The sequence below is a fragment of the Manis pentadactyla genome, chromosome 5, assembly GCF_030020395.1.
Source record: "Manis pentadactyla isolate mManPen7 chromosome 5, mManPen7.hap1, whole genome shotgun sequence".
NCBI classification, from domain to species: domain Eukaryota; kingdom Metazoa; phylum Chordata; class Mammalia; order Pholidota; family Manidae; genus Manis; species Manis pentadactyla.
The window spans coordinates 115857976-115930064 of NC_080023.1; positions in this window are offsets into that span (position 1 = coordinate 115857976).

Sequence of the window (72089 nt, forward strand, 5' to 3'; positions counted from 1 at the left end):
TACCAACCAACTTTTCAGGCCACAAAGGTATAAAACTAGAAATAAATTGTACCAAGAAAGCAAAAAGGCTCACAAACACATGGAGGCTTAAATACATGCTTCTAAATAGTCAATGGATCAACGACCAAATTAAAATGGAGATCCAGAAGTATATGGAAATAAATGACAACAACAACACAAAGCCCCAACTTCTGTGGGACAAAGCAAAAGCAGTCTTAAGAGGAAAGTATACAGCAATCCAGGCATATTTAAAGAAGGAAGAACTAACCAAAATGAATAGTCTAACGTCACAGTTATCAAAATTGGAAAAAGAAGAACAAATGAGGTCTAAAGTCAGCACAAGGAGGGACATAATAAAGATCAGAGAAGAAATAAATAAAATTGAGAAGAATAAAACAATAGAAAAAATCAATGAAACCATGAGCTGGTTCTTCAAGAAAATAAACAAAATAGATAAGCCTCTAGCCAGACTTATTAAGAGAAAAAAAGAATCAACATACATCAACAGAATAAGAAATGAGGAAGGAAACATCATGATGGATCCAACAGAAATACAAAGAATTATTAGAGACTACTATGAAAACCTATATGCTAAGAAGCTGGAAAACCTAGAAGAAATGGACAACTTCCTAGAAAAATACAACCTTCCAAGACTGACCAAGGAAGAAACACAAAATATAGAGAAACCAATTACCAGCAAAGTAATTGAAGGGGTAATCAAAAATCCACCCAAGAAAAAAAAACCCTGGGCCAGATGGATTTACCTTGGAATTTTATCAGACATACAGAGAAGGTATAATACCCATTCTCCTTAAAGTTTTCCAAAAAATAGAAGAGGAGGGAATACTCCCAAACTCATTCTATGAAGCCAACATAACCCTAATACCAAAACCAGGCAAAGACCCCGACAGAAAATAAAATTACGGACCAATATCCCTGATGAACATTTATGCAAAAATACTCAATAAAATATTAGCAAACCGAATTCAAAAATATATCAAAAGGATCATACACCACAACCAAGTAGGATTCATCCCAGGGATGCAAGGATGGTACAACATTCAAATAACCATCAACATCATCCACCACATCAACAAAAAGAAAGACAAAAACCACATGATCATCTCCATAGATGCTGAAAAAGCATTCGACAAAATTCAACATCCATTCATGATAAAAACTCTCAGAAAAATGGGTATAGAGGGCAAGTACCTCAACATAATAAAGGCCATATACAATAAACCCACAGCCAACATCATACTGAACAGCGAGAAGCTGAAAGCTTTTCCTCTGAGATCGGGAACAAGACAGGGATGCCCACTCTCCCCACTGCTATTTAACATAGTACTGGAGGTCTTAGCCATGGCAATTAGACAAAACAAAGAAATACAAGTAATCCAGATTGGTAAAGAAGAAGTTAAACTGTCACTCTTTGCAGATGACATGATATTGTACATAAAAAACCCTAAAGACTCCACTCCAAAAATACGAGAGCTGATATCGGAATACAGCAAATTTACAGGATACAAAATTAACACACAGAAATCTGTGGCTTTCCCATACACTAACAATGAGCCAATAGGAAGAGAATTTAGGAAAACAATTCCATTCAGAATTGCATCAAAAAGAATAAAATACCTAGGAATAAACCTAACCAAAGAAGTGAGAGACCTATACCCTGAAAACTTTAAGATACTCTTAAGAGTAGTTAAAGAGGACACTAACAAATGGAAACTCATCCCATGCTCTTAGCTAGGAAGAATTAATATCGTCAAAATGGCCATCCTGCCCAAAGCAATATGCAGATTTGATGCAATCCCTATCAAATTATCAACAACATTCTTCAATGAACTGGAACAAATAGTTCAAAAATTCATATGGAAACACCAAAGACCCCGAATAGCCAAAGCAATCATGGGAAAGAAGAATAAAGTGGCGGGGATCTCACTCCCTAACTTCAAGCTCTGCTACAAAGCCCTAGTAATGAAGACAATTTGGTACTGGCATAAGAACAGAGCCACAGACCAGTGGAACAGATTAATGACTCCAGACATTAACCGAAACATATATGGTCAATTAATATTTGATAAAGGAGCCATGGACATACAATGGGGAAATGACAGTCTCTTCAACAGATGGTGCTGGCAGAGCTGGACAGCTACATGTAGGAGAATGAAACTGGATCACTGTCTAACCCCACACACAAAAGTAAAATCAAAATGGATCAAAGACCTGAATGTAAGTCATGAAACCAGAAAACTCTTAGAAAAAAACATAGGTAAAAATCTCTTGGGTGTGAACATTAGCAACTTCTTCATGAATATGTCTCCCTGGACAAGGAAAACAAATGCAAAAATGAACAAGTGGGACTATAGCAAGCTGAAAAGCTTCTGTACAGCAAAGTACACCATCAATAGAACAAAAAGGTACCCTACAGTATGGGAGAATATTTTCGTAAATGACAGATCTGATAAAGGCTTGACACCCAAAATATATAAAGAGCTCATGCTCCTCAACAAACAAAAAGCAAATAATCCAATTAAAAAATGGGCAGAGGAGCTGAGAAGACAGTTCTCCAAAGAAGAATTTCAGATGGCCAACAGACACATGGAAAGATGCTCCACGTCGCTAGTTATCAGAGAGATGCGAACTAAAACCACAATGAGATATCACCTCACACCAGTATGGATGGCCACCATCCAAAAGACAAACAACAAATGTTGGCAAGGTTGTGGAGAAAGGGGAACCCTCCTACACTGCTGGTAGGAATGTAAATTAGTTCAACCATTGTGGAAAGCAGTATGGAGCTTCCTCAAAATGCTCAAATAGAGTTACCATTTGATCCAGGAATTCCACTTCTAGGAATTTACCCTAAGGATGCAACACTCCAGTGTGATTAAGACAGATGCACCCCTATGTTTGTCGCAGGACTATTTACAATAGCCAAGAAATGGAAGCAACCTAAGTGTCCATCAGTAGATGAATGGATAAAGAAGATGTGGTCCATATGCACAATGGAATATTATTCAGCCATAAGAAGAAAACAAATCCTATCATTTGCAACAACATGGATGGAGCTAGAGGGTATTATGCTCATTGAAATAAGCCAAGTGAAGTAAAACAAATACCAAATTATTTCACTCATCTGTGGAGTATATGAGCAAAAGAAAAACTGAAGGAACAAAACAGCAGCAGAATCACAGAACCCAAGAATGGACTAACAGTTACCAAAGGGAAAAAGACTGGGGAGAATAGGGTAGGGAGGGATAAGGGCGGGGTAGAAGAAAGGGGGTATTATGATTAGCATGTATAATTTGTGGGATGGGGGAATGGGGAGGGCTTTGCAACACAGAGAAGACAAGTAGTGATTCTACAACATCTTACTATGCTGATGGACAGTGACTGCAATGGTGTTTGTAGGGGGGACTTGGAGAAGGGGAGAGCCTAGTAAACATAATATTCTTCAAAAAATAAAAAATAAAAAAAATAAAAATTACAGTGAAGTTAATTTCCCCTCCCTTAACAGAACCATCCCTAGTCCACAATTCCCCCAGTAGCTATGCACTATTTGTTTGCTCTTCATTGTAGCGACATTCTTCAGAAATATGTATCAATTGCTCTTTTCTATTCCTTCCTGTTATTTTATTTTAATTGAGCTATAATTTACATAAAAAACTGTACCATTTAAAATGTGCAAATAAATGAGTTTCAAGACAATTAAGATAGTGTGCTGTTTGATGAACCAAAAAGTTTGTTCAGGTCACTTGGTAATCCCTCCATCCTCACCCTTCCTATCTCTGCCCTTTCTAGTGCCCCATACCCTGGCAATCATGCCTCTAATTTTTACTAGATATTAGTTTGGATTTTCTGGAATTTTATATAATGGATTCATGATATATATAATATTTTATCTTCTTTCACTCAATATAACTTTTGCAATTCATTCATATTATAGTACACACAAATATTGTGTTCATTCTTAGTGTTGAGTAGAACTCTACTGTATTAAAAGTATCACAATTTTTCCAGTTATTCTTAAGTTATTTCAATTTTCTCATTTATTACAAATAAAACTGCTATTAACATTTCTGTATAATTTTTAAAATTATCATGGCAACCACAGTGATCTTGTTAGCTCTATGTTTTCTTTGTTCTTTTCAGAACAGAAGTCAAAACTCTTAGAATGGTCTCCAAGGATTTTTAATATTTGGGTGGCAAACCTTATATAAATACTTTATATACTATATAAATACTATATAAATACTTTATATACATACCTTATATAAATATTTTATATAAGGTATGTATTATAATATATAATATAGGATATTATAGGGTAATATAAGGTATGCTATAGAATACAGGGTATATAATAATAAGGTTTAATATATACCCTATAATATAAACCCTGATGATCAGTTTAAGTTCATCCTCTACTTCCTTTCCCCTTGCTCAGTGTTCTCCACACACACTGGTCTGCTTACCTTCTCTCAGACAGATGAGTCTTGGCTTCTCCTTAAGACATTGATATTGGTTGTTCCTCCTGCTTGTAAACTCTTCCCTGAATACATGCCCTTCCAACTCCTTCATCTCTGCCAAGTCTGTAAAAAAAAAAAAGAGAAAGAAAGGAACTCATTAGATTGCATTACAGACTAGGAACTCTGAAATTAGAAAACCTAAATCCTTTATAATTAGTAACAAGTCTGTCCCAAACTTTCCCTGGATGGAGATGTTATCTATATTATATTAGACAATAACAAAGTGGACATTTACTTAGAAGAGGGACAGCATCTCCACCTTCCAAGGCTGTTCATTATTTAAGCATCCTTGAAAAGATAGTCTGAAACAAAATCAGTCAGTACCTCTGTTCTCAAGACATGAAGAAATGTTAGACATGTGGAAAGTATCTGACAACCATTAATATAAAAATTTCCTCTATGTTTGTATAAAAAAGAAGTGAAGATTTTAAAAGATTTGAAAGAAAGATATCACTATGCATGTATAATGTCCATTTGCAATTCATAACAGCATTAGTCAAAGGAAAAATAAATATTAACATCAGAAATATTCCACAACCATCAAAATGACAAAACTAATATCTGATAATACCTTGGTTTAGTAAGGAGTCATGCAACAGAAATATTTATACACTGTGGTGGTTTGTAGAAGTCTAAATCAGAACACTCATTTTTTAAAACAACTTAAAATATTTAGTAAATTTTAAGTTAAGCATAATTTTTTCATTTCTATGTTAGTACCCATGAAATCTTCTATATCCAAACATTATGATGCATATAACTGTATGTTCATGATAGTTGAGAAAAAAATTTAAACAATCTTCATATATATAAGGAAGAAAAGATGATATTTTAATGTATTATTTATATTCATTTGTTTGGACTACCATAACAAAACACCACAGACTAGGTGGCTTAAACAAGCAAAATTTATCTCATGATTCTGGAGACTAGCAGTCCAAAATCAAGGTTCTGGCAAATTTGGTTTCTGTGAGAGCTCTCTTCCTGACTAGAAGATTGGTGGCTACTTTCTCATGATGTCCTTATATGGCCTTTCCTTGATGTGTGCATGTGGAGAGGAAAGAGGTCTTTCTATTTCTTCTTTTATAAGGTCACCAGTCCTATAGGATTAGGGCCTCACCCTATGACATCATTTAACCTTAATTGTCTCTTAAAGATGCTATCTTCAAATAAGGTCAAATTGGGGTTTAGGACTTCAACATAGGGATTTTTGGGGGACACAATTCACTCCATAGCATTGTTATATGGCATAGCAATAACACTGAATGATATAATACTATGTATGTAAGGTATGAAAATAATTTTTTCATTTCTATGTTAGTACCCATGAAATCTCCTATATCCAAACATTATGATGCATATAACTGTATGTATGAAAAAATATACATCACATACATAGTTTTGAGAGAAATAAGCAAGTTTCAGAAAAATCCATACAAGACATTACCATTAAAGTTCAGTTGAAGGCCCACAAAGCTACATGTATGTTTAAACATATATACATATGCACAATAAGCAACAGTTTCAGGATGGTGCTCACCTGTGCTGTGGATAGGGAGTATTGTATTTGGGAAGGTACTGGGACTTCAACTCTAAGTTGAAGAATAAATTTGGTTAGTATGCAAATGTTAGTTACACTCTTTTGTCTATCTTAAATTATTTTAATATAAAGATAAGTCTAGACAGCACCAAAGTAAATGTGAAAACAACTATTGAGGAGGAATTTAAAGAGCAATGCATTTTTTTTCCTTCATGCCCTCCAAACTAGTCATGTCTTATTCTTTTATTCCCCTGCCTCAAGGCCATACCTTTTTCTTTTTTTAGCAAGTAAATAACTAAAGCTTCTCCTTTTTGTGATTGCCTAAGAATTGTGAAAAGATGAAAAGAGTCATGCAAGGGTGAAGCGGATAAACATATTCACCTGATCTCAGAGGCAGTCATCAACTGGTTCCATGGAAGCAACTGTGGTGGTGTCAAATGGAGAGAAGCTTGACTGCAAGCTTAAAAAGTAGTGATTGGCTAACCAAGTTTTATTCTGCACAAGATACCTAAGCCAATGCAAAATTTCTATTAGATTTCACACAATTGGCCAAAGTGCACTTCAACAAATTCGATCAGCTTTGATCAGTTATTTTGGGTAGGGAATAATACCTGAGTTTTTACTAAAATCAAACTTCCACTCAGCTTATTTGAGAAGGCTGCATAATTTAATTTTATTTAAAAACTAATACGTTTTTTTAGTTCCATGTTATGGACTAAAATTCAAAATATAACAACGTTTTCATTTACCCAAAAGAACGAAAAACATAACCTGTGATTTCTGACATATCCACAGCTATCTTCCATGATCTCTAATACATACCTCCTGGACAAGTCACTTATTAAGTTTGCCTATTATGTTAGGTGTCTGTATATCCACCAAGGATTTTGATGAACATTTGTTTTTTTATTAGGCACTGAAGTCTAATTTGGAAGGTAAAGGCCCTTTTGAAACATTTGTTACATGTCTACACCAAAGGTAATGCTGGCATCTCTATAGGCATCTTATGCTTTTACAAAACCTCAATTTACCATGTCATTGTGGACTGAGTATCTCCTGCCTTCCTCCTCATCTTTCTTTCTGCTTTATATTTCAGTGACATCGTCATGTCTTACAAAATTATGTCATTGAGTTATTCTAAATAATCTCTTCTCTTTAAAATAACTTGTTCATAAATACAAAATTAAAATGTGCCCTTTTAAAAATATACCTGATTATATTAAACAGATAAAATTAGTTCATCTTCTAGACTACAAAAGTATGACTAAAGCATTAAGAAAGTTTTTATTAACTTCCATTAATTTAGTAGTTCTTGATAATAAGTAATAATGCAATCCTGTGAAAGTTTGTGTTAAAGGAGGTGTGTGAGAGAGTATATATTTGCATGTGCACAAATAAGAGTTCTGATACTTGTATGCTTCCTTTGAGAGACTACCGAGAAAACAAATCAAGCCTGTTTTGTACGTATCAACTGCTGAGTGTCCTAGGCATTTATCAAAACACACATTAATTTTAGAGTTAAACTGAAGCATCTTTTCAAATTACCATGAACTTTAAAAATCTCTAAAAGTAAATCTTCTCTATTTAATCAAACTAAAGGCTCCAAGATTCCTTGGAACATAGTATGAGAAACCATGATTCAATTAATAACTATGGAAAAGTGTGTGATATCTTAAAATAAGTACTTTATTAAAATCCTTATGAATAATGACATGTAATCATCATTCACACACACACAAATCTGATACAGACTACGAGGCTTGGAATTCCTCCCATTTATGATACTGTTAAGTGCCTTTCTACAATTCATAGCTAAAACTAAATAGTTGTAAGTCTCAAAATTAAATCCATTAAAGATTTATAAAGTTTATAAGATATTATAAGCTTTTAAGACTATCTGTATACTAAGACCTAATTGTAATTATGTAGTCCCTGATGTCTTGGAATGACATTCTTCCTAAAATTGGTGAAGAAAGCAGGTATATCTGGTTTATACAACTTTTCTAGTCAGTGTATTTCTACATGCTAATGGTTTGTTTCTTTATTTTGTTACATGATTTAGTCGTGAATGTACTATTTACCTTGATGCTTAACAGAGAGTGGAGCCTTTTAATTCATTAACTAAACTCCATCATTTTGCAAGTGAAAGGAGCTGCAAATGTTAATTTGTCAAGTTTATATTATTTTTTAAAAATAGAAATAGCTGTAGCCTGAAACACTTAAAGGTAACTTTTTAAATAGAGTATTCTCATTAATGACTAAAAATAAGATTAATAGAATAATTATTCATGATACATGTTACATATATTTATGGTGAAAATATAATTTCATATCCGGTTAGGGACTATTTTGAGAGTGCAACAGAATATTAATGATTACACCAAGATAACTATTATATAGCACTTCAGTATGGACAATCCAGTAACAATGGTCAACCTATAAATTGCAGTATTAATCCAGATCTGCTTAAAACCATCTATCACTACTACTGGTATTTTTCTGAATAATTTTTTTTTCAAAATTGACCTATTTTTCTATTTTTATAAAATGAGCAGAATTTCTCCTATGTATATTTAATATATTTGAAGTTTTTTCTTTACTTAACTATTTTCTATAGATGTAACATTTTTAAATGAGAAATACGGTCTCTATAAGTGCTGAAGAACCTGGTGAGCTCAGATACAATTCTGTTTAATAAGGGATATTCCCATTCTATTTTACCCTATTAATATAAAAAAATATTAAAGTCCAAATATTTTCATATGTAGTTTTGGTGTCTGTTCTCACTACTTTACTTCTACAGATATTATACAAGACAAAACTCACCAAATGCTTTATTTTTTGTGTGTCTTTCTGAGTGCTTTCCCAAACTTAGGTACACAAATAAAGGCTTCCCCATTTTCATTTCTTTCAGAAAAAAATCCCATTTAAATAAGATTGTGTCCAAAAATTTTGAGCTCAATTTGCTGTATTCCAAATCACAATTCTAAAATTTCAAAGTTAAATCCAATATACAAGTTGTTGCCAAATAAAATTTTTTAGTTACTAACTTGAATAAACTATAGCTTCTACCTTGATCTTGTTGGGATAAATGTTGTTTTCCTTTGGTTTGCAAGCTTTATTTTAAATAACTTTGATTTGACAAGCTAAAGTTTTTGGAGATCGATATATTAAATAATTTGATAAAGTATATTTAAGCCTTGAATTTAATAATACAAAATGAATGTAGAAAACTCATGAACAACAAGAAAAACCCAGTGTAATAACACTGTAGAAAACTTAGGTTGATTTACCAAGTAATTCTTCAGTTGCTCATATATTTCTAAAATCAATCTAAAATCTAAAAAGATAGAAATTGTATACTGATACACAGAGTATTTAAAAAATAAATAAATATTAGTGTTTTAAAACTGGTACTTCAACTATGGAGACAAAAATGATTTTGAATTTGTCAAGAAAATTTATATTCAATTAGCATAATATTGCTACTTTATTTAAAAATGCAATAGTGAATCCTGCAACCAATTCTATGTGTATTCATTCATTACAAATTTCTTAATGCAGTAGGAGCATTGCTTTTATTATAATAATGTGCTCCACTAAAATTGACTTGCTATTTAAAGCATCTGATAATATTGAAATAATTTAACTCTGAAGTTTTCCTCCACTAGTAGAGCCAGCATATTATCAGATATCAGTGTGTCTTTGGTAAATTTTCAAAAATATTGAGAAATGATAATGAGCAAAATTAAACTAAAAGAGCAATCTTTTGCTGTAAATTATAGAGTCACCTCCAAATGATAGAATCAGAACTCAAGAGTCTATATAATTAATGCATTTATCTCAAAATCAGCAATCTGAGCCCCCAAATTGCTCTTTCCATTTGGCATATATCAGCAACTATTACTCCTCAATATTTTTCAATACTTAACTCCTGTACATTATATCAAGTATTTCCCTTACATTGTCATATTATTACTTCTTTTGAATCCAGTAACAACTGAAAATGTCTGATGCAAAAACTGATTAAATAGAGACCTCCTTAGAGTCTTCCAGCGCAGGTAGAGGAACATTATCTGTCAACTTCTCTTGGAGGCAACAGATTTCGATTTTCATGGTCTGAGATAAATATAAACATGTAATTATCTAAATCCAGAAAGTTATCTACATTTTATTCCAATGAGTTAGAAGATTTAGCTGTCCTATATCTAGGGACACTAAAGTAGTTTAAACCAGAAATTTAGGTAGGGATTTGAGAGCTGGACAGTAAACTATGTCCAGGTTGTTGTGGGCCCACCTTATCTGTAAGAACGAATAACGAGCTAATTGTCACATGACAAAACTATCTGTGTAATTATGTGGAGTCCCCGGTTCAGAGAGTAAAAATATTGTGGGCCAGTGTTTTGAGGCTCTTCTCTTTTGGTTGATTTCTCATTCTAAAGAAACTATTAAGATCACCAATTTTTTAGCACAATTCCATGAGGAGTCAGGCCTCTATTAGAATCCTGCACCCACTCATTACAACTTTTTATAACTTTGCATTCCTTGTCATTTCAATAATAGACCAAGTTTATCTTAATCAACGTGGAGTGGTCACTTAAGTAATCCTTAATATAGACCAGTCTTGTTTATGCCTGTCTCCTTTGACTATGACTTGAAAGAACACCAAAGACATATGGACTCATTAGTTTGGTTGACTTGTTTCAGTGGCAGAATTGTCCATTTCTGCTACTGGAGAGTGGCTAACATTATGTATTGCAGAGTCATCCCTGTTTTGAATCCCTGCATATTAACTGTGTATCCTTAGATAATACTGCCCTGATCTTCTTCCTCATTAAGGGAAGCTACAGCTATTATCTTCAAATCTTTTTTAAAATAATTTTTAAATAATGTACAAATACATATATTAAATTCATAAATCATAAGTGTACACATGGATGAATTGCAAAAAGTGTCATAAGCATCCAGGTTACAAATAGAAAATGAGTAGCATTGCAGAAGTCCCCACCTTCCTCTCCCAGGTATGTTGACCCCAAATGCCATCAATCACTCTTCTGACTTTAACATGAAAATATTTTGCCTCATTATGAACATAATGTAATTATACTAACAAGGAAAAGGAAATGGAAAGACATGTAGGCTAATATGTTAGATAATATACAAATGAAACTTACAACATTTACTTTATTGTCATGGTTTCCTTTTAAATAAGCCATCCATAATTAGGGTAATAACTTGTACTAACATTTTCCAAATGTGTTTGTTACAGAACTTAGAAAGGAACTATACAACTGTACACAACATAACAGTTTTTCAAAAGACTTTTAGAAGAACTCTAGGTATTAAAGAATATTTCCAGAAAGTGTTATTTTGGAAATTATAAAGTAAAAATCATAGTATGGATATTGTAAATGACTTTTAAAGGACAGAAAACTTAGTATCCCTCTTAGATAGAGTCTGTAGTTCACATTACAGAACATCAAGAAAATGACCAGGTTAACCTTGGTTTTCAAGGTCTCTTGGTTTGTTTGTTTTTATTTTTCCTTCTATTTTTATATTATACTTGTAGTTCAGGCAATAAGTTTCAGACCAACACAACAGTGTACATATCCTCAATTTAATAAATTTAGAAGTCATTACTAATAGTTTTTTCCCTGTTCTGAAAATGTTGAAATAACCCTGAAGCCTATAGGGTCATAAAGATCATTTACTTTTCTATGTCTCAGTTTATCTGATTATAAGGTGAGAACAATGTGTCCCATCTACTTTGGTCTTTGGAATTTTAAGACTTAATGAGTGCCAAAGAGTTTCTGATGATCTTACAAGAAAGCAGGCATATAAATAGTACTAATGGCATGTCTGCTAGATAACAATGGGAAATGTGTGAAACATTATTTCCAAATATCAAAAAAGTCAAAACATACACTTTTATCAGCTCTTAGCACTAACTTCTAAGGAGATCAAAAACCTTTCTCTTTTGTGTAACAATCTCTGGAAGCTACTTAGCTTGAATTTTTTAAAAGGAGATGCCCAAATGGTGAAAGAAGATTGATAGTGATAACAAATGTACAAGTTTTATATAGATGTATAGAAATAATATTAGATAACATGGTTAATAATGTTTTAAAAGAAAATGTACCAAACCCTTTTTGAAACAAAATCTACCAAATGTTTTTTGAAACAAAATGAAAATGGAATAGAGACATCTGTCTACAAAAAAATGGTGTCATTTTAGAAGTGGGGTAAGTAGCTGCTGAAGAACCTAAATGGAGTTTTGTTCTGTCTTCTTTATGAAGGGGTGTGATATTCAAAATGGAAAGGAAACAAAAAAACAAAGAGCACATCACAGGTAATAAAATCATGCTGCCTTGTGTGGATTCCCATCTATAGGCCCAAGGAGGTTAGAGTAGCCAATGGAAGATACCCCCAAACCAGTGTTGAGAGTCTTTAAGCAATAATGAGAAAGGAATGCTTTACAGAAAACTGTAAACGGACAAATGCCTCCAAACAGTGAAGAATACTCTGGTTTTGTTCTACATAGAATAGCAAGAGCGTGATTTTTAATTGCTTGAAAAAGAATTAAACTCAAGAAGTTATAGGTTTTTCAGAATTGAAATATATAATAGAGTCCACCTGTCTCAGTTGTACAGGTTATAAAATCAAAGTACAGAAATTTTAGTGAATTTTCTACAGCCTTTGCCAAATGATACATTATTGTAATGAAAACTGAACAAACCATGAAACCTTCCTGTACTTAAGTTTCTCTGTATATAAAATGGGATTAAACAAAGATTATTCTTAAAATAACCAGCCCCAATTCCAAAATTAATGCATTCTAGTACATAATTTTAGATAATCTTTATACCTGAAAAAACTAAGCCTGTGTCTATATGATTCAAATGTCATATGTTTATTACATCATTTTCACCTTTATGTGCATGTTGAGAAAACTATGGTGAGTGTAGATTTCATTTGGTAGCCCCGGGCTACTTTATGCCTTTCCACCTGGAAATATGAATCTTTCCATGCTTCTTGTGCCAGAAGTAATGATAACCCCAAGGCCCACTTGTTAAGGTTCCTCTTCTGAAATCTGTCCAGAGTACCTTCCCAATAATCTTTGCATTAACTTTTTAGTCTGCTAAAGAAGTTTCAAGTAGCTGCCATTAATACTTATTTAAATAGAGTGTCTGACAGCAACGCTACCTGATTTTCTCACTGTGTTCCAGAAAATGCCTGAGATATATTACCAAACAATCTTGCAGTTCATATAAAGTAAAAGACATGGCAGTGATTTGTGGGAGGGGAGATGGACAGTAGTGATTTTTTAACCACAGAATCACCAGGTGATCTTTTATAAAATAACTGTGGGATTGATTCAAGATGGCGGAATGAGAGGTGAGACAGAGAACTTCTCCCAATACCACATATAATATGAAAATATTGTTAATACAACTAATCCTGAAAGAGCAATAAGAAAGAAGGCTGCACCAGATTGAATATACCTGGAGAACAGAGCAAACCTCACAAAACAGGGTAACATAACAAAGCCTTGATCCAGTGGGATCCAAGCCCTTCCCCCACTCCAGTTCACCAGTGGGAGGAACAGAAATGGAGCAGGAGCGGGTGGAAACCTAGGGTGTTCAGATCTGCTTTGGAAGCACAAACCGACATTACATGGTGCTCTGAAGATTAGTGGATTTGGAAAGCTAAAACAGGTGGGATACTTGGAGAGACTGATATTCCAGCCATTTGTGGAGAACAAGGTTCCACATCTGGCTGCCCTGGGACAAAAGATGAAAGGTAGACTGTCTAAGAAGCATCCTAGCAGTGAGAGGGCTGCTGAAGGGGCAGGGTTTGCACAGAGTTTGCTGTGCAGAAGAAGGGATAAGTGGACAATGTTGTCTGGGTGCACTCTGCCCAGCAGTTTGGGAACTTTCAGGAGCTTCAGGGGCTCTATCCCCATGGCTGGCTACTCAGCCCTGAACCCACCCTCTGTGATACGTAGCCTGCTGCACCTTCATTCTGGCTTTCCAGCACTGGCTCACAAACTGACAGTCCCTGCCATGGCATTAGCCAGCCAGAGGAAGGACCCACCTGTGACAGCAACAGGTGCAAAGCACAGAGGCTTACACCTGTGTACTTGACCAACTGGCTCTAACAATGGAGACAGGCAGTGCAACTGGAAAGCAGGAAACAGCTCTTTCCACCCACTAGGCACCAGTGCCACTCCCCTAGGACCCCTGACCTCACTCCAGGGGATGAGCACCTCCAGAGACTAGAGCTTCAGGGCACTAGAGGATGCCACATAAAAATGTGAAATATCAAAAGCACCTGGTTCAGACCAAAATCTCACAAACCCCAGAAAAGGGGTCAAATGAAACTGAACTCACCAATCCTCCTGGGAGAGAGTTCAAAATAAAAATCATAAACATGCTCATGGAGTTAAAGAAAAATATTCAAGAACTCAGGGATGAATTTAGGACAGAGATTAAATCATTAAGAAATTCCATATCTGAAATGCAACACACAATGGAGGGATTTAAAAGTAGATTAGACATAGTAGAAGAGATGGTAAATGGAATAGAAATTAGAGAAGAGGAATACAAAAAAGCTGAGGCAGAGAGAGAAAAAAGGATCTCTAAGAATGAAAGAATATTGAAAGAACTGTGTGACCAAACCAAATGGAATGATATTCATATTATACAGGTACCAGAAGAAGAAGAGAAAGAAGGGATAGAAAGTGTCTTTGAGGAGGTAATTGTTGAAAACTTCCCCAGTCAGGGGAAGAAGATTGTCTCTCAGGCCATGGAGGTGCACAGATCTCCCAACTCAAGGGACCTAAGGAAGACAACACAAAGACATATAATAATTAAAATGGCAAAGATCAAGGATAAATACAGACTTTTAAAAGCATCCAGAGAGAGAAAAAAGATCACATACAAAGGAAAACCCATCAGGCTATCATCAGATTTCTCAACAGAAACCTTACAGGCCAGAGGTAATGACATGACATATTTAATGCAATGAAGAAGAAGGGCCTTGGACCAAGAACACTTTACCCAGCAAGATTATCATTTAAATTTGAAGAAGGGATTAAGCAATTTTCAAATAAGCAAAAGCTGAGAGAATTTATCTCCCATAATCCACAGTGCATTTTGGAGGGACTGCTATACATGGAAGTATTCCTGTAGATAAATAGCTGTCACACAGGAGAAATAAAACCACAGCAAAGTTGAACAATTAATTACTAAGCAGATCAAAATCAAATCAACTACCCCAAAATTAATCAAGAGACTGGCAAAGAGTACAGAATATAATACCTAATATATCAAGAATGGAGGAGGAAGAAAAAGGAGGGAAAAAAAAGAACCTTTAGTTTGTTTTTGTAATAGCATACTAAGTGAGTTAAATAAGACTGTTAGGTAGTAAAGGAATTACCCTTAAACCTTTGATAACCGTGAATCTAAAGCATGCAATGGCAATAAGTACATATCAATGATAGTCATCCTAAATGAAAAATGGTCTGTATGCACCAATCAAAAGACATAGAGTCACTGAATGGATTAAAAAAGAGGACCCATCCATATGCTGCCTACAAGAGACTCACTTCAAACCCAAACACATACACAGACTGAAAGTAAAGGGATGGAAAAGATATTTCAGGCAACTAATAGGGAGATATAAGCAGAAATTGAAGTACTTGTATCAGACAAAATAGACTTCAAACCAAAGAAAGTAACAAGAGACAAAGAAGGATACTGCATAAAGATAAAGGGCTCAGTCCAACAAGAAGATATAACTATTGTAAATATCTATGAAATGAACACAGGATCACCTACATATATGAAACAAATACTGACAATTAAAGTGGGAAATAGAATGTAATGCATTCATTTTGGTAGACTTTAACACACCACTCACTCGAAAGGACACATCAACCAGACAGAACATAAGTAAGGAGACAGAGGAAATGAACAACATATTAGAACAGATGGACCTAACGGACATCTACAGAACACTCCATCCAAAAGCAACAGGATACACATTATTCTCAAGTACACATGGAACATTTTCAAGAATAGATCATATACTAGGCCACAAAAAGAGCCTCAATAAATTAAAAAACATTGAAATTGTTCCAATCAGATTCTCAGAAACAAAGGTATGAAACTAGAAAAAAACTACACAAAGAAAAAGTAAAAGCCCACAAACACATGGAGGCTTAATAACATGCTCCTAAATAATCAACGGATCAATGACCAAATAAAAACAGAGATCAAGAAGAATAAAACAATAGAAAGAATCAATGAAAACAGGAGCTGGGTCTTTGAGAAAATAAACAAAATAGATAAGCCCCTAGCCAGACTTATCAAGAAAAAAAGAGTCTCTACACACATAAATAGAATCATAAATGAGAAAGGAAAAATCACTACAGACACCACAGAAATAAAAAGAATTATTAGAGAATACTATGAAAAATATACACTAACAAACTGGATAAGTAGAAGAAATGGAGAACTTTCTAGAAAAATACAGGCTAACCCAGGAAGAAACAGAATATCTGAAGAGACAAATTACCAGCAAGGAAATTGAATTGTCAATCAAAAAACTACCTAAGAACAAAACCTTTGAACCAGATGGTTTCATTACTGTATTTTATCAAACATTTAGGGAAGACCTAACACCCATCCTCCCTAAAGTTTTCCAAAAAGTAGAAAAGGAGAGAATACTCCCAAACTCATTCTAAGAGGTGCATCACTCTAATACCAAAACCAAGCAAACACACCACACACAAGAAAAATTACAGACCAATATCTCTGATGAACATAGATGTAAAAATACTCAACAAAATACTAGCAAACCGAATTCAAAAATACATTGAAAAGATCATCAATCATGATCAAGTAGGACTTATTCCAGGGATGCAAGGATGGTACAACATTCAAAAATCCAACAACATCATCCACCACATCAACAAAAAGGATAAAAACCACAGGATCATTTCCATAGATGCTGAAAAAGCATTCAACAAAATTCAACATCAATTCATGATAAAAACTCTCAACAAATTGGGTATAGAGTGCAAGTACCTCAGCATAATCAAGGACATATATGACAAACCCACAGCCAATATAATACTTAACTGTGAGAAGCTAAAAGCTTTTCCTCTAAGATCAGGAACAAGACAAGGATGCCCACTCTCCCAACTTTTATTCAACATAGTACTGGAGGTCCTAGCCATGGCAGTCACACAATACAAAGAAATAAAAGGTATCCAGATTAGCAAGGAAGAAGTTAAACTGTCCCTGTTTACAGATGACATGATACTGTACATAAAAATCCAAAAGAATCTACTCTAAAACTACTAGATCTAATATCTGAATTCAGCAAAGTTGTGGATACAAAATTAATACACAGAAATCTGTTTCATTCATACACACTAATGATGAAATAGCAGAAAGAGAAATCCGGAAAACTATTCAATTCACAATTGCATCAAAAAAATAAAATACCTAGGAATAAATCTAACCAAGGAACTGAATGACCTATACTCTGAAAACTACAAAACAGTCACGAAAAATTAAATAAGATACCAATAAATGGAAACATATCCCATGCTGATGGATAGGAAGTATTAATATTGTCAAATGTCCATCCTGCCTAAAGCAATCTACAGATTCAGTGCAATCCCTATCAAAATATCAACAGTATTCTTCAACAAACTAGTGCAAATAGTTCTAAAATTCATATGGAACCACAAAAGACACGGAATAGCCAAAGAAATCCTGAGAAAAAAGAATAAAGCTAGGGGAATTACACTCATGGATTTCAAGCTCTACTAGAAGGCCACTGTAATCAAGACAATTTGGCAGTGGTGCAAGAATAGACCCATAGACCAGTGGAACAGACTAGAGAGCGCTGATATAAACCCAAGCATATATGGTCAATTAACATATGATAAAGGAGCCATGGATATACAATGGGGAAATGACACCCTCTTCAAAAGCTGGTGTTGGCAAAACTGGACCACTACATGAAAGAGAATGAAACTGGATTACTGTCCAACCCAGTATACAAAAGTAAACTCAAAATGGATCAAAGACCTGCATGTAAGTCATGAAACCATAAAACACTTAAAACAATACATAGGCAAAAATCTCTTGAATATAAACATGAACAACTTTTTCAGAGTATAGGTCTTTCACTTCCTTTCACTTCCTTGGTTAGGTTTATTCCTAGGTATTTTATTCTTTTTGATGCAATTGTGAATGGAATTGTTTTCCTGATTTCTCTTTCTGCTAGTTTATCACTACTGTATAAGAATGCATCTCCTTGGGCAAGGGAAACAAAATAAAAAATGAACAAATGGGACTATGTCATGCTAAAAAGCTTCTGTACAGCAAAGGACACTATCAGCAGAACAAAAAGGCATCCTACAGTATGGGAGAATATATTTGCAAATGACATATCTAACAAGGGGTTAATCTGCATAATATATAAAGACCTCACATGCCTCAACACCCAAAAAGCAAATAACTCTATTAAAAGATGGGCAGAGGATATGAACAGACACTTCTCCAAAGAAGAAATTCAGATGGCCAACAGGCACATGAAAAGATGCTCCACATCACAAATTATCAGGTAAACACAAATTAAAACCACAATGACATATCACCTCACACCAGTTAGGACGGCCAACATAGAAAAGACTAGTAACAACAAATGCCTGGCAAGGATGCAGAGAAAGGGGAACTCTCCTACACTGCTGGTGGGAATGTAAACTAGTTCAACCATTGTGAAAATCAGTATGGAGGTTCCTCAAAGAACTAAAAATAGAAATACCATTTGACGCAGAAATTCCACTTCTAGGGATTTACCCTAAGAATGCAGCAGCTCAGTTTCAAAAAGATATATGCTCCCCTATGTTTATCATAGCACTATTCACAATAGCCAAGAAATGGAAGCAACCCAAGTGTCCATCAGTAGATGAATGGATAAAGAAGATGTGGCACATATACACAATGGAATATTATTCAGTCATAAGAAGAAAACAAATCTTACCATTTGCAACAACATAGATGGAGCTAGAGGGTATTATGCTCAGTGAAATAAGCCAGGTGGAGAAAGACAAGTACAAAATGATTTCACTCATCTGTGGAGCATAAGAACAAAATAAAAACTGAAGGAACAAAACAGCAGCAGACTCACAGAACCCAATAGTGAACCAACAGTTGCCAAAGGGAAAGGGACTGGGGAGGGTGGGTGAGAAGGGATGAAGAAGGTGAAAAGGGGCATTATGATTAGCACACATAATGTAGGAGGGGGAGCCATGGGGAAGGCAGTATAGCACAGAGAAGACAAGTAGTGACTTTATAGCATCTTACTATGATAATGAACAGTGACTGTAATGGGGTTTGTGGTGGAGACTTGATAATAGGGGAAATCTAGTAACCATAATGTTGCTCATGTGATTGTATATTAAGGATACCAAAATTAAGAAAATAAAAATAAAAACTGTGAATAGCCTACTCCTCATACTAATTAAATCAGAATATCTCGAGGTGGGGTACTGGTTTTCAACTATTTTAAGAACTCCTGAGAAGATTCCAGTATGCAGTCACGATAAAAAACTGTTGAGAGAAAATATCCCTTGAGATTTTCAACTCCTAAAAGTCAAGAAAGGTTAGAAACTGAGTTTCTCCAGAGCTTGATAGAAGTGATTGTTGCATATGTAGAACTCCAAACCTTTATTGCTGTCTTAAAAATCTCCTCTTATTCTATTATAGTTTTTTTGAAGCTTATAGAATTGCAAGAAATTATAAATCATATATCTCTTAAAACAAATAGTTAGATGTTATTCAATGATCTCATCTTACTGCTTTACGTTTTCACCTATTTTCATCCTCATCTAATCTTAAGCAGCTGGAAACTTTTAAGTGATCTTTTTTACTATATATTTTTGAAATATATAAAGCCTTAGATAGAGCTAAGTATAAAATATTGCTGTCTAGAAACAAGAGGGCAAGATTTGTGAGAAAATAAGCTTTTAAAGCACTTCATTTTTAGTTATATAATGTGGAAGACTGGAGCAAATGAGTAATAAAAGGCAAAACAATTGAGTCTCCTAGGGTGCTAAATTAAGAATTTATAGTCTGAATGATGTCTCTGTAACCTCATTCAATTTTCTATTATTGCAGATCTTAAACAATAATGAACACAGATGACAGAGCAATTTTCACTAATAAATCTGCAAGGGTGATAAATATAGCGTGTAAAATTCATTTTGATAATAATGATAATTGGTCTAATGTTCTCAAAACAAAAGTAGTAATATTTAAAGAAAGCAACATTTTGAACAAATTAAACTAGCTAGAAGAACTAATGTGATATATTTCTATTTTTAACAGATCAGATGGGGTATTTTTTTTAATAGTTAGTAATTGCAGATGATATTTACATAAATAAACATTACAAATACTCTGAGAAACAGGTGATGTTTCTGGAGTTAAGAAATAAATAAGACAAAAGGGATTAGAATTTAATATTTTTGCAATTGTATGTAATAAAAATTGTTTTATTGAAAAATACTAGCACTTGACATATAGATGATTCAACGCTTTCCTACCGAAAGAACTTTACTGTTGCTATCTGTTTCAAAGAACCTGCCTTGAAATCTACTTAAAATTATATAAGAATAATGGGCAGGAATAATATGTCTAAGTCATATAAGACAGTAATGCTTACAAAGTTAGATTTTCTGTTCAATGCAGTGCATACTTTTTTAGCCTACAAATAAATAAAATCAGTTTCAATGGACGTACTACATCAGCTTACTGTCTTAAGGAGTCAGAAAAATTTTGAAGAAATAATTAGTTCCTTGAGATAGATTAATCTACTAGTCTTTGGTTGCTTTTTTTTCAGTTTTGATTATATCCAGAAGATGCCTTTTGCTTTTTAATGGAATCCTATTTGAACAAAACCCAAGCTTCTTTGTGTTAAAATGTGTCCCACTGTCTGATATGGTATATCATACTTTTCATATGGGAAATAATATTTAAAAAATGTATTAGTGTTTTGTTAGTATATTTTAGTAAGAAATGGATATAGGTTTAAAGGTAATAAAGTCATAGATATTTCTAGCATATTTGTTATCATATTCCTTTGGTGGCTGCTTATAACAATATAACTGAAAGGTTTTTTTCCCCAATATTCAATATGTTTGGCATGCATTCATTTCTTAGGATATCAATGGGATAAAAAGTGAAATCTTGGATATAAGAAATAGAAATGCTTAAATTAAAAAGAAGCCATATTATAATGATCAATTTGGAACTGAATTGAAATAATCAAGTCTTTATATAACTTTGTAACATCTTAAAACTGAAATTCAGCTCATTTTCTAACTTCAAGCATAGAAACTAGATTAAAAGTTAGACTCCATACTTTACACACACATCTACAACTGTAAATATATTAGATTCATCTTAATTTTTAAAAGTAATTATTTAGAGACACCAAATATTTTAAGTGAGGTATTTACATATACAAAATCAGATGTACTTAGATTTTTATCTAGTAGTTTATTATACCAATAATGTTAAGTTAGTAAAATTAATGTATTTAATTTTCTTTTAATTTACATTACTAATTTGTTATTTTCATTTTATAAAATATAGAATAACAGCATAGAAAAGAGCTATGTTAAATATATTTCTTTATCTTGAAAAAACATTTTAATCATTAAATAACTTTAAAAATGCAAGCAAAATATTAGTAAGTTGAATAGTAGGTCCATATACAAAATGTCTCATCTTTTGAGTATTCAGTACAATTCACACAAAAGCCATTATTGTACTTAGAGATAAAAGATAAGACATCTCTAAAAATTAGCCTGGAAGTTACTACTAGGAAATATATATATTCTAAATTTTCCCAAGGAGAAATGTTTTTACCCTTGAACCTTCACCTTCTACAAACATGTTCTTAAATTTTAGTTCACAGAACAGAAACCTCCAACCAAACTGATTTTTAAAGCCTGCAAAGAGAGATTAAGCAAGATCAGTTTGGCAACTCTTTAGTCTTAATATATTTAGAGCATTTTCTACAATATTTTTAAATTAACTTGGACAATTGAATGTTTTCCTATCACAAAAACTAAATCCCAGGTATAAGTGTAAGAAGGACAAAAGTGGGATAATATACTAAAATATGTCCTGATTAATATATTTTATCCTATTTCTATGTACACCAGAATATTTTGAAAAACTTCCAATGACCTATGCTTTAAAAATCCAATAATTAAAAACCATATTTTTAAATCAAATACAAATGCAACAGGTAAGCAAAACAAGTTTTAAATTGCATTGAATTTATATTCTACTTCTTAATTTATCAGGAAAATAACATATTAAATTACAAGTATTTCACTATATTCTTGAAAGACTTTTCTACGTCTTTGTCTTCCATGTCAATAAAGACATAACTGGGTTGTCTATAAGACCTTACATTTTTTGACAAAATTACCTGTGCAGGTTTTTTTCTCTTTTAGGTTTTCTACAAGATGATATGAATCTCTGCATGCACTGGAAAAATATCAGGTATAACCTGCCCATCTACACACAAACACACACACACACATACAAAAAGAAAACATGTAAATGTTATACATACACACATATGTAAACATAGTGGTATACCCTATTTATCCATGTGACATTTAAAACTAGGTGTGAAATACATAAAAATATTTTTTTCAGATAACATGTTTATTTGAGATTTTCAGGTTTACTAGAGTAAGTTTTCATTTCATTCATACTTCTTTACACCTATTCAGGAATAAGCCATTCCCTTCTTGATTTCCAAAGTAAATAGCCAGTTTAGTGGATTAAACTAGATTCCTGTGAATTTCTGCTCACAGCTACAATCCATATTTACTTTTGAATATTTAGGAAGCTGTTGCTAAACTTCTCCACTTGGGTAAGAATCATTCAAATCCATTCAGAAAGAAAGGGAATTTGTAACACTTAATTCATTATTCAATACATTGATGTTGATAGAAAAACTTAAAAGGGTATAAGCCTCTCTTAACTAGAATATTATCTCTGAGAAGTGCTCTTCATAAATTTGAATATTTACTAATAATATACTCTGAAGTCTTTCTTCATGCATCTTTACCTTTATTCTTCAAAAAGAACCTATATGACTGGCACAAAACAGACCCATAGACCAATGGAACAGACTAAAGAGCCCAGATATAAACCCAAGCATATATGGTCAATTAATATATGATAAAGTAGCCATGGATATACAATGTGGAAATGACAGCCTCTTCAAAAACTGGTGTTGGCAAAACTGGACAGCTACATGCAAGACAATGAAACTGTATTATTGTCTAACCCCATACACAAAAGTAAACTCAAAATGGATCAAATACTTGAATATAAGCCATGAAACCATAAAACTCTTAGTAGAAAACATAGGCAAAAATCTCTTGAATATAAACATGAGCAACTTTTTCCTGAATGCATCTCCTCAGGAAGGGAAATAAAAGCAAAAATGAACAAGTGGTACTACAACAAGCAAAAAAACTTCTGTACAGCAAAGGACATTACCAGCAGAACAAAAAGGCATCCTACAGTATGGGAGAATATATTTGTAAATGACATATCTGGCAAGGGTTAACATCCAAAATATAGAAAGTACTCACATACCTCAACACCCAAAAAGAAAATAATCCAATTAAAAAATGGGCAGATGATATGAACAGACACTTCTCCAAAGAAGAAATTCAGATGGCCAACAGGCACAAGAAAAGGTGCTCCACATCACTAATTATCAAGGATATGCAAATTAAAACCACAATGAGATATCACCTCACACCAGTTAGGATGGCCAACGTCAAAAAGACTAGGAACAACAAATGCTGGTGAGGATGCAGTGAACGGGGAAACCTCCTACACTGCTGGTGGGAATGTAAACTAGTTCATTGTGGAAAGCAATATGGAGGTTCCTCAAAAACATAAAAATAGAAATACCATTTGACCCAGGAATTCCACTCTTAAGAATTTACCCAAAGAGAGCAAGATCTCAGATTCAAAAAGACATATGCACCCCTATTTTTATTGCGCAACTCTTTACAATATCCAACATATGGAAGCAACCTAAGTGTCCATCAGTAGATGAATGGATAATGAAGATGTGGTATATATATATATATATATATAGTGCAATACTATTCAGCCATAAGAAAGAAAGAAATCCTACCATTTACAACAACATGTATGGAGGTAGTGGGTATTATGCTCAGGTAAATAAGCCAGACAGAGACAGACAAATACAGAAGATTTCCCTCATTTGTGGAGTATACAATGAAGCAAAACTGAAGGAACAAAATAGCAGCAGACTCACAGGCTCCAAGAAGGGACTAGCAGTTACCAAACGGGAGGGTGGATGGGGAGGGAGGAAGAAGGGGATTGAGGGGTATTAGGATTAGTTCACACGGTGTGGTGGGGGCAGGTCATGGGGAAGACAGTGTAGCTCAGAGATGACAAATGGGGACTCTATGGCATTTTACTACACTGATGGACAGTGACTGAAATGGGGTATGGGGATGGGACTTGATAATGTGGGTGAATATAGGAACCACATTGTTTTTCTTGTAAAACCTTCGTAAGAGTGTATATGGATTATGCCTTAATTAAATTCTAGTGTAAAATCCTTAGGAGGTTTTTGAAAGATGTAAAACTAATTTATGTTCAAGCCCCTATTTTAATATATGATTTCTGTAGGCCTGTAGTAGGTATAGTAATAATATAATAGTATCTTGGCGTTCATGAAAGAAAATCCAATATTTTATACCATACTTTCTAGATTAACATCCCAAAATAATTACTGATTAAAAATTTTTAAGAACAAAAAAATTTCCTATTCACAGTTGTTTCTTGAAGAAGTCTATTTAGTAAACACTTTTCCTTGGCAGGTTTTGAATTCTTATATTTCTTGGGTAATTAAAATATCAATGAAACAAAGTACTTATGAAACTGGAGCCCTCAATAATTTTCAAAATTCCAGAAAATGAATATTATTATATGAGGTAATATTGGAGTTACCAGCAGATGAACATCTTTAGTAAAGATAATGCATAAATGCTGAAAGCAAAAGACACTCTCAATACACATTTCATTTCTCTAATTTCTTTGTGACATAAGTGTGAGAAATATTTCCCTTCTTAACAATACAATAGTGCAGTAAACTACTGACACTTTTCCTTGGAGCCTGAGTCAATAGGGAGCAATGGGGTCTTTGATTATTACAAGACTCAGGACTGACGTCACCATCCATCTCCATTTCGCTGAGTCAGTTCTGGCTTCTGCCTCAGAATAAGGCACACAATTTAATGGAATTCCCTTTCCCTCTCAAAATTTTACCCCTTTGGCTGGTGAATTATATGGTGACTCAACCCTGACACTCCTAAAGTATGCCATTCATACCATATGAATTGCCAGATATTCTACTTTAAAAAATAGTGTTTGGATTTTTATGTTATTGATTTTTAAATATACATAATTTATACAGCTACCCTAAAAACTTAAGTAGGCCTATAGCATATAGACCAATAAAACAAAACTGATTTTGATATTAGTGTACTATTGACAGACACTCATATACTTGGAAGAAGAATAGAAGGAAGGTATCCTACTGACCATTGAGAAGAAAATTCTGTTTGTTCTCTTATTTTTTTACCTATTGATGATCATAAAGCCACAGTGTAAATTTGAAAAATATTTCTAAGCTAATAATATAAAATAGAACTTAACTTTTGTCTATTGATCAGAAATAAAGATTTTAACTGTATTTCCTCAAGATGATTGGGCCAACATGTAAATTTATTAATAGTGGTCTTCTATGCTATATCTTCTTAGTTCAGTTATCCAAATATGTACCTGTATGCTGTTTTGTTTTTTTCTAAAAAATCAGAAGGAAATAGTTTGACACCTACAAGTATGTAACTAGAGAAAACTCTTTTCACCACCCACTTTTTCCCCCCTATTATTTGAGCAAGCTATTTAAGCCTAACTTTGAGAGTATTTAGTAAAATAAAAAATAGCTTCTAAAAATATTTGAACACAATAATAAAACTGTAAGCTTCAAAGTCAAACACAACTGGCTTCAAATCCTTAGTTCTTGGTCCACTAGGTACCAACAGTAGAAGTCTGGACACACTAGGCAAACTTTCTAATTTGCAGTTTCTTCATAAATAGTAAGACCAACTTTTCATGATTGTGAGGTTTTAAAGGGAATATTTATTTACTTGATAATTTATTTTATTATTTAAAGGGAATATATATTTAAAGGGAATAGATTATCTATCTATCATCTATCTATCATCTATCTATCATATCTATCCATATCTTCTTTCCCAGAGGAAAGTCTAAAAAATGACTAATAGGAGGAAGGATGTGTTTCTGATAGATGGTATGTATTGCAAAGGACATTTATACTAAAACAGTGTTTTAATGACCAGGAGATTCATCTATGCCATTTATTTGTTCTGTTGTTATTTTAAATTCTCTCCTTCCTATTCAATCATACATTTTGGGGGTAAAAAACACAGTTATAATCAAATGTATATTCTTTGTGTGTGTTTTAAAAATAGTAATAAAATTCCTTTTTAATGAAATGGGGAAAAAAGCTATTTATTCACTAGGAGAGAAATCAGTATACCTAGAATTAAGAATTATTGATTCTCAGAGGTGAAAAAAGACATTTGTTGAAAATTAAACTAGATACTTCATTTATTTCACTTAGCTCCAAGATAGAGCAAGAAGAAAATGAAAGGATATGCCTCTCCATGTGGTATACTGGAAATTCTCTAATTGAAGAAAGATTTTCTTTCTTACTATGATGTATGTGTAAGGTTGAAGGCACTGGGAGGAGGGGTGAGCACATCAGACACTGATAATGTGACAAAGTCCCCGGCTGCTGCCCCCTCCCAACCTGAAAAATGTGCCTTAGGCTAGCCAATCCTGGCGCCGCTGTAAATCTAAGCTCTGCCTCCCCCTACCTTCTTTAAAAACTCGCTGCCTGTCTACTTTCGCATGACTTCCCTGGCCTGTGACAGGAAGGCCATGGAACCTCACCCAGGGGTATTCAAATAAATTACCTGGCCCTTTGTTGCGTCTCTTTGCCTGCTTATTTCAGCTAGAATTTATCTTACATTTGGTGCCAAAACTCCGGGAAGGAGTGTGAGTGTGGCGCCCCAACCGGCCACCAGCAGCCCCGCCCCCTCCTTCCCTGACCCAGGACCTCAGCCTGCTCTCCACTGCGTGGACTATTTTCTGGTGAGTCCCTCAGTTTCTCCCGGTCTGCTTCCCTTCCTAACTCCATTTCACCTGGTCCGTTAGAAATCATAGCTACGTCCAGGTCTGGCTATTCAGCCCATCTGTTGCGAGTATGCAGGATACTCGCCCCTGGCCCTGCAGTGTGGGAAACATCCCTCACCCAGGCTCCCAGGCTGTCTCCCCTGACTTGGCACGCTTGGGACGCTGGGCGCTCCTCTCAGCGGGATTAGTTGAGAAGTGGTGCAGACATGGGGAACCAGCCCTCAAAAGCAGAGGCTCAGACCCTGTTGCAGTGTCTCATTTCTAATTTGGCTACTCTATGTTTGTCCCAGGAAGTTTGAAAATAGAAGCTAGTCTTTCTTTGCTCTGAGGCTGGGCCTCAGTATCCCTTGGACAATCAATCTCGCTGGCCCCCTGAGGGAACTTTCAATTTTTGCCTCCTCACCACCTTGATTAATTATTGCCACTGGAGCAGAGAGTAGAGTGAAATCCCATATGTGCAGGTTTTTTGGACTTTGCACCCCCGCCCAAACCTTTATGTAAACATTAAATAACTCAAGTTCTCCTGGCCTGATCTCCAGTTAAATATTGTCAGCCTCTTACTCTGCCCAGGCCTTCCTTTTCAGATCCATCAGAAAACCTCAGTCGCCCACTTCCCTCAGCTCACAATCCCTTCCCCCTCTCTCCACCACCATCTTTAAGTTCTTTGTCTTCACACATGTCACCTCCGTCTTAAAGTCCTACATTCTCAACCATGCCATTGTCCTGCTCTCCTCTTCCGGTGGCTGCACACTCCACCTCCTTCTGCCTTCACCGCCCTCTTCCCCCACCAGAACATGCTCCTCCTGCCCTCTAATTCCAGAAGCCACAAACAAGAAGCTGAAGAAATACAAAGCAATTAGATATCAGTAACTCAAGTCTTTATATCAGTTTGTCTATCTGTGTATATGTTTTTATGTAAAAAGTGTTGCTGACTATAGTCGTATCTCAGTTTGTATGTTTGTGTGTCTAGGTGTGTAAATGAGAAATATTTTCCTACCTCCAGATAGTATTAATAAAAGTTGATTTAAAAACAAGCGCTTGTGAAAATTAGGCATTTTAAAACTTCCAGAAAATCTAATAAAAATTGTTAAGCATTAACGCTAATTTGAATTTGACTGAGGCAGGCATGTCCTTGTTATCAGCTGCCTAAGTTTACCTAATGTCATTTAAGGTGATGTTATCTGCTAAATCTTTTAAGAATAAATGCCTGAAGGCTTGGCTTTGTCTAATATTCAGTAAAGATCTTGAAAATAACTTAGCATAGTTAAAAATAAGTAAACTAAATAAGTGTAGCAAATAAATCTCAGTATCAAGTACACAGCAAAATTAAAATTTTGTTTTCAGTTAAAAAGACAAAGTTTTCTTAACTTAATCTGCTCTTGGTATTTAAAAAACTGCAATGAGTTCACTAATTGTTTTATCAAAGCAGTTTCTCAAGCTTAAAGTCTCAATAAATTGTCAGAATATTTAAGAAAATGAAATCTTAATATTAAAAGGACTAAAAGCTAAACTTTGCTAACAACTGTACAACCTTCTTTATTTGCCTTTGAGGTATTTTGGTGTCATTCTGGTTAAACAGATAAGTATTTCTTCATAGCAACCTATAATCCTATTTAAGCAAATGCCAAAAAAAAAAATCAAATTCAAAAAGGTACTTTTACCTCTAGTTCACTCTTATATTTTCCACAGAGCCCCTGGAACATGTCAGAAGATTTCTTCTCATTGAGGAAAATACTTGGCTAATTTGGCTTATTTACCTACTTAATTACCTAGAAGGCACTGTCACAGAGAATGATGCTAAACTTTGTTACTAAATGTTTTGTGTTACAGAAATATCAGAATTTCCTTATGTCAACTGTCTTACAGTAAGCTTTCATCAGATCTTTAACCATTGTCATTTATAAGTCTTTTGTCATCTATAGTCACTGTTTTATTACTACTAAACTAGTAAAAAACTAGATTTCAGCAAAACAAATATTAGTTACATAGAATTAAATAAACTAAGAAAGATAATTTTGTGACTTTTTATTTCAAATGTTGTTGATAAAGTGTTTTAAGCTTTTTTTCTTAAGCTAACAACATTTTGATAAATGACTGCCTTTATAAGCAGAATTGAAACTTCATCTTTTTCTCTACCTAATCCCTCCAGAATTTAAAAATTCTCAGTAACTATTTTTATATTTCATGGCAGTATATTTGTTTGCGCAAGTTCAGTAAAAATCTGCTTTCCTTATAAGAGGACCAATTAAAAACACTAGTTATATTACCAAAGCTTTGACTGGAACGTCATACCTGAGAGACACGTGTATAAACTCAGATATGAACAGACAGCTTTAAAGAACTAAGATTGACTTTATATAGCCAACAAAGCCCCTTAGAAGAACAAGCCTGGTACCTTGCTTACAGAGTTCCCAGCAGGTGAGTAAAGAAGGTCACTTCCTGGCAGGTGCAGGAACCTCAAGAATGTCTTGGAAACCTCAAGAAGAAAATTCACCCAAATCTACAGGTACTACAGGCACAACCTGATGACAAGTCTTACTTGGCTTTCTGGCCTCGAAAGTCCTTTAAAAGTTCAATCTGAAATTCCTTACAAAAAGTTCCAGCAAAGCACATTTACAAGAGTCTGTGTAATCAATTGCTCTTCTTGATGCACTTATGCAAATAATAAAGCCAAATATTGATTATTTTCTTAATCTAGCTACTTCTAATAAAAATAAGGGTAATTTTAGAGAAAAGTATTGTTTCAATAATGCAGTCTTATCTATACTAAATCCTAATACTAGTCATTGAAATGTAAAGTCAATCCAAAATTTTAGTTTCCCCATAATACCTAGCTATAATTCTCAATTAAACTCTTCATATTTCTAGTTCTCATATTCAGCCATGCATTCTTAATCTCATCAAATTTGTCCTTCCAGAATAAAAGTGCCAACTTTCTGAGGCCCTCTCAACTGACCAGTGATGGAGACCTAGCTGCACCCTTTACTACGCCCCTTCTCAGCATGAAGCAGCCAGAGCGGTCGCTCCTTTTCCCTAGCAGCAGCTAGAGTTTCTATGTGTAGAAAAGAAAATGAGACAAAAACCATGAGCTTGAACAGAGTGAAGTGAAGGCCTCTAGAGAAAGCAGAGCGAGATGTTTGCAGTCAGAGCAATATAGCTACATGCTACAAACCCCCAACCCCATGACGCCCCTTGTCAGCCAGAAGTAGCCAGATCAAGTCGTTACCCATTATGACCAAAAGGCTGAAATGTAAGGTTGAAGGCACTGGGGCGAGGGGGGAGCATGTCAGACACTGATGACGTGACAAAGTCCCCAGCTACTGCCCCCTCCCAACCTGAAAAATGTGCCTTAGGCTAGCCAATCCTGGCGCCGCTGTAAATCTAAGCTCTGCCTCCCTGCTGCCTGTCTACTTTCGTGTGACTTCCCTGGTCTGTGCCAGGAAGGCCATGGAACCTCACCCGGGGGTATTCAAATAAATTACCTGGCCCTTTGTTGCCTCTCTTTGCTTGCTTATTTTGGCTAGAATTTATCTTACAGTATGCACTTCTACTATTTTACCAATATGTCATTTACTCTATCTTCTTCAAAGATTTGCATAGCTGACTAAGGAAACTTCAAGAGTTAAAGGTGTACTGGTATTTCACATGATGGCTAGGGGGGCATTTCACAATGGACAAAATAAATATAACCTGTAGAAACTTTGCCCACACTTGGTCCCATAGATATCTAACTGCAGGAAAATCTGTACAATGTGAATTTTGTCAATAGGCATCACTGACTCTCAGGATGTGTCCCTTGGCTACAATCCATGCTGAATAAGTGTGGAAATCATGAGAACACATATGGGAAAGAAGGATGGTCCCAGAAATGTGGGAAGCGGGCTATGCCCTTTACCCCACTTGCTGATGTGGCGGGAATGGAGAACAAAGAACGTCCTGTTTATGCATTCCATGAGCAACTGAAGGAGCCCTGCTGTGCCTACCTTAACCTGGCTACCGCTGATGTCAATACTGTGCTTGATTGTATACTGGATAATGCTATTTCCTGGGATAGTGTGCTTCTTTGCTGTATAAATACTCTGGACTCTAATAAAGCTTTGCTGGCGACGCGCAGGAGCGTCAGCCCTCCCAGTTCTTTCTGTCTTTCTTTTTTTTCTTCGCCTCCTTTCCACACTTCAGGACCTGCTTGACTCGGTGCGGCTGGACCATGTCAAGTGGCTCCTGAACAGGGACCTGAAGGAGAGGGAGAATGTCAGGGCCACCATGTCGAGAAGAGAAATCCCTGGCCAGGGTAACTAGAGAAGGTGTGCGAAAGAAGAGACGTGCAAGCAACATGGACATGGTAAGTGATTTTTCTGGGAGTCCAATATGGGACAGGCAGGAAGCAAACAGCTTTATGTCTGCAGGTTGAAGAAATTATTGGCTATTAGGGGAATTATAGTAGGGAAGCCCCAATTAGAAAGATTTTTAGACTTTATTAAGGAAGTCTGCCCATGGTTTCCAGGAGAAGGGACAGTAGACATAGATTTATGGAATAAGGTAGGAGAGGGATTACAAACTTATTATTCTGCCCACGGACCAAAGAAGGTTCCAGTAGATACTTTTGGACTGTGGACCTTGATTAGAGATTCTTTAGGTCTTAGGTATGAAGGATTTAAGATAGAAAATGTGAAAGAGCATGCCCTTGGTATGGGTCAAGCCACTAAGGAAAACGAAAGCAATCTTGCTTCTCCAGCCATCTCCCCATCTGCTCCACCATTAGAAGTGCCGGAAGGGCAGGAGCCATCTTATCATGAACCGGACAGCGGCTCAGACAAGGAGATGGAGGAGGAACAGAGCCCTCTAGTGAAGGAAGCTTTAGTTCAACTTTGTGATAAGGAGATACAAACAATAGAGATAGCCTCCATAGGCTCTAGCAAGAAAGTTTATCCATCCCTGCTCACAGTAACGCGGACAGTCACTGCAGACCCATCCAGAATACCTTTCGAAGAGCGGTGGAATGAAATTCAGGGCACCCTGAAGCGGCTTACTTTAGCCTTAGAAGTGCAGCAAAAGATAGGACAGCCGTACCCCGAGAGAAGAGACTCCCCTGTGAGTAAGGCTGAAACAGCTCCCTTTGAAAAGGCAGGTTTTGATCCTGTTCAGCCTATATCCTCAGAACAAACTAAAGAGAAAACAGTGGAGTGAAAGACAGAGAAGGATTTAGAACAGAAAGAAAAACAGCCCGTAGAGTCTAAGGAAGAAAAGCCTCATATGCTCCCAGTTAATATGCAGAAGAGACAGAGAAAGATTACTCCTCTTGAGGCAGTACTACAACAAGCTCAAAATCAGGGAGAGGACACACAAGAATTTTTGCCTATCCAGTGTTAGAATGGCCAGGTGACAATAGAGAGGTATTCAGACATGTGCCATTTCCTTTCAAACAGTTGAAAGAGCTGAAAGAGGCCTGCAATAAATATGGCCCCACTGCTCCGTTTACATTAACCATCTTAGAAGCTGTGACTACAGAGGTTTTGCCCACGGGAGACTGGAAGTCCTTAGCACATGCATGTCTAACAGGGGGAGATTATCTGCTATGGAAATCAGAATTTTATGAGAATTGTCAGAAAACAGCTAGGATTAACGCTGCTCAGCAAATACCCATTGTTTTTGACATGTTGGTGGGAGAGGGCCAATATGCTGAGGTAGATCAACAGTTGGTCTTTCAGTTAGCAGTATATGCTCAAAAAAATGTGGCAGCTAGAAGAGAATGGAAGGCTCTCCCAGAAAATACTAATAGAACAGAGGAGGTCTCTAAGATCAGGCAAGGGCCCTATGAGCCATTTCAAGAATTTGTGGCTCGCCTATTGAAGACAGCTGGGAGAACATTTGGAGAATCAGAGGCTAGTACCACCGTAGTCACACAGTTGGCCTATGAGAACACCAACAGTGCCTGCCAAACTGTCTTGAGGCCATTCCGGAAAAAAACCACCTTATCAGATTACATTCGCTTATGTTCAGAATTCATTACATCATCAAAACAGTCATAGTCTTCACAAATATTTTCACATCACTAGAGAAGCTGCTAAACAAATTGTTAAATGATGCTCAACCTGTCCTGAGCAATTCAACCTTCCACAACTTGGTGTCAACCCTCGTGGCCTCCTGCCAAATCACCTGTGGCACATGGATGTCACGCACATCCCTGAATTTGGAAAATTAAAATATGTTCATGTTACCATTGACACCTATTCAGGTTTCTTGCATGCTACCGCTCTCTCTGGAGAATCCACTTCACAAGTTATTTGCCATTGCCTCTCTTGCTTTGCTGTTATGGGCATTCCCAAGCTAATTAAAACGGACAATGGATTTGGCTATACCAGTAGCCGCTTTCGCACATTTTGTGCACAATGGGGTATTGCCCACAAGACAGGCATCCCCTATAATACCCAGGGCCAAGGCATTGTTGAAAGAGCCCAATGGCACTTTGAAAGCCCAGCTCAATAAAATTAAGAAGGGGGAGTTATACCCCGTTACACCTTTGAATTATTTATCCCATGCACTCTATATTTTAAATATTTTAACTCTAGACCTTGCAGGACACAGTTCTGCAGAGCGCTTTTGGTGCTCTGGCGGTCATCCGCCCCTTGCACAGGTGCAATGGAAAGATCCTCTGACCGGGGCATGGCAAGGTCCAGATCCCATCCTTCTTTGGGGGCGAGGACACATTTGTGTCTTACCACCAGATGCTGAGGGCTCGAGTTGGTTGCCAGAAAGGCTGGTGCGTCATGCAGACCATATTACTCCTGATCCTGCTCCAGCTTTGGAGGACCCCAGCTGAAGAGCAAGCAGTGGAGCAAGCAGTTCAGCGCATATATTGGGCGTATGTGCCTGACCCTCCTCTGCTCCACCCAGTCAGTTGGAAGTCTCCCGAGGTACAGATTTACTCCAATGATTCTGACATTTTGGGAGGCCCATCGGAACACCTAGCAATAGGAGCAACAGCACCTTGCCTTCTGACCACCCTGTGTGCAGTGTGCTTACATCTTCATCTTCACTTAAAAATGACACATTGCCACTACCCTGGACAAAGTGCAAGGTCTCTCCTTCACTTGCAGATGCAGGTGGTGAATGGCCACAGCAGATGAACATCACTAAAGAACTTTACATTGTGGACTGGTCTTTAGGACCAAATTCAAAGACGCCGGCCCCTCAATACAGAGGACTCTCTATGGGACTTTGGTACACTCCAGATGGGTACCCTCAAACTTCTTGGTGGAAAATAGGGGTGGCTATGGGAGGGTTAGATTGGGATAATAGTACAAGCGTTAATGTAAACAATGACACAAATGTGGCGGCTTGCGTTACCCCCCCCATGCGCTGTTGGTAGAATCTATTTCTATTAATATGACTTATCAGAAAAATATGTTTCACATTGCCTGTAAAAATTGCAGTCTCACTAGCTGCATCTCTTCTGTGTTCAACAATACCATGGTTCTTTTACTTAAGCAACCCCCTTTCCTTTTGATTCCCGTGAACCACATGGGACCTCTGTATGATGATAAGGGCCTGTAAGTGTTGATAGAATTGAAGAAAGCTCTAGACCATCCCAAGAGAGCTGTGGACCTCATTATTGTAGGGTTGTTATCTTAAATTTCCTTTATTGTATCTTCTACTGTAGCAGCTGTAGCATTAACTGAGAATGTACAAACTGCAATCTATGTCAATGGTTTGACCGAACTGTGGTTTGATCCTGTTCAAATCGATCAAGATATCCTAGACACCCTCAAGCACGCAGCCTCTCCTTTCGGCAAGTTGGGAGACTTGCTCCATTTTCTGTTATCCATTGTGACTGCTCTGTTATGTCTTCTTATAATGATATTATTGATACCTTATGTTATCAAGCTTGGGTTAAAATCCCTCTTAAAGCTGGGTTTCAGAAATTCATATGCTTCACCTGAAACAACACCCCCCGAATGGTACTGTCGAAGAAAGACAGGATAGCCAATGATGGGTAAGCACCCTAGAGCCTCTTGGCAACCTAAGACAGGGCTTCCACATTGGAGTGGGAGTACCAATAACGGGTAAGATCAGAGTTGCTGCCTTGGGGCACCTAAGACAGGCACTGTCTTCATATTATAAAAAAAAGGGGGGGAGATGTGGAGAGCAGGCTATGCCCTTTCCCCCACTTGCTGATGTGGTGGGAATGGAGAACAAAGAACATCCTGTTTATGCATTCCATGAGCAACTGAAGGAGCCCTGCTGTGCCTACCTTTGCCAGGCTACCGCTGATGTCAATACTGTGCTTGATTGTCTATTGGATAATGCTATTTCCTGGGATAGTGTGCTTCTTTGCTGTATAAATACTCTGGACTCTAATAAAGCTTTGCTGGCGACCCGCAGGAGCGTCAGCCCTCCCAGTTCTTTCTGTCTTTCTTTGTTTTCTTCGCCCCCCTTCCGCACTTCAGGACCTGCTCGACTCGGCGCGGCCAGACAGCGTCACAGAAATAAATTCCATTTCTTATAGGTGTGTAGGCATTTCTCATAAGAGGATGGTAGAGAATTAAAAGATGGCAGATGTGTTCGCCCTAACGCAAAGCAGGAGATGTTAGAGACCTTAGAGGACATTCTTCTGACATGTTTTCATTTATAATTTTGGGCTAAGTTCAAGGGAGCAACTTTTAAAATACTCTGTCCCCCTAGAAATGCCCCCCCACCACATATTATGGGAAATATATGTGTATATATGTATATATATATTCTAAGAGTACAATGCTAATCGTCGGTCACACTCCCTAATACCAGAGAAGAATGTGATTAGTACTATAGCAAAGAGAAGCTTATATCCGCAGAGTAGGGGAAAAGAACACCCGGCACCCTTCTGAATAGAGAATCTAAAGTAACCACAGGGCTTAATCCTGTATTTTAGAATAAGTGACTTCTGAAAGGGATGGGTTGGATACCTCGGAACCACATGGTATATAAGAAAGATACACTATTAAATTTGGTTCAATTCAATGCACACATAGCATGAAGTTAATAGAATTTGAGAAATAATTGTGTTAGTTGGTCATAAAATATTTTTGCTCATCATCCAATAAATCCTGGGTAAGTCTTCTCAAATATGATTCATTCAGTTAGTAAATATTTTAGAAAAAGTGACAATAACTATTTTAGAAATATTCCCCTTTTGAAAAACTTCTTTACAATCATTACAATAACTAACTTACTCAGAAATTCTGCTAAGTACAGGCGTTCACACATACAATTTCTTTGTAAGCTTAAAGAGAAGGTACCATACACTGGGATTTATGGATGAAAAACTTCCCTTGAAAAACTGAGTGAGTTGTAGAGAAATTAAATTAATTTAAAATGTTCTCAAGAAATCAAAAGAGACATAGAAATTGAATGAAGTCAGTGTATTTCATTCGTTGTTTCTGTTTTCCTTTGAGCTTCTGTGATAGATGAAACAAGACATTCATAAAAACAGAAAGCTAAATATGAATCCTGATTATTGATCTTATGTTTTATTTGAAATCATAGCTATTAAAATCATTTGAAAAATTAATGTGGACATATAAAGAACTTTTTCACAACTCAAGAATCAATTAGTTGAAATATAGATTTGAAAGCAAAAGAGGCAATTTTATACTAGATTTTGTAATTAAATTATCTCAAATTTAAGATCCTTGCATAGTTAATTTAGTCAATGATAGACAAATTTAAATCAAGCCCAATGAAACACATTCAAGACAATTCTGTGTGTATTATCTGAAGTAATACTTTCCTCTGCTGAATTATCAGATGTACAGAATTTAGAGGAGAATTCTCCTAATTTCTGACCTCAGGATGCCCAAACAAATAGATATCAGGATAGAAATGTGTTGGAGTTAATAAAAAAAATGTCAAGAGAAATGTACCTCAAGAATTTTCACTGCACCATTGGTTCTAGTACTGATTGTAAGGGAAATTACACCCTGAGGTGGAGCTGGTTTCCAAAGTTCTGCCAGAATCCTTTAACATCCTGTGCAGTGTTCCAGTTTTCTTGGGGAATAAGCTAAATGCAAGGTGAATTTTAGGTAAAAGCTACTTCCTGATGTGAAAACTGTTACTATCTTCTAATAAAATGTACTAACAGCCCATGATAAGTGGACTTTCACGGGTGACGGCATTATTTTTGGGGATAGTGGAATATTGAAATTATACCCTAATCAGATAGTTTGTAAAAATAAACAGTGGCTAGCTTACTATATGCAAATTCAAAAGAATCAAACAGAAAGTTTTGGTGTTAGTGAAACTATTCTTGAATAACAAAAACCTGATGGCTGTAATGTTTTAACTGTGACATTTCTAGATCTAAAATAATTTCGGAATCACCCTCAAGTAACATTTAATCTGATTCATATATGAAGCACATATTGCTTCATCCCCTTATTTAAAATGAAATTTCACAAAACTATTTGATATCTTAGGTCATTTTCAAAATGTAGAATATTTGATAAACACAGAGCATTGTATTCTATAGTCATCTTAGATGAATTATGAAATGTTCATATATTTGAGATGTTGACTGTGCACAATATATATTAATTAGCTTTCCAACATCTCTTTAATGTTAGTGGTGTCTCAGAGTGTAGTTTCCCATCATTGAATATCTTCACTTACTGGCTAAAAGATCCGTTATATACATTTTAACTTTCTACTTTCAAGCATATGATTCTCTATTATTCTGTGAATTTAATTGCCAGTCTGGCCAAGGAAGGTGATAGAAGATGTTAGGCTTATAACAGGCATTCATCCAGTTTCTGTAGATGACACAGGATGGTGAAGTACTTTCTTTATTGACTCAATTTCAGCTGAAGTACCATGCTTAGAACAACAGTTGGTAAAGAAAGTTCAGATTAACTTCCAGCAACCCCTCAAGGGCTTTAAAAAGAGTAGTCAAGTTTGTTTTTCTGTCTCTTTCTTACATTACACAAACCCCTATTTGAAGTAGCAACATATATCACATTTGGAAGTCATTGCTCTTGGTTAAAAGAACAGAACATGGCAAGAGAGCACTTAGGAGAGCTTGACATATGTCCTCTGGAGTCTGGGGCAGTTATGAACATACAGATTGATGTCTGCACTGCACCTGCCCTGACACTCTGAACATGGAAACTGGAGTAGGACTATCGTGGATGAGGGGAAGGGCTGCCTGAACCTGTCATAGCAAAAATGTATGTGTTACCTTTTGAAAAAAGAACCTAGCAATATGGGGTTATGTGCTATGCCATTAGCGACAAGTTCTGAAGATAGTGGAGTGTTTTTTTAAAAATTGATTAGGAGCACACTGCCTGTATAAGGTAAATTTTCAGCATTAACCAGTGTTCAGAGGACTTTCAAGAGCCCATACCTATACTTCTCCTGTCTTAAAGAGGCACTTACAACTAGTTCATTTATAGTCCAGAGAAAACTACTGTAATAGGAATAGTTATATTAAAATATAAGTAAATAAATTAATAACATTTTCTTTCACTTAATCCTAATCTGTACTTCCTCCACCCCCATCCTGAAAGACAGAGAAGAAAAAGAGGATGAGTAGGAGGGGAAGGAATAACAATGAATAGATAAACCATGTCCCTCGGACACATTACAAGATCATGAGCTAAAGGGCAATCCTGAGTGAAGGCGATGAATGTGAACGTTTAACTTATTTACAAGTCAGTTTTGCATTACCAAAAGGTAATGCATTCTTTGATCCTGAAATGGATTATCTCCCAGAGGAAAGGAGGAAAGATATAATCAAGTTTAAACTCTTTAACTGAGGACATTGTCCTTTCCCCATTTGAATTTGCATCAAGTTCAGACTATTCAAAATCCAATTCATGATATTTTTATTAATGCCTTTTTTGAAACTGCAGTACAAGTAGACAAACACTCATGTCCCAGGAAGGAAAGAAATCATGTTTTATGCAGGGCTGCTAAAGTTTGGTCAAAAATCTTTAGAGACGAGCTGGCAAATACTCATTTGCATTAAGTTAGGTGACTTAAAATGAAATTTTCAAGAAAAAGGTCTATGATTCCATTTGTCTTTTCAAAAAATAAACATTAATATTTAGAACAATTTAGAATAAAAAAAATTGAGAAGGCAATCTTAATTCATTTCTCCCTATTATAAACGTTACATTAATATGATAGATTTGTTATAATTAACCAATATTGATACCTTATTATTAACTAAATTCCATACTTTATTCAGATTTCTTTAGTCTAAGCTGATATCTTTTGATTCTTCAGGAGTCTATCAAATATGTCATATTACATTTAGTTGTCATAGTTCTTTAGGACCCTCTTGGTTGTGACTAATTTCTCACATTTTCCTTGTCCTTGATGACCTTGACAGTTCTGAGGAAAACTGGTCAGTTATTTTGAAGGATTTCTGTAGGTAAAATTGCAACATCTTCAAAATCTCTTTCCTGGCTTTAGTGCATCTCCATATCAATAGGTATTTACAAGGACAAGTGAAGGCTTACCTGGACTAGAGAGGTTGGGTGGGGCCTCTTCTGCAGCCCATTTGGTTCCAAAGGTACTTTGCCAAAGGATTTCCACCCTGGAGTTACAATTCCCCTCTACTGTAATTTGTTTGAAGTTTTTCTCATGATTAGAATGGAGTATAGGTCATCACATCTTATCAATGTTACACACTGTCAACATGATTTATGAATGTTGATGTTGACGCTGACCACCTGGTTAAGGTGGGGGTTGTCAAGTTTGTCCACTGTAATGATATTCTATTTTATTTCCTTCAGTTTCGTATTATATTCTTTGGAACAAAGTCACCATATGTAGCCCACTTTTAATGCAGTAGGGGATCCTGCTCCCACTCCTTATGGGTGGTGCATCTATATAAATTAGTTGGAATTCTTCTGCATGGTGACCTATTCTTTGATTTATTCATTCAGTTGTTCATTTAAATCTGTATTGGCACATGAGTATAATTTTACATGTTGGATTATATAGCTCAGTACTACTTTATTTTGTTGCTCAAATTTTTCCAGTTTTGGCTATTGGAAGCTCTATCACTTGGCTTCTGTCTCAACAGCATCATTTGTTGTTGTTGTTTTTCAGCACTTTCTGGTACTAGGATGCTCCAGGCTCATTTTGTATATTTCTTTCCCAGTCCTAAAATCAGCCATTCCTCCAGGAAATCCTGGTTGTTTTTATTTAAGAATGATATTAGAAAGCAAGATCTAACATTAGATGTGTGTTGCTACCAGAGGGCCATTGCTTTTGTGTGATTTAGATGACAAGAAAAGGAAAAACATGTGAGTACAAACACTTGCTTATACACATATCTATAAATATTATCCTATGTAACCATCTGTATCTACATTCACGTAAACATGAGTTCTTAATGATATCTCCAGCTCTAAATTTTTATCATATGGATCATGCTAGCCTCCTTCCCTGCTAATTAGAATATTCTCATTCAAATAATGAGAAGTTTAGCACCACCATCCATCATCTATTTAATCAATTGTTCAATTCTGGTACACATGTGTCGCAGCATTGGAATTGTTAATCTTTTCATTATTTTAATTTTAATTGTTAACTACTGTTAATTATTCGACACTCTTATGGTGAAAACAAAGACATCAACTATAGTTCAGTGTTTATGGGTTGTAATAGCTTATCTTTAGTCTTATATTCTTCCCACTCATTTCCAGACTTACCTAGGCCAGCATTTTCTCTCCATCCCCTTTAGTTAGACTGCTTCATACATTTTATAATAATGGTGATTATCTCATAAGGGTCTTCATTTTTTCCTAATATCCCCTAACTTTTAAAAATATATACATATACATATCTGTATATATATATATATATATACACACACACACACACATACACACACAAATACATATATATATATAAATATTTATATAAAACTTACATACATTATGGTTCTTTTTTTTTGCTATAAACATCTGTAGATTTTATAAATGCTTAATGTCATTATCCTGCATTATAGTACCATACAGTATAATCTGATAGCTCCAAAGATTCTTTTGTACTTTACCTATTCAACCCCCAGTATCTCCACCCTTTTGGGAACCACTGATCATTTTTATCATCTATATACTTTTTTGCATGTAGAATATCATATAACTGGAATATATAACATGTAGTCCACTGGCTTCTTTTACGTAACAGCATGCATTTAAGATTCATCCATGTCTCTTTATTGATTGATAGTGTTCATTTCCTTTTTATCACAGAATGCGATTCCATTATATAAATATACTACCATTTGTTTTTTTATTTTTTGAAGGAAATCTGGTTGTTTACATTTTTTGATAATCATTAATAAAGCTACCATAAACATTCACATGCAGATTTTAATGAGGACATAATTTTTCAAATCAATTGGATATCTTGAAATGTGATTGCTAGATTATAGAATAAGATTTTGTTTTGCTTACTAAGGAACTGCAAAACTATCTCCAAAATGACCATACCATTTTGGATCTCAACCTGCAATAGTCTCTGTTGCTCTATCAGCATTTACTATTGTCAGTTATTTGGATTTTAGTATTCTAATATATGTCTGGTGGTAGTTTATTTTATTCATTTTATTATCATTAATCTACAATTACATGAAGAACATTACGGTTACTAAACTCCCCCCTTCACCAAGTCCCTCCCCACAAAGCCCATAACAGTCACAGTTCATCAGCATTTAAGATACTATAGAATCACTACTTGTCTTCTCTGTATTGCACATCCATCCATATGCACCCTCCAACATTACACATGCTAATCGTAAGGCCCCCTTTCTTTTTCCTCTCCCTTATCCATCCCTTCCCACCCATCCTCCCTAGTCCCTTTCCCTTTGGTAACCGTTAGTCCATTCTTGGGATCTGTGATTCTGCAGCTGTTTTGTTCCTTCAGTTTTTCTTTGTTCTTATACTCCAAATACGAATGAAATCATGTGGTACTTTTCTTTCTCTGCCTGGCTTATTTCACTGAGCATAATGCCCTCTAGCCCCATCCATGTTGTTGCAAATGGTAGGATTTGTTTTCTTCTTATAGCTGAATAATATTCCATTGTGTATATGTACCACATGTTTTAATCCATTTAACTATTGATGGACACTTAGGTTGCTTCCATTTCTTGGCTATTGTAAATAATGCTATTATAAACATAGGGGTGCATCTGTCTTTTTCAAACTGGGCTGCTGCATACTTAGGGTAAATTCCTAGAAGTGGAATTCCTGGGTCAAATGGTATTTCTATTTCGAGCTTTTTGAGGAACCTCCATACTGCTTTCCACAATGGTTGAACTAATTTGCATTCCCATCAGCAGTATAGGAGCGTTCCCCTTTCTCCGTAATCTCGCCAACATTTGTTGTTGTTTGTCTTTTTGATGGTGATGATACTTACTGGTGTGTGGTGATATCTCATTGTGGTTTTAATTTGCATTTCTCTGATGACTGGTGATGTGGAGCATCTTTTCATGTGTCTGTTTGCCAACTGAATTGCTTCTTTGGAAAACTGTGTGTTCAGTTCCTCTGCCCATTTTTTGATTGGATTATTTGCTTTTTGTTTGTTGCGGTGTGTGAGCTCTTTATATATTTTGGATGTCAACCCTTTATCGGATCTGTCATTTATGGATATATTCTCCCATACTGTAGGGTACCTTTTTGTTCTATTGATGGTGTCCTTTGCTGTACAGAAGATTTTCAGCTTGATATAATCCCACTTGTTCATTTTTTGCTTAGTGAAGTGAAGGCTTATCTGGACTCCCCTTGCCTGGGGAGATATGTTCATGAAGAAGTCGCTCATGTTTATGTCCAAGAGATTTTTGCCTATGTTTTTTTCTAAAAGTTTTATGGTTTCATGACTTACATTCAGGTCCTTGATCCATTTTGAATTTACTTTTGTGTATGGGGTTAGACAGTGATCCAGTTTCATTCTCTTACATGTAGCTGTCCAGTTTTGCCAGCACCATCTGTTAAAGAGACTGTCATTTCCCCATTGTATATCCTTGGCTCCTTTATCATATATTAATTGACCATATATGTTTGGGTTAATATCTGGTGTCTCTATTCTGTTCCACTGGTCTGTGCGTCTGTTCTTGTGCCAGTACCAAATTGTCTTGATTACTGTGGCTTTGTAGTAGAGCTTGAAGCTGGGGAGCAAGATCCCTCCCACTTTATTCTTCCTTCTCAGGATTGCTTTGTCTATTTGGGATCTTTGGTGTTTCCATATGAATTTTTGAACTATTTGTTCTAGTTCATTGAAGAATGTTGTTGGTAACTTGATAGGGATTAAATCAGATCTGTATATTGCTTTGGGCAGGATGGCCATTTTGATGATAATAGTTCTTCCTAGCAAAGAGTATGGGATGAGTTTCCATTTGTTAGTGTCCTCTTTAATTTCTCTTAAGAGTGTCTTATCGTTTTCAGGGTATAGGTCTTCTACTTCCTTGGTAAGGTTTATTCCAAAGTATTTTATTCTTTTTGATGCAATTGTGAATGGAATTGTTTTCCTGATTTCTCTTTCTATTAGTTCATTGTTAGTATATAGGAAAGCCACAGATTTCTTTGTGTTTCTTTTGTATCCTGCAACTTTGCTGTATTCTGATATCAGTTCTAGTAGTTTTGGAGTGGAGTCTTTAGGGTTTTTTCTGTACAACATCATGTCATCTGCAAATAGTGACAGTTTAACTTCTTTTTTACCAATCTGGATTCCTTGTATTTCTTTGTTTTGTCTAATTGCCGTGGCTAGAACCTCCAATACTATGTTGAATAACAGCGGGGAGAGTGGTCATCCCTGTCTTTTTCCTGATCTCAGAAGAAAAGCTAACGGCTTTTCACTGTTCAGTATGATGTTAACTGTGGGTTTATCATATATGGCCTTTATTATGTGGAGGTATCTGAGCTCTAAACCCATTTTCTTGAGAGTTTTAATTATGAATGGATGTTGAATTTTGTCAGATGCTTCTTCAGCATCTATGGAGACGATCATGTGGTTTTTGTCCTTCTTTTCGTTTAAGTGGTGGATGATGTTGATGGATTTTTGGATGTTGTACCATCCTTGCATCCCTGGGATAAATCCTATTTGGTCGTGTTGTATGATCCTTTTTATATATTTTTGAATTCAGTTTGCTAATATTTTGTTGAGTATTATTGCGTCTACATTCATCAGGGATATTGGTCTGTAATTTTCCTTTTTGGTGGGGTCCTTGCCCTGTTTTGGTATTAGGGTGATGTTGGCTTCATAGAATGAGTTTGGGAGTATTCCCTCCTCTTCTATTTCTTGGAAAACTTTAAAGAAAATGGGTATTATATTTTCTCTGTATGTCTGATAAAATTCTGAGGTTAATCCATCTGGCCTAGGGTTTATTTTTCCTGGGTAGTTTTTTGATTATCACTTCATTTTCTTTGCTGGTAATAGGTTTCTTTAGATTTTGTGCTTCTTCCTTGATCATTCTTGGAAGATTGTATTTTTCTAGGAAGTTGTCTATTTCTTCCAGGCTTTCCAGCTTGTTAGCATATAGGTTTCCATAGTAGTCTCTAATAATTCTTTGTATTTCTGTTGGATCTGTCGTGATGTTTCCTTTCTCATTTCTGATTCTGTTGATGATTCTTGATTCTCTTATTGTCTTAATAAGTCTGCCTAGAGGCTTATCTGTTTTGTTTATTCTCTCAAAAAACAGCTCTTGGTTTCGTTGATTTTTCTATTGTTTTATTCTTCTCAATTTTGTTTATTTCTTCTCTGATCTTTATTATGTTCTTCCTTCTGTTGACCTTATACCTCATTTGTTCTTTTTCAATTTTGATAATTGTGACATTAGACTATTCATATGGGTTTGTTCTTCCTTCTTTAAATATGCCTTTATTGCTATATACTTTCCTCTTAAGACTGCTTTCACTGTGTCACACAGAAGTTGGGTCTTTGCTTGTTTTCATTTATTTCCATATATTTCAGGATCTCCATTTTAATTTGGTCGTTGATCCATTGACTATTTAGGAGCGTGTTGTTAAGCCTCTATGTGTTTGTGAGCCTTTTTGCTTTCTTTGTACAATTTATTTCCAGTTTTACACCTTTGTGGTCTGAAAAGTTGGTTGGTAGAATTTCAATCTTTTTGAATTTATGGAGGCCTTTTTGTGACCTAGTATGTGGTCTATTCTGGAAAATGTTCCATATGCACTTGAGAAGAATGTGTATCCTGTTGCTTTTGGGTGTAGAGTTCTATAGATGTCTATTAGGTCAATCTGTTCTAGTGTGCTGTTCAGTGCCTTGGTGTCCTTACTTATTATCTGTCTAGTGGATCTGTCCTTTGGAGTGAATGGTGTGTTGAAGTCTCCTAAAATGATTGCATTGCATTCTATTTCCTCTTTTAGTTCTGTTAGAATTTGTTTCACATATGCTGATGCTTCTGTGTTGGGTGTATATATATTTGTAATGGTTATATCCCCTTGTTGGACTGAGCACTTTACCATTATGTAATGTCCTTCTTTATCTCTTGTGACTTTCTTTGTTTTGAAGTCTATTTTGTCTGATAGTAGCACTACAACACCTACTTTTTCCTCCCTATAGCTTGCCTGAAATATCTTTTTCCATACCTTGACTTTTAGTCTGTGCATGTCTTAGGGTTTGAGGTGAGTATCTTGTAAGCACCGTATAGATAGGTTTTGTTTTTTTATCCATTCAGTGACTCTATGTCTTATGATTGGTGCATTCAGTTCATTTACATTTAGGGTGATTATTGATAGGTATGTACTTATTGCCATTTCAGTCTTTAGATTTGTGGTTGCCAAAGGTTCCAGGTAACATTCCTTACTATCTAAGAGTATAACTTAACTCACTGAGTATGCTGTTACAAACACAATCTGAAGGTTCTTTTCTATTTCTCCTCCTTTTTCTTCTTCCTCCATTCTTTATATATTATGTATCAAATTCTGTACTTTTTGTGTATCCCTTGATTGACTTTGGGGATAGTTGACTTAATTTTGCATTTGCTTAGTAATTAGCTGTTCTACTTTCTTTACTGTGGTTTTATTGCCTCTGGTGACAACTATTCAACCTTAGGAACACTTCCATCTATAGAGTCCCTCCAAAATTGACTGTAGAGATGGTGTGTGGGAGGTAAATTCTCTCAGCTTTTGCTTATCTGAAATTGTTTAATTCCCCCCTTCAAATTTAAATGATAATCTCACTGGATAAAGTAATCTTGGTTCCAGGCCCTTTTGCTTCATGTTATTAAATGCATCATACCACTCCCATCTGGCCTGTAAAGTTTCTGCTGAGAAGTCTGATGTTAACCCGATGTGTTTTCCCTTGTATGTGATCTTATTTCTGTCTCTGGCTGCTTTTAACAGTTGGTCCTTATCCTTGATCTTTTCCATTTTAATTACTATGTGTCTTGGTGTTGTCTTCCTTGGGTCCCTTGTGTTGAGAGATCTGTGGATCTCCATGGCCTCAAAGACTATCTCCTTCCCCAGATTAGGGAAGTTTTCAGCAACTACCTCCTCAAAGACACTTTCTATCCCTTTCTCTCTCTCTTCTTCTTCTGGTATCCCTATAATGCAAATATTGTTTCATTTGGATTGGTCACACAGTTCTCTCAATATTCTTTCATACTTAGAGATCCTTTTTTCTCTCTGTGCCTCAGCTTCTTTGTATTCCTCTTCTCTAGTTTCTATTTCATTTATCGTCTCCTCCACCGTATATAACCTGCTTTTAATACCCTCCAACATACTTTTCAGTGTTTGGATCTCTGACCTGTATTCATTCCTGCATTCTTGGATGTCTTTTCGTACCTCCATTAGCATGTTTATGTTTTTCATTTTGAACTCCCTTTCAGGAATAGTCACAAGGTCCATATCATTTAAATCTTTCTTGGGAGTTGTATTAATAATTTTACTCTGGACCAGGTTTCTTTGGTGTTTTATGTTTGTATATGGCACCCTCTAGTGTCCATAAACTCTTTTATGGAGCTGCTCAGTCCCTGAAGCAATGTTTGGGTCACAGGGGAGCAGTGCTGGTGCCTGGGTGTAGGAAAGAGCTGTTCCCCACCTCCCAGCTACTGTGCCTGTCTCCGCTGCCTGAGCCAGTGTGCCAATCACACAGGTTTTAGTTTTTGTCCCTGAGCAGCCAGATATGGATTCCTGCTTACACAAGTGGCCACTATCCCAATCTCCCCAGGAACTCTGTCTGTATTAACTTTCCAACCCGGTAGTCATGTGAATCTCATGAAAGCACCATGAAATGTAGGTTTTGCTCCCAGAGCATATCTCCGGAGCTAGGTATTCTGAAGTCTCAAGCCTTCCACTCCCTCCCTGCTCCATTTCTCTTCCTCCCACTGGTAAGCTGGGGTTGGGTAAGGGCTCAGGTCCCGTGGAGCCACAGCTCTGGTATGTTAGCCCGTTCGGTGAAGTTTGCTTTTTTCTTCAGGTGTATGCAGTCTGACGCCATTCTCTTTCCTGTTGCTCTCTCATGATTAGTTGCACCAACTAAACTTTCTAATTGCATCCAGCTTTAGGAGGAAGCCTCTGTCTCTCCTCTCACACCACCATCTTTAATCCCATTACCTGGTGGTATTTTATTGAAGTCTGCATTTGTAGTTACCTAATGACATATGATGGCAAACATTTTTTCATATGCTAATTTGTCCTCTTACATCATGTTTATTAGATATTTGTTCAAATGTTTTACTTATTTTTAATTGTGTATTTGCCTTTTCTTATTTTTGAATCTTTAGAGTTCTTTATATATTTTGGATACAAGTCCTTTATCAGGTAAATGTCTTACAAATATTCTTTTTCAGTTTGACTTGTTATTTTATTCCGTTAATGATATCTTTCACAGAGTAGATCTTTATAATATTAAGGAAATCCAACTTACCAATTTTCCTTTCATACAGCATGGTATTATTATTGAATTTAAAGACTTACCACAAAATCCAAGGTGACATCAGTAATTTTGGAAAACTAAGACATTATGAATTCTGCTGTTTTTCTCTCTCTTCTGGCATTCTAATTATGCATATACTTTTGAAATTTCCCCCAGTCTTTTATATCCTGCTGCTGCTGCTGCTGTTGTTGTTGTTATTATTATTATTATTATTTTATCTTTTGGAATTTCACTTAGGGGAGTTATTTTGGCATATATTCAAACTCACTAGTTCGTTTCTTAACAATTTCAGTCTTCCTCAGTGCCCATTAAAGGCATTTTGTTAGTGTTTTTGATTTCTCACATTTCTTTTGATTTCTTCTTAAAATTCCTACCACTCTTTCACATATCTCATCTGTTCTTGCACATCACCTCTTTCACTATAGCCATTAACTTATTAATTATAGTAATGATTATCTGATAATTCTTATATCTGTGTCATAGCAGAGTTTGTTTCTGATGTTTGCATTGTCTCTTAAGACTATGTTGAAATACACTAGACCATTCTTTGAAAAGAAAAGTTATTTTACCAGACCCTAACCTTGTGGGGTTTTACAGAATCTAACCTATTGAGATAGCCTTCTCTAGCCATCCTGTCTTATAGGAGAGACCGAGAAGCACTGGTGATATTCACATTACAGGGACACAAACTCATCAAAAACTGAGACCTAATTATAGAACTGCAGAATTCTTCCATTCTCCACACCACAATACCAAAGGCCTATTTACCACAGTTCTTTGATTTGCTACATCATGGCTGCCTATCAACAAAACACTAAAATAATATAAAAGGCAAAATTATATGTTGAAGAGACTGAACAAGCATCAGAACCAGAGTCAGATATGACAGAGACATTGGACTTCACAAACTAGGAGTTTCAAAGAACTATGGTAAGTATGCTAGCAACTTTAACAGGATAACTATACAATGTGAAAGAAGAGATAGTTGAGGATTAAAGATGACGGTGTGAGAGGAGAGGCAGAGTCTTCCTCCTAAAGCTGGATACAGTTAGAAAGTTTAGTTGGCGCAACTAATCATGAGAGATCAACAGGAAAGAGGATGGCGTCAGACTGCATACAACTAAACAAAAGAGCAGACCTCACCGAATGGCTTCCCCCGAGACCCGAGCCCCTCCCCCAACCCAGCTCACTGACAGGAGAAAGAGAAATGGAGCAGGGAGGGAGTGGAAGGATTGGGAACTGATGAATACCTAACTCTGGAGATCTGCACTGGGAGCACAAACCTAAATTTCATGGTGCTTTCATCATACTCTTCTGATTACTGGGTTGGAAAGCTGGGACAGGCAGACTTTCTGGGGAGACTGGGATTCTGGCTGCTTGTGGAAAGCAGGGATCCATATCTGGCTGCTCAGGGACAAAAGTTTATATCTGTGTGTACTGCCCACTGGTTCAGGCAGTGGAGACAGGCACAGCAGCTGGCAAGAGGAGAACAGCTCTTTCCTTCTGTCAGTAACCAATACAGCTCCCCTGTGACACTCGACATTGTTTCAGAGGCTGATCAGCTCCATAAAAGAGTTTATGGACACTAGAGGGTGCCATATACAAACATAAAACACCAAAGAAACCTGGTCCAGAGTAAAATTATTAATACAACTCCCAAGAAAGATTTAAATGATATGGACCTTGTGACTATTCCTGAAAGGGAGTTCAAAATGAAAAACATAAACATGCTAATGGAGGTACGAAAAGACATCCAAGAATGCAGGAATGAATACAGGTCAGAGATCCAAACATTGAAAAGCATGTTGGAGGGTATTAAAAGCAGGTTATATACGGTGGAGGAGACGATAAATGAAATAGAAACTAGAGAAGAGGAATACAAAGAAGCTGAGGCACAGAGAGAAAAAAGGATCTCTAAGTATGAAAGAATATTGAGAGAACTGTGTGACCAATCCAAATGAAACAATATTTGCATTATAGGGATACCAGAAGAAGAAGAGAGAGAGAAAGGGATAGAAAGTGTCTTTGAGGAGGTAGTTGCTGAAAACTTCCCTAATCTGGGGAAGGAGATAGTCTTTGAGGCCATGGAGATCCACAGATCTCTCAACACAAGGGACCCAAGGAAGACAACACCAAGACACATAGTAATTAAAATGGAAAAGATCAAGGATAAGAACCAACTGTTAAAAGCAGCCAGAGACAGAAATAAGATCACATACAAGGGAAAACACATCGGGTTAACATCAGACTTCTCAGCAGAAACTTTACAGGCCAGATGGGAGTGGTATGATGCATTTAATAACATGAAGCAAAAGGGCCTGGAACCAAGATTACTTTATCCAGTGAGATTATCATTTAAATTTGAAGGGGGGAATTAAACAATTTCAGATAAGCAAAAGCTGAGAGAATTTACCTCCCACACACCATCTCTACAGTCAATTTTGGAGGGACTCTATAGATGGAAGTGTTCCTAAGGTTGAATAGTTGTCACCAGAGGCAATAAAACCACAGTAAAGAAAGTAGAACAGCTAATTACTAAGCAAATGCAAAATTAAGTCAACTATCCCCAAAGTCAATCAAGGGATACACAAAAAGTACAGAATTTGATACATAATATATAAAGAATGGAGGAAGAAGAAAAAGGAGGAGAAATAGAAAAGAACCTTCAGATTGTGTTTGTAACAGCATACTCAGTGAGTTAAGTTAGACTCTTAGATAGTAAGGAATGTTACCTGGAACCTTTGGCAACCACAAATCTAAAGACTGAAATGGCAATAAGTACATACCTATCTATAATCACCCTTAATGTGAATGTACTGAATGCACCAATCATAAGATTTAGAGTCATTGAATTGATATAAAAAACAAGACCCATCTATACGCTGCTTACAGGAGACTCACCTCAAACCCTAAGACATGCACAGACTAAAAGTCAAGGGATGGAAAAAGATATTTCATGCCAACAATAGGGAGAAAAAGCAGGTACTAATATCAGACAAAATAGACTTCAAAACAGAGAAAGTCACAAGAGATAAAGAAGGACATTACATAATGATAAAGTGTTCAGTCCAACAAGAGGATATAACAATAATAAATATATAGGCACACAACACAGGAGCATCAGCATATGTGAAACAAATACTAACAGAATTAAAGGAAGAAATAGAATGCAATGCATTCATTTTAGGAGCCTTCAACCCAGCATTCACTCCAAAGGACAGATCCACTAGACAGAAAATAAGTAAGGACCCAGAGACACTGAACAACACACTACAACAGATTGACCAAATAGACATCCATAGAAATCTACTGGGACTAAAGCTTCTCAAGTGCACATGGTACATTCTCCAGAATAGACCACATACTAGGCCACAAAAAGAGCCTCAATAAATTCCAAAAGATTGAAACTCTACCTACCAACTTTTCAGCCTACAAAGGTAAAAAACTACAACTAAATTGTAGAAAGAAAGCAAAAAGGCTCACAAACACATGGAGGCTTAACAACATGCTCCTAAATAATCAAGGGAGCAACAACCAAATTAAAATGGAGATCCCGCAATATATGGAAATAAATGAAAACAACACAAAGCCCCAACTTCTGTGGGACGCAGCGAAAGCAGTCTTAAGAGGAAAGTGTATAGCAATCCAGGCATATTTAAAGAAGGAACAACAATCCCAAATAAATAGTCTAACGTCACATTTATCGAAATTGGAAAAAGAAGAACAAATGAGGCATAAGGTCAGCAGAAGGAGGGACATAATAAAGATCAGAGAAGAAATAAATAAAATAGAGAAGAATAAAACAATAGAAAAAATCAATGAAACCAAAAGCTGTTTCTTTGAGAAAATAAACAAAATAGATAAACCTCTAGCGAGGCTTATTAAGGGAAAAAGAGAATCAACACACATCAAGAGGATCAGAAGTGAAAAAGGAAACATCACGACAGACTCCACAGAAATACAAAGAATTATTAGAGAATACTATGGAAACCTATATGCTAACAAGCTGGAAAGCCTGGAAGAAATGGACAACTTCCGAGAAAAATACAACCTTCCCAGACTGACCAAGAAAGAAGCACAAAATCTAAACAAACCTATTACAAGCAAAGAAATTGAAGTGGTAATCAAAAAACTACACAAGAACAAAACCCCGGGCCAGATGGACTTACCTTGGAATTTTATCAGACATACAGACAAGATATAATACCTATTCTCCTTGAAGTTTTCCAAAAAATAGAAGAAGAGGGAATACTACTAAACTCTTTGTATGAAGGCAACATCACCCTAATACCAAAACCAGGCAAAGACCCCACCAAAAAAAAAAATTACAGACCAATATCCCTGATGAACGTCGATGCAAAAATACTCAACAAAATATTAGCAAACCAAATTCAAAAGTACATAAAAATGATCATACACCATGACCAAGAGGGATTCATTCAAGGGATGCAAGGATGGTACAACATCCAAAAATCCATCAATATCATCCACCACATAAACAAAAAGAAGGACAAAAACCACATGATCATCTCCATAGATGCAGAAAAAGCATTCAACGAAATTCAGCATCCATTCATGATAAAAGCTCTCAGCAAAACAGGTATAGAGGGCAAGTACCTCAACATAATAAAGGCCATACATGAAAAAACCACAGCCAACATCATACTGAAAAATGAGAAGCTGAAAACTTTTCCTCTGATATTGGGAACAAGAGAGGGATGCCCATTCTCCCCACTGTAATTCAACATAGTATTGGAGGTCTTACCCATGGCAATTAGACAAAACAAAGAAATACAAGGAATCCAGATTGGTAAAGAAGAAGTTAAACTGTCACTATTTGCAGATGACATGATATTGTACATAAAAAACCCTAAAGACTCCACCCCAAAACTACTAGAACTGATATTGGAATACAGCAAAGTTGCAGGATACAAAATTAACACACAGAAATCTGTGACTTTCCTATACACTAACAATGAACTAATAGAGAAATCAGGAAAACAATTCCATTCACAATTGCTTCAAAAAGAATAAAATACTTAGGAATAAACCTAACCAAGGAAGTGAAAGACCTATACTCTGAAAATGACAAGACAGTCTTAAGAGAAATTAAAGAGGACACTAACAAATGGAAACTCATCCCATGCTCTTGGCTAGGAGGAATTAATATCATCAAAATGGCCATCCTGCCAAAGCAATATACAGATTTGATGCAATCCCTATCAAATTTCCGACAGCATTCTTCAACAGACTGGAACAAATAGTTGAAAAATTCATATGAAAACACCAAAGACACTGCATAGCCAAAGCAATCCAGAGAAGAAAGAATAAAGTGGGGGGGGATCTTGCTCCCCAACTTCAAGCTCTACTACAAAGCCACAGTAATCAAGACAGTATGATACTGGCATAAAAACAGAGCGACAGACCAGTGGAACAGAATAGAGACTCCAGACATTAACCCAAACATATATGGTCAATTAATATATAATTAAGGAGCCATGGACATACAATGGGGAAATGACAGTCTCTTCAACAAATGGTGCTGGCAAAACTGGACAGCTACATGTAAGAGAATGAAACTGGATCACTGTCTAACCCCATACACAAAAGTAAATTCGAAATGGATCAAAGACCTAAATGTAAGTCATGAAACCATAAAACTCTTAGAGAAAACCTAGGCAAAAACCTCTTGGACATAAACATGAGCAATTTCTTCATGAACATATCTCCCTGGACAAGGGAAAAAAAAGCAAAAATGAACAAGTGGGACTATATCAAGCTGAAAAGCTTCTGTACAGCAAAGGACACAATCAATAGAAAAAAAAGGAACCCTAAAGATTGGGAGAATATATTCATAAATGAAAGATCCGATAAAGGGTTGACATCCAAAATATATAAAGAGCACATGCACTTCAACAAACAAAAAGCAAATAATCCAATAAAAAATGGGCAGAGGAGCTGAACAGTTAGCCAAAGAAGAAATTCAGATGGCCAACAGAAACATGAAAAGATGCTCCACATCGCTATTCATCAGAGAAATGCAAATTAAAACCATAATGAGATATAACCTCACACCAGTAATTATCGCCACTATCCAAAAGACAAACAACAACAAATGCTGGCGAGGTTGTGGAGAAAGGGGAACCCTCCTACACTGCTGGTGGGAATGTAAATTAGTTCAACCATTCTTGAAAGCAGTATGGAGGTTCCTCAAAAACTCAAAATAGAAATACCATCTGACCCAGGAATTCCACTTCTAGGAATTTACCCTAGAATTCTGCAGCCCAGTTTCAAAAAGACAGATGCACCCCTATGTTTATCACAGCACTATGTACAATAGCCAAGAAATGGAAGCAACCTAAATGTCCATCAGTAGATGAATGGATAAAGAAGACGAGGTCCATATACACAATGGAATATTATTCAGCCATAAGAAGAAAACAAATCCTACCATTTTCAACAACATGGAAGGAGCTAGATGGTATTATGTTCAGTGAAATAAGCCAGGCAGAGAAAGACAAGTACCAAATGATTTCACTCATATGTGGAGTATAAGAACAAAGAAAAACTGAAGGAACAAAACAGCAGCAGAATCATAGAACCCAAGAATGGACTAACAGTTACCTATGGGAAAAGGACTGGGGAGGATGGGTGAGAAGGGAGGGATGTACAACACAGAGAAGACATGTAGTGATTTTACAGCATCTTACTATGCTGATTGACAGTGCCTGTAATTGGGTTTGTGGGGGGGACTTGGTGAAGGGGGGAATCTTGTAAACATAATGTTCTTCATGTAATTATAGATTAATGGTAACGAAATGAACAAAAATAGATAAAAAATAAATAAAGGAAAAAGAAGAGATAGATAAAGTAAGTAGAAAGAAATTCTATGAACGAATCAAAAGAAATGAAAGGACCAATATACTGTAATAGGGATGAAGAATGCCTTTGACAGACTCATTAGAGACTGGACATAGCTGAGAAAAGAATCTCTGACCTTGAGAGTATGTTAATAGAAACTTCAAAAACTAAACACCAACAAGGGAAAAAACATGTTTTATTAAAAATAAATAGAATATACAAAAACTGCAGGCCAATCATTAAAGATATAACATGTGTAAAATGGAAATACCAAAAGGAGAATAAGAGAGAAAGGAACCTAATACAAATATGAAGCAATAAGGAAAGAATTTCCCCAAACTAATTACAAACACTGAATCATACGAAGCTCAAGAATATCAAGCAGGATAAATGCAAAAAAAGAAAACTAAACCTAGACATATGTTATTCAAATTTTAGAAAAATCAAAGATAAAACATCTTGGAAGATGCCAGAGGAAATAGAAAACATTGTCTATAGGTGAGTAAATGAAAGAATTATAACCAACTTCTCAGGAATCATGCCAACCTGAGGGAAGAGTGAAATATCTAGTATTGAGGGGGAAAAAAAACACCAACATAGAATCCTACTGCAAATTCATCCTTCAAGAGGAGAAATAAAGACTGAAAAATTGGTGAAATTTGCTATTGCCTATAAACCTGCCATGCAAGAAATGGTAAATGAAGTTCTTCAGAGAAGAAAAATGATATATACCAGAAACCTAGATATACCTGAAGAAAGGAAGAGAACTAGAGAAGAAAAAGAAAAAAGGAAATGAGAAACTTTTGTTTTTCTTATATTAATTGATATGATATAGAGGTTGTCCAAAATAAAAATAACAATGCAATAAATTTGATTATACATATGTATGCTTATGTATACTGAAATGAATGACAGCCTGATACAGGGGATCAAAGGGAAGAATTAAGGAACATTTTACTATTACAAGTTATCTGAAGCCTTACAGTGTTATTTAAAAGTACATCTGGATTATTTATAAATGTATATTGCAAATTCTAGGGGAACAATTAAAAAATTTTTAAATATGTACAATTTATATGCTAAGGAGACAAAACAGAAACATAAAATGCTGAATTAAAACCACCAAAAGCAGAAAAAGCATGCAAAACAAAAATAGGAATAAAACTGAAGGGCAAAAAGGAGGAAACAGTAACAAACATGGTAGCGATTAATCGAACTCTATCAATGATCACCATGAAAGTCGATAGTCTAACTATATCCATTAAAAGATATGGATTTGGCCATACACATTCATTATGTAACTAAACCATTAATATTTTAAATTTTTTTCTTAATAATTTGATTTTAATTTCTCATATGTAAGAGTTTTTAACTTACAACTACCTTTTATGTTGAAATACACCAGACCATTCTTTTCTCCTTTATGTGCTCAATATCCTTCCTATTCTTTCTGAGGACAGACAGATCATGCCTTTTTGTTTAATCACCAATCTCAAGCCTCTCTTGAGTTCTATTTTTCTTGCATTTGTGGATTAGTTTAGTTTTTGCCTTTGTTTCATAGTGATTTTTGCTTTCCAGATAACTCATTTTCTTTCTTTGTATTTTTTAATCTGTAATGAAAGTCAGCTCTTTCCATTATTAATGACTACCTGGGTTTTGGCCAATAGTTTAGTCCTTAGCCTCTGCTTTTATATATGGATTGATGAGTGATTGACAGTGTGCCTGTTTTAATTTGGGTTAACCCCTTTATTTCTGCTTCTCCCTCTGTTCCTTGATAAAGATCCCTTTGCTTTATCTTATGCCCATTCATGCTCCACTGGAACTGCAGAGTGCACAGCGGGAACCGGGGGATCCTCAGAGCTTGTCAGGCAGCTTGCATATTTCTATACTGTCCACATAACAACCAGGCTTCAGAACCATCCTAGAACTGTTTCTAAAAAACTAAAGTTTAGGTTGTATTTTGTGTCTGCTAAGAAATATATATATATATATAAGTATATATATATATATATACTTATTCAGACTCTGTAAAGTGCTTCATCTCCTTTTTTTGGTCATTCCTATAATTCTTTCAGGCTTTGGTTTTTATGTTACAGTAACAAAAAAAGCTTCGTTGACAGTATTCATCCTTAAGGTAGTGTTAAGAGCCCCCTGTACTTCCTAAGGTTTAGTTGCCACAGTAATTGGTCACTGGGATTAATAGCTAATTTATTTGCTTGTTTCTCCCAATAGACAATAAGCTTTATAAGGGCATATAAATCCTGCTTCGGATTTCATTTCCAAAATGACCTATCTTATATTACTAAAAAGAAAATCAGAGAATAACAAACCATTCAGTGAAGTAGAAATTAACGTGTGCATGAACACACACACACACACACACACACACACACACACACACACACACACTCCCTTCATAGAAGTCATTGTCATTCCACTGATTATTCTGAATAACAAAACAAATGAGAAGAAAAGTCCGTACTCCAGGCATTTCCACGTATGGTATTCAACTATTGTTTGTAAAAAGAAGTATCCCACTAAGGTTCCTACACACACATAGCTAAAGTAATAAATCATGGTGGAGATAAAGGACAAATTGAAGGGTCTTGAAAACTAGTTACGGATATTAAGCCATTTTTCTTGATAGAAGTAGGAGGGAAGTTTGAAGAAGGATCAACTGTTGGAAATTCACCTTAGACCTCTAGAGGATTGAGGGTAGGGAAAGACTCCCCTAAAGATCCATGTGGACCTCAGACAATCTAAACTGTCAAACTGATTCATTTTGGTTGCATGTAATGTTCGCATTGTTTCGATTTCCCCAGGGTCTTAAAAATCTCATATTATTCACTAAAATGAGAGCAAGCATGGAATCACCATTAGACTAGATCTGGGCAAAAAGTCCTAGATCTTTTTTTTTCTTGTGAGTGACCTTGGGTAAGTTAATTCGAGTCTGGAAGCCTTCATTTGCTCCCCAAATAAAAGGAATTATATTTTTCTGCAAATCTTTATTATGACACAATAACAATATGAATAATAAAAAATCCACATTTTGTGAATAAGAATGCACAGAAACAAAGTAAAGAGTTAATATCATGAATAAAGATCCAATAATATATCATACTACCAACAAAAAAAGTGTATCAAGACAATATCCAATGCGGTAGAGTATTGTCAAGTCTCAGAGGCAAGAGCAACCACATTGTAGTATGGTCAGGTTGCTTACCTATGAGTCTTACAAGACTCACAATCTTAAAATCAACAAATAAAGGCAAAGGAACTTTAGGCAAAGGAGCAGTGTGATTTAAGAACTGATGGTGGGAATGATTCCAAATTTGTCAGCTTTGAGTTAATACACAGATCAAAGGGAAATTGTTGTTAATGACAAAGGATATATAATGAGTGTTTACAGGTAGAACAGAATGAGACTGTGGAGAAGTTCTTTTTATTTTATTTTAATTTATTTACCTGAGAGACAAGAGACAATAAGTAGAAGTTACTGGAGATATGATTAAAGCAAAATAAATAAACTTTTTTCAAGTACAAGTTTAGAAAGACAAATGAGTTCAGTTAAGGAGTTGAAAACCACATTTCCATTTTTAATTAAGTAATTAATTATAGTGCTTATGGCCCTAAAAATAAAACTATCATATTTCTACATCAAGGTTTTAGTATCATAAGAACTAATATTTGCTCTTATTAAAATAAGATTGGTACTCTTATTTTTGTACTAGTTCTTCATTTTTTTGCTGTTGGTGTATATAGTCTGACCATTATGCTTTAAGTTGTTTTGTATGCTGACCTCTATACAAAGGCTGTGATTCAAAATCTGGGCTATTTATCTATGAAGTGTTTAAAGTTGATTCTGCTCAAATTGTTAGAAAGGAGATTTAGTTATAATGTTCTCTCTCCAGAAAGTAAGACCCAAAATACATAACTTGAAATAGATAGTACAAGTTGCAGTTTACATTAAGCATTAAGCAGTTTCAGTATGCTTACCATAGGAATACTCTGTTAAGCTTACACTTATGAGTCTGGTTAAGGTTAGGGAAAGATCTATATCAACTTAATGAACTCTACTTCTGCTGACAAACTCAGAAAAGATAGCTCAAATTACAAAACTTTACTCTTACATAAAATGGAATTTTTATCATAAACTAGAATTCAAAGATTTTAAATCAGTCTTCATGATATCCTTTTTTTAGTACACAGATTTTAAGAATTTATTTGCATGCTGTTTCATGCCAGCAAATATGTATTTATTACAAAGGCTCAAATTAAACTAGTAAACAATTTGTTTAAAAGTACTTGTTGTTTCCCTCATTTATCAATAACTCTTCAAGACATGTTAGTTTTCAGGAGACACTAAAACATTTGAGTACAGATATTAATAAAAATATGCATGCTTATTAAAATATAACATTGGCAGATATATCATGTAGCTATAGGTATATTTTAATTTCCTTTGCACTGACTTAACATATAACCTTATTACAGAAGAGATAAGGAAAAGAGAAAAAGGAGTTTATAAAGGAATCCTAATTAGTGGAAGCATGATTTAAGATTAGCTATTAAAAAAAATAGAGCACTTTCACTTGAAAGTTGTGAAAGAATAACACATTGAACCAAATACATAATACCTCAGGCAAGAAACTTAAGGTTTGATCAGATTATTTTAGATAATTACACTTAGTTGAAACCTATCTACTTGAGTGTATTTACTGTTTTTTTAATTTTCAGGCATCAATTCTCTCATCTGTTATAGTGGAAACCAACAAATCCAGAATCTAAGGAAACACAGGCACCTAAAGAGTATTTTGAGAGATGATGTCTGTGTTGAGGAGACTTCTATTTTTCATTTTACACTTTTCTATCCAATTTAAAAATTTTACTTTATGTGCATTATACTTTTATATAAACAAGTTGATAGAAAATAAATGATTCTATAAGTATAAAGAAAGAAAACTCTACTGATCCAAAGGTTTTCTTTAATTGATAGAGCAAACTTTACATTAAGCCAAAAATAATATGATTATGAATTGTGAGCCTGAATTATTCAAAATATTGATCATAATATATATTTCTGCCTCTTAATTGAATGTATATGTTATTGGATAGTGGTGTTGAGATCATACCAAACTTAAACCTATCACTGTGAACTCAAATATTTCATATCTCATTGAAAATTTGATCTAAACTTTGCATCAAACCCACTGATTACTTCAAAGATGTTACCAAGAACTCTAATTTGAAAAGAACTACCATAGCCAGTCTCTGAGAGCTGAGTTCATGGAAATTAGAACCTGTGATAATACCATTCTTGGGGGGAAGTGATGGGAAGAGCAGGGTAGGATAGCAGAAACCTCAGGTAAATGTCCTCAGTGAGCTGCAATTTTCTTCCTCAAGGACTGCTAGAAAATGCATAGTTGTAGATGGCTAGTTTTACTGGTCTTTATTATAAAGGATTTTTTTGTTCTACTCGAACAGAAGCTTTGGGTCTTTGAAGTTTAGTGCAAAAGGAGGGTGATACATTGGGGACTCTTGATCAATACCCCTATTACTTTCTTCTGAAAGAAAAGAAAATTGACAATTAGATTTTAAAAGAAACCCATCTCAGCAATACAATTTTATGCATTCTCAGATTCAACTAAATTTTTCACTGCTCTTCTGTCACCCAAAAACATTTTAAGCCCAGAAATAATTTCATGGATATGTTTGAATCATGAAACACAGGATACAATATTGAGGTAAGTGTATTACTCTAGAGATTTGCATGCCAGGCAAAGGTGATTTTATTTCATTCCATTCTGACTGTCCTAAGTATCTTTTTCTTTAGTGAAGCTGACATTTAATGTTGTAATTTTATATCTGATCAATGAAGCTTTTATTTATATCAAGGGCTTTCATGATGAGAAAAAAAAGTTACAATTTACAACTCCTCCTATCATCAGGGTATATTTCCCAGGAATGTCTTTCTATATGAATTCAGTTTAAAAGTTTAGTGGATCAAATAAGTAAATAAATAAATGCCTTAGGAGTTCAAACTTCTTTGGTGGGCTGCAAAATAAAAAATGTCAGAATCAACTCCTACTACTTCACCAAGAGTGTCCTTGCTGAATTGTATCCTTTCTTGCTAAATGCATTAAATCAATTTTAGTGCTTAGTTTAATCATTCCAAAAGCTTCAGATAAAGGTGACCATTTCTTAATCCTTGGAATTTATTCTTCTTTGGCTTCATGATACGACACATCTATCTGCTTGTATATTCCTTCTCAGCCACCCTTTTAGACCCTCCAAGTAAAAACTGACCTGTAAACATCTGGGGCAGGGCTATGCCCAATATTCTCTTTTACTTCCACTCTCCATTCTTCAATGGATTTTATCTACTCTCATAAATTTAAATGTCATCATTATGCTGAGTAATTCATTTTAGTATGTATACACCTCCAAATTCTTTTCTGCAGTCCAAAATGATAGATAGATTCAACTAATTACTTGGCATCTATACTGCTATTTCTCATAACTTTCTTTACCTACACATTTGCAGAAATCAAAGCTTACAATTCATCTTCAAAAAATTTCCTCCCCTATTAATAATCATTTCTTAAATTATACATACATCATGTTCTCATATTCTCAAGATAGAAAACTCAGGATCATTCTAGAATTCTATCCTTCAAATCACACACAGAGCTTTTTTTCATTCCACACCTTAACATGTCTATGTTTTTCATCTCATACTTTCAGTCATATCCACCACACCATCTTTACCTAAATTTCAAAAAGTGCTACTAATAAATGTTTACTGTAATTAAAGTTCTCTTTGTAGTTCCCAATAAAAGCAAAGATCAATCAGCTTTTTTAACAATTATAACTCAAGCATGTATTCTAACTTAAAAGTAGGCTTAGCAACAGACATCCCTTAAATATCTTTGATGGATGAATGGATGAATACGAACATCTAATTAAAACATTGTCAAAATTCTTTAGTTGTCAAATTTTGTTACTGATAAACTTGTACCAGTGAGTATAATTCAATTTATACATTTACTTTTATATTTCCTACTGATATATGGATTCTACTATTTTGAATTTGGTAATACACCTGCACCTTGCTTTGGAAAAAAGCAGCTTTCCTAGAAGTTTGATGATTTGGATGCTGAAATACAGTTATGCCCTGGTTGCATGAAACAAGATGAGCAATTTAACCTTTACTGACTCATCAGTAAGAAGCAGAAAACACAAGAGGAAGAAAATTAGACTGTATAATCCGTGTGGTATACTGGATCCTGGTAAGCAAGTTCTCACATCCTCTCTGTAGTAGGGGTGTGCATGCTCACCAGAGCCCGAGTATATTCTCTCGGCCCTGGATCCCAAGTGTGGCCAGATGAAAGTCTTAGGCCAAACCAGTGAAATGGATGGGAGTGACCATGTGCCAGTTTCAAGACAAAACCCTAGGGATCTTTGCATGTTTCCACTCACACGTTTTCATTTTTTTGTGTGCTTCTGCTATGCCATGGGAAGAATGTCCCTGTGGTAGCTCAAGTGACAAATGAATGGAGCAAACCTCATTTGTAATGTGAGGAAAATAAAATTGTTAAAAAAACTTACAAATCAATACACACAATTTAATTTCTCTTGATCCTACCTACAATTACATAGATTTAACCAGATTGTCCCAAATGTAGTGATAACCCATTTTAGTTTAATGTTACGTATGTTTTAGAATAGCTACACCATTGATAATCAATTGGCAGCATGCATGATATATAGGAGGCATATAAAAAATCAAAGGATCAGTTGTCTAATTAATTACTTGATTTCTTTATGACTTTTATTGGTACAATTCATCTCTGTGATGTGGGCAAAACTGATGACCATTTACTGGACTGTGGTAAATTAGGAAGGCAATGTGAAAAAAATAGAGAAGGTAATGGAAAGTTAAAAATGAAGCATTTAGGGTGGGACCTAACTCAATCTGCCAGTGGAAAGAGACACAAGGATGAGATGCAAACAGAGAAAGACCACATGTATACAGGGAGAGAGCGGCCATCTGCAAGCTAAAGAGAGAGGCTTCAGGAAAAACCAGCTCTGCAGTGACCTTGATCATGGACTTCTAGCCTCCAGAACTGTGATTAAATAGTTGTTTAATCTACTCATTCTGTGATACTTTGTCATGGAGGCCTCAGCAAACTACCAGAAATCTACAGGAAAGCTGACTTTCCATTTCCTGCTCAAATTGCTGACTTCAGAGTAGACCAAAATGTGAGCTGTTTGCAATATTTTTATGAATTAATAGCAAAGTAAATAAGAGAACAAAGGTTTTATCCATGAATGAGTTTGTTCTAGGACACTTACACAAAGAATATATTTGTCATTTAAAAACTACACATAATTCAGGGAAGGTTATGTTATATTTAATAACTCAAGTGATTGTTCAGAAAAACCTTAGGCCCTTCCCTAAAAAATTAAACCATGTCCTCATTTCACAGGGATATTTTCCACCTGTCTTATTGCTATGGTCATTGTGCAACATGAAATGAAAAGGAATGTATTAATAAAGTTAGCTGACAGGGTCCTAAATAAAATTACTGTGAGATTTCAGTCTTTAGCTCTCATGGATATTATAATCACCTTATTTTATCATAATATTAATTGACATATTCATTTATTTTTTATTGAAACCTTGCAGGAGGAATATTATAACCAGGAATAACACATGGTCCCCTATGTCAAGGGAGTTCATGGTCATCTTGCATATGAAGGACATGTGATAGAACAAGAACAAACAAGTTTTAAAATGCTAAGTTATAATCAGGATAAAAATCCTGAAGAGTAAGATGTCAATACTGGAAGAATTGGGCAGTAGATTATGATCTTTTGACGTGAAAATCAGCTAAGACATCTAAAAATTCACTTATCCTGTATTTGGAACAAGACAACTTGAATCAAGAATGAATACTTAAATATAGCCCCAGAAATGGAACTAGCTATTAGTTGAATACTGACAATGGTTTGAACAGTGCAATTCAGATCTGGAAACCCTTTCTCCAGACAAATCTGTTTCAGCAGATGTTCTAGGGAGGATCAGATTTGTTTCTTGATCAATGGTGGAAAACATGCACAGTTACCATAGAAAGAATCCCTAGGAAATACAATGTAAGGCAAAAAGCAATGTCCTGTAATGATGTAAAATTTTGCTTATTCTTCCAACATCATGCAAATTTATAAACTCATAGCAAGGTTGGTTTTGCATATAAATGTAGAAAAGAAAATAAGAACTAGAATAAGATCAGTGCAATTTTAAAAAATACATATTTAAAAATATATTCCCCTTAGGATAAGTACAGAATATTTCTTAAAATATTCAAATTTAATGTGTTATAAATCTCTATGTGGTGATTAAATGAAAGAATATATTCAATAAATTGAATTTTGTTATTAAGTACTATTTGTCCTGAACATGGCAATATTTTCTACAAAGAGAGATAAAATAATTAATGCAAAACAGCACATATCTACTTCAGTTATTTTTTAACTTTTATTTCTCAAGTAATCTTAGACTGGAAAAATTTTCAAAGGGCTAGCCATAAATTTTTATGTCCATTTATGTAATAAGGAAAAAAGCTCTCATTTTTCTTTTAATCCCCCTTCTCATGGGTGGAAAAATAAAATATAACTGCCAGTTTCATTTCTATATGCAACAGAAAATGTAGAGTGATCACAATATTTAGGAGCAAAACTGATAATGTCCAGTATATAGGCTAGACCTATTAAAGTTCTACCTTGAGTAAACTGAATTCTATCTCCCCAAAGTCCTCTTATTACCTACATTTAAAAGAAAGCACACAGAACACATACACACACACACACACACACATTTATTGTATTTGAACTCCTACACTACACACAAACACACATGCAAACATGCCAGTGACCACATACAACAGAATATACAACTCAGGCAATTTGACGATAGCTATCAGTGAGGCTTAAAACTCAGGGACATACAAAGCTTACATTTCAAAAGTAACAGTCCCAAGGCTGATTGATCTAAAAAGGAACACTCGGCCTCAATGTGATTTAGGAAGACAAAGAATACTGTAACATGAATAAAAGTTCAATAATACGTCTTGCTCTTGAATACAGACATAAAAGCAGATAATTAAATATAATGCAATAAATGCTATCAGAGAACAATGTTCAAAATACCATGAATATAGTAGAAAAAAGTTAATTTTTGATTTAAAGTTTTGGAGAAAGTGATAACAAGAGTAAATATTTGATTTTTATCATGCAGGCTGTCTTTATTTAATAAAGAACTAAAGAGGAGAATTAGAGTAATGCAAGACCAAAGACACAAAAGCAGGAAAGTTATGGGTTTATGTTACATGTTAACAAGGAGCAGTTGAGTCAAACTAAAATGTTAGCATTGTAAGAGTGTGGAAATAAGAAAAGTTGAGAGATAAGATTGGGAAGGTAGCCTAAGGCAGGATTTTGAAGGACTTGTTGAACAAGCTCAAGAGTGTGTAGTGTACCTTATCCTATAGACTAGGAAATGGAAACATGGAATGATTTCCATGCTTTTAGATGAATATAGTAGAACACCAGAAACTTATACGTCCATAAAGCAAAATCACCTTGGTAATTCCCCTTGTTCCCCATCTAAATCATACCCTTTCTCTCCCCAGTAAAAGGTAATATGCTATGTTGACATTAACAAAAAAAGTGATCCTACCTAAGTATGCATCTCAAAATTATGTTTTTTTGCTTATGCTGTTTTTAATCTTTTATGACTTGCTTATTTTTTCTCAAGATTATGTCTGTTTTGAGATTCATCATTTGTGTGTGTGTGTGTGTGTTTAGTTTTGGTTCAGTTTAATAGAATACTCTGTTGGAGATATTAACTTACACATCTAATGGAGTTCTCATGTTCAATAGGTAGGCACCTCATTGTGGAAGTGATAGTTAAAATGTTTCAGCATTTTTAACTAAACGATGCCAAAATCTTTCCCAATGTGTTTGCACAAATTTATACACCTTTTATCATGAGTATATCAAAGTTATCATTGCTCCTTTTCTTCACCAACTTTGGCAGAGGGCTTTTTTTGTTGTTTTTTACCTTTGCGTTTTGGTATTTGAAGGTCACAACTGTGCTTTAAAGTTGCTGCCACTTGTCAGTGAGGTCAGTTATCATTTCAAAGTTTTTCTCCATTTGTATTGTAAAATGCTAATTCAAATCTTTTGTTTGTTTTTTCACTGGCATTACTCTTTATCTTACAGATATCCTGCATTTACTAATAGTTCATGCATTATATTTGTGAGCCATATCTTCTCTTTGAATTTTGAACTATTTTGAAATTTTCTGAACAATGGCCATAATTTTATAGTAGTAAAAATTATCAACCCCTTCCATATGAAAAGTGTTTAAGACTAGTTTTAAAAATTATTTCCTTTTGTGATTTCATAAAGATATTCTCCTTTATACTAAGGTTTGTGGAGGTTTTTAAAAATTTTCTGGTCACACTTGAATTGTTTTCTGATTTGGTACACAAGTCAAATTTTGTTTTTTGATTTACATGCGTATGAGAAATTGGTTCGGAGAGCAACGGTGTCCACAGCACCAATCATTCCTTTTCATTTTCAGCTGTATTTCAGGCCAATTATGTCAAATATCCTCAGTCCATTCATATGTGAGGCTATCATTGTGCCGTATATTTGGTGTTTATGTTAAAATAACTATTGATAGTTACCGATGATACACTTTCTTAAGATTGGCTTAAACTTTGATTATAAAATTGTCACCTTTAAAATATTTATTTTCCTACCTGTGAACCTTACTTGGGTCTTTATAAATTTTCGGTAGAGATCTTGAATATGTTATTATTTCTCACACAGTGGATATTTTGGCTCCCATGCAGTTGGTATCTGTAGCAGATACTGTTGAGCCTTTTCCACATGATATGGGTTCCCTCTTACAAGCTATGAGCCCTAATCTTCAGCTTTTATATGCTTTGCTGTTCAGGTCTCACAACTGTTATGTTCTGAGGTTGTCCTTGAATAATGGAGCATCCTTGAAAGTGTGGAGAGTCAGATTCCTTGGAATATTTTGCTTACCACCCCGCACCAAATGTCACCTACACCAATCACTGACTAGCATAGGAGTTAAAAGGCTATGTTATTTACCTGGAAGAGGGAAACAGATACTGTCTGATGTACCAGAGCTCCTAGACTGAATAATGGATTTCACTAAAAATTACTACCATGCTTGGCTGCTTCTTCCCTTTCTTCCTTCCCCCAATCTCATACTCCTTTTTCTTGGGATTATTTGAACCTGAGTAAACTTTGGTTCATATTCTGTGTCTGGGAAAACAGACCTATCAGAGTATTAGTAATTAACTGTATTGTAATCCTTTCATGCTGCTCTATGTAAATCAAAACAATTACTTTCTATATACATGATCATCTCATCAACAAATAAATATGCTTTTATTCACCCATTTAGATCATTAAAAGATATTTATTTTTCTTGTATTATTGCACTGAGTAGCCTATTGCTCCCAATTTTAAAGAAAAAAGCTTTTACTCTTTCCTTATTGTATTCGCTTAGGTTTCTTGTGCATATCTACTGTCATCTTAAGAATTTCACATCAATTCCGATTGAAAAAAACACTTTTTTGAGAGAACCAAGATGGCGGCATGAGTAGAGCAGCAGAAATCTCCTCCCAAAATCACATATATTTTTGAAAATACAACAAATACAACTAATCATAAAAGAGAGACCAGAAGACACAGGACAACAGCCAGAACACATCCACACCCGCGAGAACCCAGCACCTCACAAAGGGGGTAAGATACAAGCTGCAGCCCGGCGGGACCCGAGGCCCCTCACCCCAGCTCCTGGCGGGAGAAGAGTAGGCAGAGCGGGAGGGAGACGGAGCCCAGGACTGCCGAACACCCAGCCCCAGCCATCCGCACCAGAGTGCAGACACACAGTGCATGCGTGGGGTCCTGGATACTAGGGAAACAGGGCAGCAGGACCGGTGAGCAGGTCCCCGCAGTTTGCACACCCAGGACAAAGAAAAGCGAGTGCTTTTTGAAAGTCTTAAAGGGACAAGGACCCCACAGCTGGATGGAAGTGCCCGAGGACACTTAGCCCAGCAGCTGGGGATCACGGGGAACTCTGGGCACCTGAACCCCCCCAGCACTGCACGGAGGCCCCTCACCGCAATAAACATCCTCCTGCCTGTTCCCCCTCTGATGCAGCTCCGCCATACTGGAGAAGCAGCCTGAGGCAGGCCACGCCCACAGCAACTGCAACGCCAAACTGTATAGTGGCCAGGCAAGATCATGCAGCTACCCAGCACAAGCTGCTAGAAGCCGCTGTTCTCCCAGGAGAGGAAGGCCACAAACTGGCAAGAAGGGACTTTCTCTTACCCAACACACATGCCAGCTCCCCACAAATATATCTATCACCATGAAAAGACAGAAGAAATTGATACAGACCAAGAGCACAGAGGCAAACCCTGAGAAGGAGATAGACCTAACCAGTCTTCCTGAAAAAGAATTAAAAATAAAGCTCATAACCATGATGATGGAGCTGCAGAGAAATATGCAAGAGCTAAGGGATGATGTCCGGAAGGAGATTACAAAAATGAAACAATCTCTGGAAGGATTTGTAAGCAGAATGGATAAGATGCAAGAGGCCATTGATGGAATAGGAACCAGAGAACAGGAATGCATAGAAGCTGACACAGAGAGAGATAAAAGGATCTTCAGGAATGAAACAATATTAAGAGAACTGTGTGACCAATCTAAAAGGAACAATATCTGCATTATAGGGGTACCAGAAGAAGAACAGAGAGAGAAAGGAATAGAAAGTGTATTTGAAGAAATAATTGCTGAAAACTTCCCCAAACTGGGGGAGGAAATAATCTATCAGACCACTGAGGCACACAGAACTCCCAACAGAAAGGATCCAAGGAGGACAACACCAAGACACATAATAATTAAAATGGCAAAGATCAAGGACAAGGACAGAGTTTTAAAGGCAGCTAAAGAGAGGAAAAAGGTTACCTACAAAGGAAAACCCATCAGGCTATCATCAGACTTCTCAACAGAAACAATACAGGCCAGAAGAGAATGGCATGATATATTTAATGCAATAAAAGAGAAGGGCCTTGAACCAAGAATACTGTATCCAGCATGACTATCATTTAAATATGAAGGAGGGATTAAACAATTCCCAGATAAGCAAAAGTTGAGGGAATTTGCATCCCACAAACCACCTTTACAGGGTATCTTAGAGGGACTGCTCTAGATGGGAGCACCCCTAAGACTAAATAGATGTCACCAGAGAAAATAAAATCAATCACAGCAAAGAAAGCAGACCAACCAAATACTAACTAAAGGCAAAAAATAAAATCAACTACCCACAAAAGCAGTTAAAGGAAGCACAAAAGAGCACAGAATTAAACAACCAACATATAAAGAACAGAGGAGGAGGAATAAGAAGGGAGAAAAATAATGACCAGACAGTGTTTAAAATAGCTCAATAAGTGAGTTAAGTTAGACAGTAAGATACTAAAGAAGCTAACCTTGAACCTTTGGCAACCACGAATCTAAAGCCTGCAATGGCAGTAAGTACATATCTTTCAGTAATCACCCTAAATGTAAATGGACTGAATGAACCAATCAAAAGACACAGAATAATAGAATGGAAAGAAAAGCAAGACCCATCTCTATGCTGCTTACAAGAGACTCACCTCAAACCGAAAGACTATAGGAACAAAGAAAGACTGAAGTAACAAAACAGCAGCAGAATCATAGAACCTAAGTATGGACTAACAGTTACCAAAGGGAAAGGGACTTGGGAGAAAGGGAGGGAACAGAGGGATAAGGGTGGGGAAAAAGAAAGGGGGCATTATGATTAGCATGTATAATGTGGGGGAGGCATGGGGTGGACTGTGCAACACAGAGAAGACAAGTAGTGATTCTACAGCATCTTACTATGCTGATGGACAGTACAGTAATGGGGATTGTGGGGGGGATTTGGTGAAGGGGGGACCCTAGTAAACATAATATTCTTCATGTAATTGTAGATTAATGACAACAAAATTAATTAATTGATAATTTTAAAAAATACTTTTTTGAATAGGTGTTGAATTGCATCAAATTATTATTCTGCATAATTTTGGCTAATGATTTTTTGCTGATTTACTTTCTCCTGTTTAACTACTTTCCAGTCATAATATAAACCAAATTCAACATATTGTATATATTATGTATAATATATGTATACTATATATATATATATATATATATTTATTCATTTATATATACTAGATTCCTCTTGTTAATATTTTGTCTATATTTTTTATGTCTTATAAATGAGACTGGATTAGATTTCATTTTCTGCTGTCTTTTGTGTAATTTATTGTAAGATATACAATCTTCAGACAAAGAGTTGGGAATTTCCCCATTATTGTACTCTCTGGAAAAGTTTGTTTAAGATTAGAATTATTTGTATCTTTAGTGTTTGCTGGAATTCACCAATGAATCATGAAGTGATCTGGTTCTGAGGTTTTGCCTTTGTGAATAATTTTGAAATATTGATTTTTTTAGTTATACATTTTAAAGTCTATTTCTTATTGAGAACTTTTTTCACTTCAAGGAACTTTTCCAATTAATGTAAGTTTTCAATTTGGTTGGCTAAATTTGCTCATAACATCTTTTTATCATCTCCTTAAAATCTGCAATGCTTTTTCATATTAATTGTTCTTTGGGGTTTTAAACTTATTTTTGTCTCTTCTTTGTCTTACTATGTGTTATTTTTGCTCACTTCCTTACTTTTTTTTCTTCAATTTACTAGTTTGGAAGATATCTATCTTTTCCTTTCTTTAGTAAGTACTGCGGGAATTTTACCATATCTATTTCACCATTCAAATTCTAATGTTAATTAGTATCTTCACTCTCCCTTTAGATAATCTATGAGATTTAGAAAGTTTAAGTCCTCTTCCATTCAAAAATATACATTGCTTGAATTGTATATTATGATTAAATATTATTATTTATTTTTAAAACAAATCTTTAATGTTTTCTTTTTTTCCTCAAGCCTATAAGGTTATTTTTTAAATACATTCTTTTTCTGCCAGTATATTAAAGACCAGTTCTTTTCATTTAGAAATTAAAAGCCTAAATATTATATAATGTATCTGATAATTAAAATATCTAAAGAATGTGTGTTTTCTGTCGATCCACATGTTCTGACTTCTCTTTGTTTCTTTGAGAAGATTTGTATTTACATTCTGTTAATTGCCTAGATGTCTAGATGCACTATTAGTTTAATATTAATTTTAAACTAAGTTATATTATGTTAGCCTTTTTTTTATCATCCATAGAATATGAACTTGGGCTGCAAATATATACTTTCCTATTTGAGACTACATATTCTGAAGAACTTTCTGCCTTGCTTTGCTTAACTACAAGGCACATTATGGATAGTTTTCATAATGTGGAGGTGGTGTTGGTGAGGTTATTTCTGGTTCGCTCTTAGACTGAGTATACTGAACTTTGTAAACCCCCTTTTTAAGGACACATTCTAGTTTTGGACTCTCCATCTTGGCTGAATGGTGGCTTTTGTCTCTGCCTCATGCCCCATAAAATCTTGAAAAAAAAAAAGTTTTGCACATTTGACGAAAGCTCTCAGGGTAAGTACACACATTTCCTTTACCTTATTGGGTCCCTGCTGACATTTAGGCTTTGACCTTACAACTTTTAAGTAGCTTGCCATTACATTGCTTTTTTTATTATTAAAGATTATTTTAAATTATGCTGGCAGCATTTGGGTGTCCCCATGTCAATGCTGACCTTCACCCAATCCACATT